The 72,089-nt window shown below is 36.6% G+C and overlaps 1 protein-coding gene across 2 annotated transcripts; it reads right to left on the bottom strand.

The window, feature by feature from the left end:
- Positions 1 to 42,679: 42,679 nt before the first annotated feature.
- LOC147634768 (triacylglycerol lipase OBL1-like) lies at positions 42,680 to 54,791 on the bottom strand. Of its 2 annotated transcripts, none has more exons than XM_086803950.1 (6): positions 54,653 to 54,791; positions 52,990 to 53,342; positions 52,618 to 52,844; positions 52,420 to 52,453; positions 50,416 to 51,146; positions 42,680 to 42,977 (listed from the first exon to the last, which is right to left on the bottom strand). In XM_086803950.1, the coding sequence occupies exons 1-6, from the start codon at positions 54,682 to 54,684 to the stop codon at positions 42,915 to 42,917; spliced, it is 1,440 nt and encodes a 479-aa protein (XP_086660076.1). In that variant the 5' UTR covers positions 54,685 to 54,791; the 3' UTR covers positions 42,680 to 42,914. The 2 variants fall into 2 exon arrangements, with proteins under 2 accessions (XP_086660076.1, XP_086660075.1); XM_086803949.1 differs by lacking the exon at positions 42,680 to 42,977 and adding an exon at positions 48,871 to 49,211.
- Positions 54,792 to 72,089: the final 17,298 nt, after the last annotated feature.

The raw sequence follows: 72,089 nt of genomic DNA, 5'->3' as shown, positions 1-72,089 counted from the left end.
TAGAGTTAATTTTTAGGATAAAATTAAGTAGGAAAAATTAAAAAATGGTCAGCCATACAAAGGAGGTTATGGCAAATTTTTTGGAAATAAGAATTATCTTTATTTATGCTAAAAGAGTAATTCTTATCAATTCTATACTCTAAAAGTGTCATTTTCATGCATAGAAGATACATATTGATTATTATTAATTTTCATGCATAAAAGAATAATCTTTTTATTATGAAAGTGTTACTTTCATCAAAATAGATTTTTTATGCATAAAGGAATTTATTATGAAAGTGTTACTTTCATCAAAATAGATTTTTTGCATAAAGGAATAATTTTCTTTTATTATGAAAGTGTTACTTTCATCAAAATGGATTTTTATGCATAAAAGATAATTTTTTTATTATAAAAGTGTTACTTTTATCATAATTTATTTTCATGCATAGAAGTATGCATAAAAGATTATTTTTTAATTATAAAAGTGTTACTTTTATCATAATTGATTTTCATGCATAGAAGTATGCATAAAAGATTATTATTTTTAATTATAAAAGTGTTACTTTTAACATAATTGATTTTCATGCATAGAAGTATGCATAAAAGATTATTATTTTTTAATTATAAAAGTGTTACTTTTATCATAATTGATTTTCATGCATAGAAGTATGCATGAAAGATTATTATTTTTATTATAAAAGTGTTACTTTTATCATAATTGATTTTCATGCTGCATAGAAATATGCATAAAAGATTATTTTTTTATTTTATGAAAGTGTTACTTTTATCATAATTGATTTTCATGCATAGAAGTATGCATAAAAGATTATTTTTTTATTATAAAAGTGTTACTTTTATCATAATTGATTTTCATGCATAGAAGTATGCATAAAAGATTATTATTTTTATTATAAAAGTGTTACTTTTATCATAATTGATTTTCATGCATAGAAGTATGCATAAAAGATTAATTTTTATTATTAAAGTGTTACTTTTATCATATTTGATTTTTATGCATAAAAGTATGCATAAAAGATTATTTTTTAATTATAAAAGTGTTACTTCTACCATATTTGATTTTCATGCATAGAAGTATGCATAAAATATCAATACCTATTTTTTGAATAAACTTGAAATCCTTCTTTTTCTCATTTCAATGAGTGCAATCCAATTATCATGGGAATTCCTCTTTTACCATAAATTAAATCTACTTAAAATTCTTCTTAAAAATATCCAATAATTCCATTAAGCTAAAAATTTCACTTTTCTCATTTAAACATTTGAATTCCAATATGGTGGGAATTCCTCTTTCATCATTTAATCTTATCTATACAAAAAGATAAATTTAACTAAATTTTCTTAAAATTTAAATAAAAATCTTCATTAATTCCTTTACACTAGGAATTACACTTTCCTCATTTAAATATTTGGATTCCAATATAGTGGGAATTCCTCTTTCATCATTTAAAATTTATCTATGCAAAAAGATAAATTAACTAAAATCCTTCTTTAATTTTTAAATAAAATATGCATTATTTTAGTATCACAATTTTTCTCTTACTTCATTGGAGTACATGGATTTCCATTGTCATGGGGATTACTCTTTTAACATAAAGATGGATTACTAGAAATTCCTCTTTTTAGTAATTAACTATTTATGCATAAACATAAAAATCAATTTTGCATGATTATAATAAGAATCATTCAATTAATCTAGGATGATTAATCCTAGAATATGGTAGGAAGTACTCTTTTCATAACATAAATGAAATTGATTTATGTGTTTATTTTATAAAAATTTTACCATGGCTCCGCTACTATTACTAGTAATTCTCAATAAATTTGAAAGAATAAAGTTTAGTATTATTCAAGTGATTGTAATAACCACTAATTGGATCATTATAGAATTATGGATTGATTCTTAATTTTACCATGAATTTGAAAGAATAAAGTTTAGTATTATTCAAGTGAGGGATCATTATACAATTATGGATTGATTCTTAATTTTACCATAAATGTAATAGCATAAAGTATTAAAAAGCCATTATTTTGACCTCCAATTAGACAAGCATAGAAATTACTTTTAGATTAGAGAAATGCTTCATGAGAAGCTTCATTTGAATTGAGAATGGGTCATAGGAATGACCATTCTTTGGGGGAGAGAGAGAAATGCTTAAAAACCATTATAAATTAAGCATAAATGAAAATTTATGTATTTCTTCATTATAATACATTAAAGAACTTCAATAGTATTCAAAAGCCATTCAAATTAATGCTTCTCAATCAAGCTTGAGAGGGGTTGAGAAGAGAAACATTTGGAGATTTAAGAAAAAGAAGACAATAATCCACACTTTACCTCCTAACTTACTTGATTCTTTGATCATCACAGTAGAGGCCCCAACCAATCAATTGGTTTGGTATGTTGTTGGAGTATCCAAGGAAGATTGAAGAGAGAGAGAAGCTCCAATCTCTTCAATTTGTAGAGGGTTTTTAGAGGATATAGAAAATAAGCTTAACTTAGAGTAATATCGGCATAGTTTAGTTCACAGATGAGAATACAAAGGAATGAGGGTCTATTTATAGGTGAGGGAGGCCACTAACTAAGTCCAACTGAGTTCTAGAATTTTCCAGTTTGGCTGAATTTGGATAAGTTTTGGACTAGTTTGGCTCCCTTTTTTATTTGGTTTGATTTAGGGGAGAGGAGAGATAAAAACATCCTATTATTTTTGAGTTTAAAACTCATCCACACATGTGAAATAGGCACCTCCTTGAAGGGGGCCCCCTTTTCCTTACCCATGTGTCAAAAATGAATGGTTACTCCAAAATATCTCAGTTTTTTATTAATACTTCATAATTTTTAACTAATAAACCTAGTACTTAGTCAACTCTTCATCTTATGTAGTCATTTACTCATTTTTGGGTATTTTCTTTTATTCTTTGGATTTATCTTGTCCCAACACTTGGATTAATCTTATTGGTCCATAGGAACCTTAATTGGACCACCATAAAATGGAAGAGCTAGGTACATACTTCTTAAGCAAACTAACATGAAATACATCATGTACCTTGATATGGGGAGGCACAACAAGTTTGTAGGCTAGATCGCCCACTTTCTTTATGACAGCATACGGCCCACAGTATCTGGGAGAGAGTTTCTTATACTTCCCTAAGGATAAGGAACTTCTTTTTTGGTCAAACTCGAATGAAAACCATATCTGATTCTTCAAACTCTCTCTCAGATTCCTTTTTATATGCATACTACTTTTGCTTGTCTTGGGTTGCCTTTATATCTTTGCGGATTGATTGCATCTGCTGGTCCATGTCGTCAAGCATTTGTCTGGACATTTCGACTCCGATCAATGGATCAGACCAAGTCAATGGTGTAAGGCAATCTTGTCCATACAAAGCTTTGAAAGGACTCATCCCAATGCTCCGATGATAAGAAGCATTGTAAGCGAATTCGACCAAATGCAGATGACCTAACCACTTCTTGGGTTCCCTTCCGCAGCATGACCGAAGGATATCTTCTATTACCTCATTCTCTCTTTCTGTCTGGCCATCAGTTTTGGGGTGATAGGCTATGCTAAGATCCAAGAAAGTTCCTCTACTGCTTCAAAGAACGCAGTCTAGAATTTCGATGTGAATTTGGGATCTCTGTCACTTATTATCCTCCTGGGTAAACCATGCAATCTGAAGATCTCCTTAAGGAAAACTCTGGCAACATCCACTGCAGAGAGTATGTTTCTTTCACTGGAATCAAATGGGCAACTTTGGTCAACCTATCAACTACCACAAAAATGGAGTTGTAACTACACTGAAGGTAATCTAGTGACAAAGTCCATACTAATGCATTCCCACTTCATCTGTGGAATGTCTAGAGGCTGCAATTTCCCTAGCATTTTGACTTTCTCTGCCTTGACTCTTTGGCACATTAAGCATTTTCGCACATGATCAAGTACATCCTTTTTGACATGGTCAAGAATAGAGAGAGGAAAGATATGGAGAGAGAGAGAGAGAGAGAGAGAGAGAGAGAGAGAGAGAGAGAGAGAGAGAGAGAGAGAGAGAGAGAGAGAGAGAGAGAGGAGATACATGGTCAAGAACAGAGAGAGGAAAGATATGGAGAGAGAGAGAGAGAGAGAGAGAGAGAGAGAGAGAGAGAGAGAGAGAGAGAGAGAGAGAGAGAGAGATACATGGTCAAGAACAGAGAGAGGAAAGATATGGAGAGAGAGAGAGAGAGAGAGAGAGAGAGAGAGAGAGAGAGAGAGAGAGAGAGAGAGAGAGATCTTGGAGGTAGATGGCAAATAGGAGAGGCAGGGATATGGGGAGAGAGAGGAGAGAGGGTGTGGAAGTAGATGGTGGACATGAGGGCAAGAACAGAGAGGTGAGAGGGTGTGGAGGTAGATGGCAAAGAGGAGAAAGATATGGGCAGAGAGAGGAGGGAGATCATGGACAGAGAGGTAGGGATGAGATATTTAGACAACAATGCATTGCACATTCTAGACAATTGAACATACTGCCACACTCCAGCCATAGGTCCTTTTCTTGTTGGGCTTGGTTTTGGGAGTTGAGTGGGAGTTGAGGAGAGTTGTTAGTTTTGAGTAGCTTTCTTTGCTAGGTGTACTTGGGCTTGGGTTTAGCTCCATAGCTTAGCCTCCACAACATTTCCTGACATCTAGCTAGAACCCTAGCAGCCCATAGTCTCCTAAGTCAAACCCTAAGTCACTACGTTCAAGATGGTGAGTATGGCAAAGTGTCCCATCAAGAAGGTTATAGTAGCCACACCACCACTAAACCCACAGCCATTAATGCCACTCTGCACACTGGTTGTGGTATTGACCACACAAGGATTTTCCCTTAAGAGCATCCAACCCAAGAATATAAGCCAAGTATAATCATTAACTTGCCAAGCATCAAGGATGGGCTATTGCAAATGGTTCTTCTCAATGTTATGACTAGAATGTAAAATAGGAAAAGAGCCACCACACATTTCCCCTTAAGAGCATCCAACCCAAGAATATAAGCCAAGTATAACGCCTCTCATCCCGGATATCCGTGGTGGGCGTGGCCTCAAGTGTGTGGACCCCACCCCACGTGGGAGGCCGACACCGCTTCCGCCCCCGTCGCCGGGTGGCAGGAGCCCCGGAGCAGGCAAGGGACCTCCAGCAGAGCAGCTGGTATCAGAGCTTTGTTGAAAGCTAATAAGGATAAACGAATTCTTATTAGAAATTGATAATAAAATCTCAGAAAAAGCATTTTTTATAATATATTTGCATTCCGTAAGTCTCATCAGTAAAGAATTTTTAATCAAAGAGATTGTTTTATAGATGGAAGTTCCGTACTTATCTCGTATTCCCGACCTCACCTAGTCACGAGACATGACTGCGTTCAGCTTTGAGCATCTCATCTCTTCCACTGCAACTCGAACAAGCCGAGTCAAGCTCGCATGCCATTTCGAGGATTTATATTTTCCTGACCCAGCGGAGAGACGACAGCATAAGTGGTTTGCAGGAGGGCAGTATGTCCACGCCTCTTATGAACAGCGTGCAATGCTGAGGCAAACCTCTCATTGGCCGCCCATGATTATGATAAAGTTGAAAGTGGTACATAGTGTCATTCTATATCATTCAACGCCTCCAAATTTAAGACTCTCATGCCAAATCTATAGACTCTTTAGTTGCTTTATTCCTAAGGAGAAGATAATAGCTCCCTTGGCAGTAAGTGAACACTTATATCAAGGCATGGCTATAGCTCCCTTGGCAGTAAGAACGTTTATATCAGGGCATGGCTATGGCCCAGTACCGCCATCTTATTTGCTCTCGAGGAGATTTCGATTTCTGGAACCGAGCTGCTCTATGTACATATTGAAACTTTTATATAAATAAAGAAATGTTTTCTAGAGAAAAATTCCCTGCTGTATAAGTGATTGTTTATGGACAAAGTGATAAAGAAAAATATGTTACCGGACATATGTCATAGATCTCCAATAAGATCATTTGTCTTGCTTAAGAAATTGTTTTCCGAACCTCTTAAGTCTTAGGATCTCGTGGACGATATCAAAAATAGAAATTTAATAATATATCATTTTTGGCAGAATCATGAGACGAGGAAACCGTGGCCGTCAGCCAAACCCTCTCTCTGAAGATGATGAGCTTGACCCTGACGTTCGCAAGGCTCTTTATAGATCTCAGCCCAGGACCCTTCAAAGGAGAAGGGGAGAACCTGGCGAGGCTATGGAGAATGGGTGGAAGCCATGGAAGAATATTTTGATGTCACCGGCTATAATGAGCGAAGCAAAATGGCTCTTGTTGCAAGGCTGAAGATAGTGGAAATAGCCAGGGTGGCATGGAGGAACCATTGTGACACCAACCGTCTGGATAGAAATACTCAGTCTTGGAATGACCTTAAAACCTATTTAAGGAAGGGATCATGTCCCCTTGGATTTTTGGAAACCAAAATGAGCGAATTCTTAGAGCTGAAGCAGGGGAGCAAAACCATCAAGGAATATCATCAGGCCTTCGCTCTTCTACTTAAATATTCACCACCTCTAGATGAAGAGCAACTTATGGCCAGATTCATTCGAGGAATGAACGAACCCTTGGACACACTGGTCAAAACCAGTGTCCATGGCTGAAGCTATCAGAATGGCGAAGGACTTTGCCAAAGCCTTCATCGTAAAAGTTCTGCCAAAGCCAGCTCCCTCATCCTTCAAGAGATTTTAGACAGTGGGAAGTTCTTCCAACTTTCCACCTCCAAAGAGACACCAAGGTCCTAACCAAAATGTGGAGACGGGAAACTTCACAAATGAAGGAAGACCTTTCCCCCAAAGTACATTCTCAGGAACTTCGGCTCTCTTCTGAATGTAAAGGGAAGCGCTTCCAAGCAAGAACAGATGCTTTGGATGTCACGGACTTGGGCACCATCTCAAGGATTGCCCATCTCCTTCAGTGGGCCAAGGAAGCCAGGGTCCTAGAGTTCAGAGACCGACTCCTTCATTTCAATCCACCAACCAAGGTCCCCCGTGCCACAATCAGAGTAACCCAAGAAGAGTGCCAGCGCTCCATGCAAAGCAGTCTCCGAACTCCCTCTCAGAATTGGAATAAAGAAAGAGAGAGAGTTCCACCTCAGACTGCACCAGGCTGAGAAAGTAGAGGAAGAGAAAGGACAGATCTATGCAGCAATAGAGCATCAGGGGAATAACCGTCAATTCTCAGTCCTCCAAACTCCAGCAGAGTACCAGGGTAAGAAATTCAAGCTTTTGATTGATTAAGGCAGTACTCATTCTTTTATTTCTCGAGGATGTCTGCGTAAATTAGTCCTAAATCAAAAATCAAGGAAACCTATGCAAGTGGAATTAGCCAGTGAGAAGATTCACTCACCTTGAGACTGACCTTATTCAATTTAGCCTAGATGGGAGTGTAATAGAGTGTCAGTTTAGAGTCCTCCCCCTAGGAATATATGATGGAATCCTTTGAATGGATTGGCTCCAAAAGAATCAGGCTGACATTCATTGTCATCACAAAGGAACCATCCCTTTCCTTGACCTTCACAGGAGTAAAGTTCAAGGAATTAGAATTTTCGGATCCCTAGTGCTACATTAGTTCAAGGAATTAGAATTTTCGGATCCCCAGTGCTACATTTAGTTAAGGCTTCCAAATTATTAAAAGGGCTCAAAAAGAGGCAAGCTGTGTATGTCGTTTTAAAATGAATCCAGTAGACATAAAATGCAAGGCTAAAGAACCAGACTGGTTAAGTGAGTATGTAGATGTGTTTCCTGAAGAGCTGACTCAGATGCCTCCATCTCGTGAAGTAGATCATGAGATCGAATTAACCCCCGGAGCTCAGACAGTAGCCCAGCGTGCATACAAAATGCCAGTCCCTGAAGCCATAGAACTTAAGGAACAATTAAGAAAACTATTAGAGCAGGGATTCATCAGATCCAGTGTCTCGCCTTGGGGTGCACCCGTTCTCTTTCAAAAGAAGAAAGATGGAACGTTAAGACTCTGTATTGACTATAGAGGATTGAATCAATTAACAATTAAGAATAAGTATTCCTAGGATTGATGAACTTCTGGATCGGTTAAGTGGGACCCAAATGTTCACAAAGATAGATCTCAAATCCGGTTACTACTACTAGATCAGAATCAAGGAGCAAGACATCCTAAAGATAGCATTCAATACTCGCTATGGGCATTACGAGTTCACAGTCATGCCATTTGGATTAACTAAGGCCCTGGCAACATTCAATCGTCTTATGTTGGATATTCTCAGTGGATGATTTTGTTCTTGTCTTCTTTGACAATATCTTAGTATACTCAAAGAATACTGCAGACCATGAAGATCATGTGCGCAAAGTTTTGGAAATCCTAAGAAAACACCAACTCTTTGCAAAGAAGAGCAAGTGTTCCTTCTCTTGTAACTGTTGAAAAATAGGTAGAGGGAGAGGGACACACACAGGAGCAAACTCTAATGTATATTGCAAACCCTAACCATAGAGGGAAGCCATCTCCCTTCTCACACAATGCATAAAGCCATCATCCATAATACACACAACACACTATTAGTTGTGTCCACACATATCTAACCCTAGCTAATGTCCACACACTATGACTAGCTGGACGCGGTCATTTATGTCTCACACATGTTCCTACCTAACATGCCAGCACATAGCATAGCTGTCACACATTGACATCGAGCTTGAATCTCAACAGCCCCTCTCAAGCTCATGATGTACTGCCATAGATAAAGATGTAGATGAGCTTGGGATATCAAGGCTCTCAACACTCCCCCTCAAGCTCATCCCACGTACTCCCAACATAGTACGGTAGTACTCAAACTTCTCCTTGCTAAGTGGCTCTGTAAAGATATCTGCCACCTGCATCAGTCTTCACATACTGTAGATCAACTGTACCATCCAGCACTTTCTCTCTGACAAAGTGATAATGGACCTCTATGTGTTTGGTCCACGCATGAAATACTGGATTCTTGGCCAACTGTATACTGCTCATATTGTCACAATGAATGACAACTTTGCCATCAATAGGCTCACCCAAATCTACCAAGAGACTTTTTAACCATATTCCTTCACAAGTAGCAATGGCTTCACCTCTGTATTCAGCCTCTGTATACTAGATAAAGCAACTATAGGTTGCTTCTTGCTACTCCAACTCACCACCATGGCACTTCCAAGTGTAAAAGCATAACCACTAGTAGACCTCCTGTCATATGAGCTACCTGCCCAATGAGCATCTGTGTAGCCATGTATATCCAAGCCTTTACCGTGCTCATAAAGAAGCCCATAATGTGTAGTGGTCTTTACATATCAAATAATGCGTCTCACTGCATCCAAATGAGGTTTTCTGGGGCTTTGCATAATACTAGCCCCATAACATAACTCAAATCCAGGCGTGTGATAGTCATGTAAATGAGACTACCAACCATCTTTCTGTACATAGATGGATCATCCAACTCCTCACCAAAATCAGCCCGCAACTTCACATTTTGCACTCCAAAGGTGTACTCATTGGCTTACACCCTGTCATGCCATATTTTGCCAACATATCCAATGCATATTGGCGTTGCACTAACCATGTACTTGCATGGTCTCTGATCACTTCAATTCCAAGAAAGTATCTCAACTCACCCAAGTCTTTCATGTCAAATTGCCCACTCAATGCTTTCTTGACATGCATCACATCTGTACCATGATCACCTGTGATAATCAAGTCATCCACATAGATGACAAGTAAAACAATTCCATGATCTATTTTCTTCACATAGAGTGAAGAATCTGCTGTAGAAACTTGAAATCCAAGACAGATAAGATATCTTCTCATCTTATCACTCCAAGCACGAGGTGCTTGCTTCAAACCATATAAAGCTTTCTTCAATCTGCATACATGAGTGGGATACTTTGGGTGTACATAACCTTCTGGCTATGCCATATACACTTCCTCTTGTAGATCACCATTTAGAAATGCATTCTTCACATCCATTTGATGCATTTCCCAACCATTAGTTGTAGCCATAGCAATGACTGCGCTCACTATTCCCATCTTTGCCACTGGACTAAATGTTTCATCATAGTCCAAGCCTTGGGTTTGTGCATAACCCTTAGCTACCAATCTTGCTTTATGTCGTTCAATGGAACCATCAGACTTGCACTTCACTTTGTAAACCCATTTACAACCAATGACATTTTTGTCCTGTGGTAATGCAACCAAATCCCATGTGTCATTATGAACCAATGCGTCCATCTCAACATCCATTACTTTCTCCCATACATGCTTTTTCCAATAGCTTCTGTATAGCATGTAGGTTCCACATGCTTCACCAAAGACGTCTATATGCATAATGCATAGCAAAATCTCGATATGTCAACCTGTCAACTGGATATCTAACCCTTTGGGATCTCTGCAATGCATGCGGATCACTTTGAACACCTGTCACTCTAGCATGTGGTGGCACATATCTATCATGCCTAGCACCAGGTGTGCGTAAAACAGGTATACCAAGTTCCTCATCCAAACTCTCTGAACTTGATGACTCATAACCTTTAATTCCAATTCTTTCAACCTTCTTCTTGCCTTTATCCACAGCACTACTCCCAGTGCTCACACTCTCATGCCTCAAATGTCCTGACCATGGACGTACAGGGCTACTCTTTAGCCTCTGCTGGCCCAGACATAGAAGTAGAAGTAGAACTTGCTTGTGGCAAGTTCACATGCACATCAGCTTCAAGTGACTCAATGACACCCTCATCCTATGCTTTGTACCAACTAGCAAGTTCATCAAACACCACATCTCGTGAGATAACCACTTGTCTAGTTTGTGGATTGTAACATTTGTATGCCTTACGATCCTGTGCATATCCAACAAACACACACTTTTCTGTGCCTTAGGATCCAACTTCCTCCTCCTCTCGTCAGACACATGTACATAAGCTATGCAACCAAATACTTTGAGGTGTCCAATGTCTGGCCGAAAACCTGTAAGCCGCATCTGTGGCGTACTTCCATGTATGGCTGCTGTAGGTGTTTTATTTAGTATATACACTGCAGTAGCACATGCTTCTGCCCAATAATAATCTAGCATGCTCTTTTCATTGAGCATTGCCCTGGCCACTTCACAAATGACTCTATTCTTTCTCTCAGCACAGCCACACCATTTTGCTGAGGTGGATACCTGTAAGTCGATTGCCTTCTTATTCCATGATTTCTCAAGAAATGCTCAAAAGCATTTGAGGTGTATTCACCACCTCCATCTATCCTCAAACACTTAATCCAAGAACCATATTGCTTTTCTGCAAAAGCTTTGAAATCCATAAACTTTTCCAACACTTCACTTTTCTCTCTGAGAAAGTATATCCATGTCATTCTACTGAAATCATCAATGAATGTCACATAATATAAATTGCCTTTAATGGATGGGTTTTGTGCAGGACCCCATACATCGCTATGTATGGGGTCCTGCACAAAACCCATCCATTAAAGTATATACTTTTCTCTCTGAGAAAGTATATCCATGTCATTATGCTGAAATCATCAATGAATGTCACATAATATAAACTGCCTTTAATGGATGGGTTTTGTGCAGGACCCCATACATCGCTATGTACTATCTCAAGTGGCCTGCTACTCATGTTGCTTTCTCTAGGAAACCACAACCTTGCTTGCTTTCCAAACTGACAGGCTTCACAAACATGCATATTCCCATCATACTTGAATCTAGGCAGTCCACTAACAATGCCTCTTGCCTGCATGTTCTTTAACCTTTGTATATTGACATGTCCAATCCTCTTATGCCACATATCAATGTCCTGTACCACATTCTAACTTTTAGAGAACATGGCTGATTTTAACTCAGGAATCCCAGCATCTAGCTTAAACAACCTGCCTTCTTTCTTGCCTTTAGCAATGACTCTACATCCATGTTTGAAGTCCTCAACGAAGCAACCATGCTCGTTGAAACGAACCTACAATCCCTGTTCCACCATTTGACCAACTGAGGCCAAGCTTTTTGTGATAGAAGGCACGTACGATACATCTGACATAGATTTTGTTTGACCATTGTGCATAACCAATGGTACACTTCCAACATGTGTAATGGCATGCTGAGTATCATCTCCTATCTCCACATAGCCTTTCACATCCATAGGCTTCATATGCTCAAACCATTCACCATGACAAGTCATATGGTTCGATGCTCCAGAGTCCATATACCAAGTGTCATCATTTTCAGCATTTGTCATCATAGATCCCACAACATGTTTCATGTAGCAAACAAGTGATTTGCGTTGCCATCATTACTGCTTGATGCATAATTTCCACCACCATGTTGTGCATAATTTCCACTATGTTGTGCTCTACCCCCTCTCAAATCATTTTGTTTGCGAAAACAATCACGTGCCATATGACCAAATTTCCCACAGTAATGGCATTCCACATCTTGCATAAATGTTTGTTGGCCTTGCCAACGTCCTCTACCACGAGGATTACCTCTGCCTCTCTGAGGTGTATATCCACGACCACCTCTAGCACCATATGAAGGCTGAAAATTCTATTGTGGTGACCTATCCTGCCATCCACGACCATTACCATGGCCACGTGATGCGAATCTCCCCCTGCCTCTAAATCCTCTTTGTGAATAGAAAGCCTGATTTCTACCATTATCATCATGGCTAGTAGATGCATCGTGAAAGGAATCACTGAGTTTGATTTCCTCAACAAGCAAGAGTGAAACCAACTCATCAAAGTCTGGTAAACCTGTACTCCGAACCGAGATAGATGTATCAAAAGATTTATACTCCTTGCCAAGACCACGCAAGCTAATGTCTACCAAATTATCATCAGGCATGGGGGCATTGATTGTTGCCAATGCATCTACAAACTTCTTTATCTCTTGTACATAATCATGGATGCTCCTTCTATTCCGCTTCACATTATGTATCTGTTGTCGCAACTGAGACTTGAGAGCACTCGTGTCTGTATCAAACAACTTCACCAATGTATCCCATGTATCCTTGGGATTCTCAGCATCATGTATGTGTATGAGCATAGCATCCGAGATACATATAGACAGATAATGCAGCACTTTGAATGCTCTTTCTGACCATTGCTTATGAGCTATAACCTGCTACTGTGTAGGTTGTCGGGGTAGTTCCATCGGCTCTGGCTCAGCACCTGTAATGAGATTCCAAAAACCTTTTCCCTTTAGAAAACTTTTGATCCTGTACTTCCATGCCTGGAAGTTCTTCCTATCCAGTTTTTCACCAACAATTTGTACTGGATTATCTGACATATTTGCTCAATGCATACACCTTCCGCACACCTCCAAATCTGTAAATGAGCCTTCCTCAGATCAACCACACTCCAATGAGTGTTCCAGATATTCCAAAGTAGTCACTTCAATTTTGATGTAGAAAATCAACCTGTATGCATCCAAAATGAACTGGCTCACGTAGTCCAAGATACCCTACTTTGATGCACTTTCCAAGGCTCCAAATTACAATGTAGTGGTTCAATAAAGTATGGATAACTTGCATGGACACCTAAACAACCTCAATGTTGAATATTAACACCATCCAATATGTGTACATATCAATTTTGTAAAACCCCCTTCTCTGTTTTGAGAAAAACCAAAAAAACCAGAAAAACCAGTAGTAATTTTGCTCTACTTTCTTCAATACTTGTCCAAATTGAGCAACCAGGCGTTCATTAGCTTAGAAATGATGTCCACTGACTCCATGTAAAAGGAATTAGACCAATTGTTTAAGACCAGTGAGTAATTGATCGATTAATCACACTCTGTTTCTCTGCTAGAGACAGCCTGTTTAATCAGCTCATTTCCAGCTCCATGATGATAATTGATCAATCCAATCATATAGCCTCATTCTCAAGTGTACTTAGCAACTAATTTCTAAGTTGATCAATTGTTTAAGACCAGTGAGTAATTGATTGATTAATCACACTCTGTTTCTCTGCTAGAGACAGCCTGTTTAATCAGCTCATTTCCAGCTCCATGATGATAATTGATCAATCCAATCATATAGCCTCATTCTCAAGTGTACTTAGCAACTAATTTCTAAGTTAATTTTGAAATATGTCAAGCACCTAAGTTGAATTGTGGCCTCCACCTGTCAAATAGTATAAAAAATACTCTGTTTCTGTTGTCCAGCCTACGCTGCCTGCTCTCCTGAGGGATTTGGGAGTGTTTATGTTGATAATTGATGATGTAATTGAGTACCCAACACACCTAGGCAAGTGTGCAATCCATCAATGCTCATATTTTTGCCAAAAACTTGCTCCAAATGCATCAAAATTTGACTTCCTTTTCTCTATTTTGTGAGAGCTCAAAAACCAGTCAATTTCACACATTCAAATGCATCAAAATTGCTCCAAAATCATTGTAGGGCTTGTACATGAGTTGCCAACACATTCTTGCTTGTCACATACATATTTCTTTGCCAGATTTGCATGTATTTCACCATACATCACCGCTTCCAAGCTTCAATGGAAAGCTTCCAAAAACCAGAAATTTCCTTTGCTTTGGGCAACCATAGTTTGCTTTGTTTTTGCCTGAATCACCTGCAATTCGCTCAAGGATGTTTAGAATACCTTACCCGGTAGGCCAAGCTCTCAGATCTGATAGAAATCGGTGTGCTCTAAGCTTCACAGCATCAGTGGCAAGCTTCACAGCTTTTCTTCACAAGCTTCTTCTAGCCAGGACTCGAAAAGGATGTACTTGATCATGTGCAAAAATGCTAAATGTGCCACAGTCAAAGTCAAGGCGGTAGAGAGAGTCAAGATGCCAGGGAAACAATAGCCTCTAGACATTCGCTAGATGAAGTGGGAATGCATCAGTATGGACTTTGTCACTGGATTACCTTCAGTGCAATCAGGTTACAACTCCATTTTTGTGGTAGTTGATAGGCTGACCAAAGTTGCCCATCTGATTCCAGTGAAAGAAACATGCTCTGCAGTGGATGTTGCCACAGAGTTTTCCTTAAGGAGATCTTCAGATTGCATGGTTTACCCAGGAGGATAGTAAGTGACAAAGATCCCAAATTCACATCGAAATTTTGGACTGCGTTCTTTGAAGCAGTAGGAACTTTCTTGGATCTCAGCACAGCCTATCACCCCAAAACTGATGGCCAGACGAAAGGGTGAATATGGTAATAGAAGATATCCTTTGGTCATGCTGTTGTTGGCAGGGAACCCAAGAAGTGGTTAAGTCATCTGCATTTGGTTGAATTCGCTTACAATGCTTACAATCATCAGAGCATTGGGATGAGTCCTTTCAAAGCCTTGTATGGACAAGATTGCCTTACACCATTGACTTAGTCTGATCCATAGATCATCAGAGTCGAAATGTCTAAACAAATGCTAGACAAATGCTTGACGATATGGACCAGCAGATGCAATCAATCTGCAAAGATATAAAGGCAGCTCAAGACAGGCAAAAGCAGGGATTTCACTGACGTAAACGAGAACATGTGAACATGTTAAAAACATATGTTAATAACACAAAAAATCTTGTGATCACATGTTATATTCACAAAGCTTTCACAAGGGCCTAAAAAAATTATCTTTGTCGGGCATAAAAAATCTTCTTAGGTGGCCACTGACCTACTATTATGTGAAGATGGTAACATGAGAACATGTGAATAGCTTATTCCCATGTGTAGCCAAGCTTTTAAGGGGTTCCCAAATGGCAAGTGACCTGTTATTTTGTGAACGGTAACATGAGAACATGTGAATAACTTGTTCACATGTGTTATTATCACAAAAAATCTTGTGATCACGTAAATATTAAATCCCTGGGCAAAAGCAGTATGCAGATAAAAAGAGATCTGACAGAGAGTTTGAAGAGTCAGATATGGTCTTCATTCGAGTACGACCAGAATAGAAGTTCCTTATCCTTAGGGAAGTAGAAGAATCTCTGTCCCAGATACTGTGGGCCGTATGCTATCATAAAGAAAGTGGGCAATCTAGCCTACAAGCTTCTTCTGCCTCCCCATATCAAGGTACATGATGTATTCCATGTTAGTTTGCTTAAGAAGTATGTACCTAGCCCGAGGCACATGTTTGATGATAAACAATTGATCTCTCTGACTCAAGGCTAGATGGTACTCCAACTTGAGGAAATCCTTGACATTCGGGAGAAGATTGTCAGGAGTCGAGTCCTCAAAGAATTCTTAGTAAAGTGGAAGTTCTTCCCTCTAGAAGACGCCACCTGGGAGAAGAAAGAAGAAGAGTTGGTGAAGGATTACCCCCACTTTGCGAGATGAGGACATCTCACATTTTTCAAGTGGGAGAGGATGTAAGATTCCTCCTCAGGCTGAATATTGATTAAGCCTCTACTTCAATCCCTTGTAATCATTCTATATTTTTGAATACAAGAAAATATTTCTAAATACAACAAAATATTCAATCCCTTGTAATCATTCTATGTTTCTGAATACAACAAAATATTATGCTTCCTTGTTTGGCCTAGTGAGATAAAAATTTCTAGAGAGTGGTAAATCAATATTGGGATATTTTTGGATAAATTAATTTTACAGATATCAAAAAAATATTTTCGTGAAACAGAAAATCAAAATAGATTTTCCAAGGTGCAATTGGAATTAATAAAAATTGATTTAGAAGACCTTAGTCTAAGGGTCAAGATTTCAAATTTTTTTTAATTATGGTCCAATTAAGGTTCCTATGGACCAATAAGATTAATCCAAGTGTTGGGACAAGATAAATCAAAAGAATAAAAGAAAATACCCAAAAATGAGTAAATGCCCACATAAGATGAAGAGTTGACTAAGTACTAGGTTTATTAGTTAAAAATTATGAAGTATTAATAAAAAAATGAGATATTTTAGAGTAATCATTCATTTTTGACACATGGGTAAGGAAAAGGGGGCCCTTCAAGGAGGCGCCTATTTCACATGTGTGGATGAGTTTTAAACTAAAAAATAATAGGATATTTTTATCTCTCCTCTCTCCCAAATAAAAGGGGGAGCCAAACTGGTCCAAAACTTGTCCAAATTCAGTCAAACTGAAGTTGAAAAATTCTAGAACTCAGTTGGACTTAGTTAGTGGCTTCCGTCGCCTATAAATAGAAGCTCATTCCTTTGTATTCTCATCTGTGAACTAAACTATGCCGGTATTACTCTAAGTTAAGCTTATTTTCTATTATCCTCTAAAAACCCTCTATAAATTGAAGCGATTGAAGCTTCTCTCTCTCTTCAATCTTCCTTGGAGACTCCAACAACATACCAAACCAATTGATTGGTCGGGGGCCTCTACTGTGATCAAAGAATCAAGTAATTTAGGAGGTAAAGTGTGGATTATTGTCTTCTTTTTCTTAAAACTCCAAATGTTTCTCTTCTCAACCCCTCTCAAGCTTGAGAAGCATTAATTTGAATGGCTTTTGAATATACTATTGAAGTTCTTTAATGTATTGATAAATTTCCATTTATGCTTAATTTATAATGGTTTTTAAGAATTTCTCTCTCCCCCAAAGAGTGGTCATTCCTATGACCTATTCTCAATTCGAATGAAGCTTCTCATGAAGCATTTCTCTAATCTAAAAGTAATTTCTTTGCTTGTGTAATTGGAGCCAAAATAATGGCTTTTTAATATTTTTATGCTATTAAATCTATGGTAAAATTAAGAATGAATCCATATTTGGATAATGATCCAATTAGTGGTTTTTCTAATCACATGAATAATACTAAACTTTATTCTTTCAAATTTATTAAGAATTACCAATAATAGCAGTGGAGCTATAGCAAAATTTTTGTAAAATAAACACATAAATCATTTTCATTTATATTATGAAAAGAGAACTTCCTACCATATTCTAGGATTAATCATCCTAGATTAATTGAATGATTCTCATTATAATCATGGAAAATTAATTTTTATGTTTATGCATAAATAGTTAATTACAAAAAAGTGAAATTTCTAGTAATCCATTTTTATGTTAAAAGAGTAATCCCCCATGACAATGGAAATTCATGTACTCCAATGAAGTAAGAGAAAAATTGTGATGCTAAAATAATGCATATTTTATTTAAAAATTAAAGAAGGATTTTAGTTAAATTTATCTTTTTGCATAGATAAATTTTAAATGTTGAAAGAGAAATTCCCACTATATTGGAATCCAAATATTTAAATGAGGAAAGTGTAATTCCTAGTGTAAACGAATTAATGAAGATTTTTATTTAAATTTTAAGAGAAAATTTAGTTAAATTTATCTTTTTGTATAGATAAGATTAAATGATGAAAGAGGAATTCCCATCATATTGGATTTCAAATGTTTAAATGAGAAAAGTGGAATTTTTAGCTTAATGGAATTATTGGATATTTTAAAAAAAAGTTTAAGTAGATTTAATTTATGGTAAAAGAGGAATTCCCATGATAATTGGATTGCACTCATTGAAACGAGAAAAAGAAGGATTTCAAGTTTATTCAAAAAAATAGGCATTGATATTTTAGTTAAAAGAAGAATTTTTATGATATTCAAGAAAAGATGGATTTGATCTGAATTTTAGTGTCAAAAATGAATTTTCAACATAATTCTACCTAATGAATTAAGGTTGAGAAATTATGTGGCATAAAGAATATATTTGGATATTTTAATTTGGTAAAATCACTAAATTGATATTTACCCAAAATCTAGATGTTTAGTTGAAGGGAATCCTTGTAGAACTAAACTGAATGAATTTAGTTAGACTACATGAGGGATGGACAATAAACCTAATTGTCCTTCTCTCGATCTCTGAATCAGACAAAAACTTCGTGACCAATAAACTGGAATTTTACTTGCATTAGAACCTCTGTTTTTTTCATTCAAAGTACTGTTTTACGCCAGAATACTCGAGGAAGCATGTGGCTTATGTTTTTCTAGGAGGAGGTATGTTAGAACAGCTGGCGGGGAGTCATCAAGGGACGTTGCTTGGCGGCAAAGCCTACTGAGTTCTTGACCAGCCTCGGTACGGTTGAAATGGTGTGCTTCCAGTACGATGGGCGAGGACCGACGAAGGGGTCCCTGAGTGAAGTGCTAGGACACCTAAGGAGGATCCTAGAGGGTTCTGACCAGCAGGCGATGAAGGGGCTCGCGGTTGCTAGGACACCCATGCGTATGTTGAGGAAGATTTTGGATGGACAAAAAGGAAAGATTTTTGAGAACCAAATTTTGATACTAGATCTCGTTGGTTGGCCAGCTGGTCTTCAATGGAGAGTTCAGAGGATACATTTTTGTAATACAATGGACTCAAAATTTTGGAAAAGGATGATTACGATTTCTATTGAAGGATTATTTTTAAAGCCAGTCGAATCTGTTATAAAAATGGCAATTTTGGAAAATGATGATTACGATTTCTATTGAAGGATTATTTTTAAAGCCAGTCGAATTTGTTATAAAAATGGCAATTTCATATTGGGTGTGTATGTGGTATGCCTACCTTGATTTTTGCATGAATCGCCGGCTAGGGGGCCTGTGAACTCTTTTCCTCGTCTCGGTACCCGAGCAAAAAATCCAACCAAATCTTTATAAAGGAATCCCACCAATTCAGTGGTCAGGTGGTTGGCTAACCCATGGGCCGCCGGATGGGGTTAGGCTAGATTGGAGGATTCCTGAGAAACAACTAGATACGATTAGTTACGTTATTTAGTTTTAAATCCTGATAAGATCTTATTCTGTGGGAGCGGATCATCGGGGCTGTGCCTTGTAAATGAGGAAAAAAGTGGTGATTACATGGACTAAGTGCAAGTCTCTTCTTGATCTGACCATGTGACTTTAGGTTTGGTCGTCAAATCAATTTATCTAGTTAAGACTTGACTCGTTAGAGTAATTTTCCCGTTAGAAGATTTTTCCCAATGGGTGGAATCGCCCGTGCCTTCGGGGCGAGGGGAGTCTTCCGGGCCTAGGGCCGCTCGGGCTAGCCTCTCATCTTGGACATCCGCGGGCGAGGCCCCGAGTGTGTGGACCCTACCCTACATGGGAGTCCGACGCTGCGTCCACCGTCGACGAGACAGGAGCCCCGGAGCAAGCGGGGGACCTCACAGATGGTATCAAAGCTTTGTTGAAAGCTAATAAGGATAAACGAATTCTTATCAGAAATTGATAACAAAAACTTAGAAAAAGCATTTTTCATAATATATTTTCATTCCGTAAGTCTCATTAGTAAAGAATTTTTAATCAAAGAAATTGTTTTTATAGATGGAAGTTTCGTACTTATCTGGTATTCCCGACATCACCCAGTCACAAGACATGACTGCGTTTGCCTTTGAGCATCTCATCTCTTCCATTGCAACAACTCGAACAAGCCAAGTCAAACTCGCATGCCATTTCGAGGATTTATATTTTCTTGACCCAGCGGAGAGAGGACAACATAAGTGGTTTACAGGGCAGTATGTCCACGCCTCTTGCAACCGACTGGCGTGCAACACTGAGGCAAAACCTCTCATTGACCGCCACCATGATTTTGATAAAGTTGAAAGTGGTACGTGGTGTCATTCTATATCATTCAACGCCTCGGAATTTCAAACTCTCATGCCAAATCTATAGACTCCTTAGTTGCTTTATTCCTAATAAGGAGAAGATAATAGCTCCCTTGGCAGTAAGTGAACGTTTATATCAGGGCATGGCTATGGCCCAGTACCGCCGTCTTATGCCTCTCCCGAGAGGAGATTTTGATTTCTGGAACCGAGCTGCTCTATGTACATATTGAAACTTTTATATAAATAAAGAAATGTTTTCTAGAGAAAAATTCCCTCTTGTATAAGTGATTTTGATAAAGAAAAATCTGTTACCGGGACATATGTCATAGATCTCCAATAAGATCATTTGTCTTGTGTAAGAAATTATTTTCTGACCCTCTCTCTAAAGATGATGAGCTTGACCATGACGTTCGCAAGGCTCTTCATAGAACTCAGCCCACGACTCTTCAAAGGAGAAGGGGAGAACCTGGGCGAGGCTGTGGAGAAATTGGTGGAAGCCATGGAAGAATATTTTGATGTCACCGGCTACAATGAGCGAAGCAAAGCAAAATGGCTCTTGCCAGGCTCAAGATAGTGGAAACAGCCAGGGTGGCATGGAGGAACCATTATGACACCAACCGTCTGGATAGAAATACTCAGCCTTGGAACGACCTTAAAACCTATTTAAGGAAGAGATTTTGTCCCCCTGGAGTTTTGGAAACCAAAATGAAAGCCATGGAAGAATATTTTGATGTCACCGGCTACAATGAGCGAAGCGAAGCAAAATGGCTCTTGCCAGGCTCAAGATAGTGGAAGCCATGGAAGAATATTTTGATGTCACTGGCTACAATGAGCGAAGCGAAGCAAAATGGCTCTTGCCAGGCTGAAGATAGTGGAAAGAGCCAGGGTGGCATGGAGGAACCATTGTGACACCAACCGTCTGGATAGAAATACTCAGTCTTGGAACGACCTTAAAAACTATTTAAGGAAGAGATTTTGTCCCCCTGGAGTTTTGGAAACCAAAATGAACGAATTCTTAGAGCTGAAGCAGGGGAGCAGAACCATCAAGGAATATCATCAGGCCTTCGCTCTTCTACTTAAATATTCACCACCTCTAGATGAAGAGCAACTCATGGCCAGATTCATTCGGGGAATGAAAAAACCCTTGGACACACTGGTCAAAAATGCCAAGCTTGTGTCCATGGCTGAAGCTGTCAGAATGGCGAAGGACTTTGCCAAAGCCTTCATCGTAAAAGTCTGGCCAAAGCCAGCTCCCTCATCCTTCAAGAGATTTCAGACACCGAGAAGTTCTTCAACTTTCCGACTCTCCAAAGAGACACCAAGGTCCTAACCAGAATGTGGAGATGGGAAACTTCACAAATGAAGGAAGACCTTTTCCTCGAAGTACATTCTCAAGAACTCTGACTCTCTTCAGAATGCAACTTTAGGGAAGAGCTTCGAAGCAAGAAGAGATGCTTCGGATGTCAGGGACTTGGGCACCAGCTCAAGGATTGTCCTTCTCCTTCGGTGGGCCAAGGAAGCCTTCTAGAGTTTAGAGACCAACTCCTTCATTTCAATCCAACCAGGGTCCCCTACGCCAGAATCAAGGTAACCCAAGAAGAGTGCCAGTGCAACCTGCAGCCTCCATGCAAAGCAGTCTCCGAACTCCCTCCTAGAATTGGAATAACCAAAGAGAGAGTTCCATGTCAGACTGCACCAGCTAGAGCACTCAACTTAGCCGAGGAAGAGAAAGAACAGATCTAGCAGTAATAGAGCATCATGGGAATAACCGTCAATTCTCAGTCCTCCAAACTCTAGCAGAGTACCAGGGTAAGAAATTCCAGCTCTTTTGATTGATTTAGGCAGTACTCATTCTTTTATTTCCCCAGGATGTCTGCGTAAATTAGAGAAACCTATGCAAGTGGAATTAGGTAGTGGGAAGATTATTTTCACTCACCTTGAGACTAACCTTATTCAGTTTAGCCTAGATGGGAACGTAGCAGAGTGCTAGTTCAGAGTCCTACCCCTGGGAATATATGATGGAATCCTTGGAATGGATTGGCTCCAAAAGAATCAGGCTGACATTCATTGTCACAAAGGAACCATCTCTTTCCTTGACCTTCACGGGAGTAAAGTTCAAGGAATTAGAATTTTCGGATCCCCAGTGCTACATTTAGTCAAGGCTTCCAAATTATTAAAAGGGCTCAGAAAGAGGCAAGCTGTGTACAATGTCGTTAAAATGAATCCAGTAGACATAAAATGCAAGGCTAAAGAACCAGAGTGGTTAAGTGAATATGTAGATGTGTTTTCCTGAAGAGCTGACTGAGATGCCTCCATCTCATGAAGTAGATCATGAGATCAAATTAACTTGTGGAGCTTAGCCAGTAGCCCAGCGTGCATACAAAATGCCAGTCCCTGAAGCCATAGAACTTAAGGAACAATTAAGACAACTATTAGAGCAGGGATTCGTCACTGCCCAGTGTCTCACCTTGGGGTGCACCCTGTTCTCTTTTAAAAGAAGAAAGATGGAATGTTAAGACTGGTGTTGACTGCAGAGGATTGAATCAATTAACAATTAAGAATAAGTATCCTATTCCTAGGATTGATGAACTTCTGGATCGGTTAAGTGGGATCCAAATGTTCACAAAGATAGATCTCAAATCCGGTTACTACCAGATCAGAATCAAGGAGCAAGACATCCCAAAGATAGCATTCAATACTCGCTATGGGCATTATGAGTTCACACTCATGCCATTTGGATTAACTAATGCCCCGGCAACATTCAATCGTGATATTCTCAGAGAATAGTTGGATGATTTTGTTCTTGTCTTCTTTGACGATATCTTAGTATACTCAAAGAATGTTGCAGACCATGAAGATCATGTGCGCAAAGTCTTGGAAATCCTAAGAAAACACCAACTCTTTACAAAGAAGAGCAAGTGTTCCTTCTCTATCGACCAGGTTGAATACTTGGGATTCATAATGTCCAAGTCAGTAAAAGAAGTCAGAGGATTCCTAGGGTGGTGAATCGGAGGGTATAGGATCTTTATACCTAGGTATGCTCAGATAGCATCCCCTTTGACTAGCCTCCTCAAGAAAAGTACACTTTTTCAGTGGACTGTAATGTGTCAGAGTGCCTTTGACAAGCAAAAGATAGCCTTAGTAACCAATCCTGTTCTTACATTGCTAGATTTTACCAAACCCTTTGAGGTAGTTACTGATGCCAGTGGATTTGCCTTAGGCGGTGCTCTAATGCACAGGAAGGTCATGCAGTGGCCTATGAATCCCGAAAACTCAGAACACATGAGAGAAATTATGCCGTCCATGACTTGGAGTTACTCTCAGTAGTGTATGCTGTAAAGTTGTGGGAACATTATCTTTTGCGAGAAAGGTTCACCTTGATGAGACAGATCATCAAAGTCTGAAGTGGATCTTCACCCAAAGGGATCTCAACATGCATCAAAGGAGATGGATGTAGACCCTGCAGGAATTTGATTTTGAGATAAAGTATCGGTTGGGGAAAGAAAATGTGGTTGCAGACGCGCTCAGCAGAAAAGCCTCCTTGCTTGCAATTACAGTGGTGTCAAATCCAATGATCAATGAAGCAAAGGAGAAAATCATGCAGGACAAATTTTTTGCCCCTATTGCTACCCTTCTGTTGCAGGAAAGCAAGACTCCTTAAGCAATGAGTCGAGTTCTTGGGTATAAATTGGATGACGGATGCATGTATTATAATAATCGGCTATGTATCCCCAATGATGTGGGAATAAAGGGAAGAATTCTGAGAGAAGCCCATGATAGCTTGATAGTTGGACATCCAAGGTTTATAAAAACCTATATGTCTGTACAGAAAAGCTTCTTCTGGCCAGGACTCAAAAAGGATGTACTTGATCATGTGCAAAAATGCTTAATGTGCCAAAGAGTCAAGGCAGAGAGAGTCAAGATGCCAGGGAAACTGCAGCCTCTAGACATTCCACAAATGAAGTGGGAATGCATCAATATGGACTTTGTCACTGGATTTCACTGGATTACCTTCAGTGAAATCAAGTTACAACATTTTTGTGGTAGTTGACAGGCTGACCAACGTTGCCCATCTGATTCCAGTAAAAGAAACATACTCTGCAGTGGATGTTGCCAGAGTTTTCCTTAAGGAGTTCTTCAGAAGCCCACACATCAGCACCTCTTCTGCATCCAACACACACAAAAACCCAAGGCTCCCTCTCTGGTCAGCATCCACGCACTGCCTGCAATCATCGCCCACACAAGACCAACTTCTCTTCTCTAGAAGGCGCCCACACCAGCTAACCTTCAACTTAGCAGCTCCCACTCTGTGTGTCGTGACCAGCAGTCTCACCAACCACCAGAGCCTTGCACAATCTCTTCAGCACCACGACTAACTGCTCACCGCAGCATCACCTTCCCTTGCTCTTGTATCTAGCCCAAGCCACATCACTTCAATTCCTGCCAACAGCCCTCTCTCTGCTGCTCAAATCACCTTTGCTCTCCTCAATCACCAATTAACAATTAAGAATAAGTATCCTATTCCTAGGATTGATGAACTTCTGGATCGGTTAAGTGGGACCCAAATGTTCACAAAGATAGATCTCTCAATTCTGGTTACTACCAGATTAGAATCAAGGAGCAAGACATCCCAAAGACAACATTCAATACTCGCTATGGGAATTATGAGTTCACAGTCTTGCCGTTTGGATTAACTAATGCCCCGGCAACATTCAATCATCTTATGCAGGATATTCTCAAAGAATACTTGGATGATTTTGTTCTTGTCTTCTTTGACGATATCTTAGTATACTCAAAGAATACTGCAGACCATGAAGATCATGTGGGCAAAGTCCTGGAAATCCTAACGAAGAAGAGCAAGTGTTCCTTCTCTATTGACCAGGTTGAATACTTGAGATTCATAGTGTCAAAGGATGGGATTTCTCTTGACCCCGCAAAGATCCAAGCAGTAGTTGAATGGCCAGAACCCAAGTCAGTAAAAGAAGTCAGAGGATTCCTAGGGTTAACCGGATGGTATAGGATCTTTATACCTAGGTATGCTCAAATAGCATCCCCTTTGACTAACCTTCTCAAGAAAAGTACACTTTTTCAGTGGACTGCAATGTGTCAGAGTGCCTTTGACAAGTGAAAGATAGCCTTAGTAACCAACTCTGTTCTTAAATTGCCACATTTTACCAAACCCTTTGAGGTAGTTTACTGATGCGAGTGGATTTGCCTTAGGCGGTGCTCTAATGCAAGAAGGTCATGCAGTGGCCTATGAATCCCAAAAACTCAGAACACATGAGAGAAATTATGCCGTCCCATGACTTGGAGCTACTCTCAGTAGTGTATGCTCTGAAGTTGTGAAAACATTATCTTTTGGGACGAAGGTTCACCTTGATGATGACAGATCATCAAAGTCCGAAGAAGTGGATCTTCACCCAAAGGGATCTCAACATCATGCGTCAAAGGAGATGGATGTAGACCTTGCAGGAATTTGATTTTGAGATAAAGTATCGCGGCCGGGGAAAGAAAATTTGCAGATGCGCTCAGCAGAAAAGCCTCCTTGCTTGCAATTACAGTGGTGTCAAATCCATTGATCAATAAAGCAAATGAGAAAATCATGCAGGACAAATTCTTTACCCCTATTGCTACCCTTCTGTTTGCAGGAAAGCAAGACTCCTTAAAGAGTTGACTAAGTACTAGGTTTATTAGTTAAAAATTATGAAGTATTAATAAAAAAATGAGATATTTTGGAGTAATCATTCATTTTTGACACATGGGTAAGGAAAAGGGGACCCTTGAAGAAGGCGCCTATTTCACACTTGTGGATGAGTTTTAAACTAAAAAATAATAAGATATTTTTATCTCTCCTCTCTCCTAAATCAAACCAAATCAAAAAGGGAGCCAAACTGGTCCAAAACTTGTCCAAATTCAGCCAAACTAAAGCTGGAAAATTCTAGAACTTAGTTGGACTCAGTTAGTGGCCTCCCTCACCTATAAATAGACCCTCATTCCTTTGTATTCTCATCTGTGAACTAAACTATGCCGGTATTACTCTAAGTTAAGCTTATTTTCTATTATCCTCTAAAAACCCTCTACAAATTGAAGAGATTGAAGCTTCTCTCTCTCTTAGATCTTCCTTGGAGACTCCAACAACATACCAAACCAATTGATTGGTTGGGGGCCTCTACTGTGATTAAAGAATCAAGTAATTTAGGAGATAAAGTGTGGATTATTGTCTTCTTTTTCTTAAATCTCCAAATGTTTCTCTTCTCAACCCCTCTCAAGCTTGAGAAGCATTAATTTGAATGGCTTTTGAATACTATTGAAGTTCTTTAACGTATTGTAATGAAGAAATACATAAATTTCCATTTATGCTTAATTTATAATGGTTTTTAAGCATTTCTCTCTCCCCCCCAAAGAATGGTCATTCCTATGACCTATTCTCAATTGGAATGAAGCTTCTCATGAAGCATTTCTCTAATCTAAAAGTAATTTCCATGCGTGTCTAATTGGAGGCCAAAATAATAGCTTTTTAATACTTTTATGCTATTAAATTTATGATAAAATTAAGAATCAATCCATAATTGGATAATGATCCAATTAGCAATTATTCTAATCACATGAATAATACTAAACTTTATTCTTTCAAATTTGTTAAGAATTACCAGTAATAGTAGCGGAGCTATGGTAAAATTTTTCTAAAATAAACACATAAATCATTTTCATTTATATTATGAAAAGAGGACTTCCTACCATATTCTAGGATTAATCATCCTAGATTGATTGAATGATTCTCATTATAATCATGAAAAATTAATTTTTATGTTTATGCATAACTAGTTAATTAATTACGAAAAAGAGAAATTTCTAGTAATCCATTTTTATGTTAAAAGAGTAATCCCCATGAAAATGGAAATCCATGTACTCCAATAAAGTAAGAGAAAAATTGTGATGCTAAAATAATGTATATTTTTTAAAATTAAAAAAGGATTTTAGTTAAATTTATCTTTTTGCATAGATAAATTTTAAATGATGAAAAAAGGAATTCCCACTATATTGGAATCCAAATATTTACATGAGGAAAGTGTCATTCCTAGTGTAAAGGAATTAATGAAGATTTTTATTTAAATTTTAAGAGAAAATTTAGTTAAATTTATCTTTTTGTATAAATAAGATTAAATGATGAAAGAGGAATTCCCACCATATTGGAATTCAAATGTTTAAATAAGAAAAGTGAAATTTTTAGCTTAATGGAATTAATGGATATTTTTAAGAAGAATTTTAAGTAGATTTATTTTATGGTAAAAGAGAAATTTCCATGATAATTGGATTGCACTCATTGAAATGAGAAAAAGAAGGATTTCAAGTTTATTCAAAAAAATAGGTATTGATATTTTAGTTAAAAGAAGAATTTTTATGATATTTAAGAAAAGATGGATTTGAATTAAATTTTAGTGTCAAAAAATGAATTTCCACCATAACTCTACCTACTAATGAATTAAGGCTGAGAAATTATGTGGCATAAAGAATATCTTTGGATATTTTAATTGGTAAAATCACTAAATTGATATTTACCCAAAATCTAGATGTTTAGTTGAAGGAAATCCTTGTATAACTAAACCGAATGAGTTTGGTTAGACTACATGAGGGACGGACAGTAAACCTAATTGTCCTTCTCTCGATCTGAATCAGACAAAAAATTACTAAATCCAAAGAATAGACTATTGAAACTAATCTAGTTTTTCCTTGACTAAACTCACCAAGAATCTAGTTGGACAAATGAACAAAATGTTGGGTAGATTACCTTCATGAGAGATCAAGGATCCTCATGAGGAAAGTGGGAATTGTGGAAAAAGGGTTGTCAGAACCGATCTTAAACTAGAATTTTACTTGCATTGATACCTTTGTTTTTTTCATTCAAAGGACTGTTTTACGCCAAAATTCTAGAGGAAACATTTGGCTTATGTTTTTCTAAGAGGAGGTTTGTTGTGAAACAGCTGGCGGGGAGTCGTCAAGGGACGTTGCTCGTGGCAAAGCCTACCGAGGTCTTGAGACCAGCCTTGGTACAGTTGAAATGGTGCGCTTCCGGTACGATGGGCTTCAATGGAGAGTTCAGAGGGTACATTTTTGTAATACAATGGACTTGGAATTTTGAAAAATGATGATCAGAAATATTATGATTTCTATTGAAGGATTATTTTTAAAGCCAGTCAAATATGTTATTGCATGTTGGGTGTGTATGTGGTATGTCTACCTTGATTTTTGCATGAATCGGCTAGGGGGCCTGGGAACTCTTTTCCTCTGTACTCGTACAAAAAACCCAACCAAATCTTTATAAAGGAATCCCACCAATTCAGTGGTCGGGTGGTTGGCTAACCCATGGGCCTGGCTAGATCGCAGGATTCCTGAGAAATAACTAGATACGATTAGTTACGTTATTTAGTTTTAAATCCAGAGAAGACCTTGTTCTATGGGAGGGGATCATCGACTGTGCCTCGTAAATGAGGTAAAAAGCGGTGATTCCATGGACCAAGTGCAAGTCTCTTGTTGATTTGACCATGTGACTTCAGGTTTGGTCAGATCAGTTTATCTAGTTAATGATAAAAAACAGGTAGAGAGAGAGGAGACACACACATAGGAGCAAACCCTAATTTATATTGCAAATCCTAACCATAGAGGGAAGCCATCTCCCTTCACACACAATGCATAAAACCATAATCCATAATACACAACTCACACTATGTGTTGTGTCCACACACAGAGCTAACCCTAGCTAGTGTCCACACACTATGACCAGTTGGACGTGGTCATTTATGTCACACATGCTGCTACCTAACATGCCAGTACATATCATAGCTGGAACATGCTGACATCGAGCTTGAATCTCAACAGCCCCTCTCAAGCTCATGATGTACTGCCATAGAAGAAGATGTAGATGAGCTTGGGCTATCAAAGCTCTCAACACTCCCCCTCAAGCTCATCCCACGTACTCCCAACATTGTACGGAAGTACTCAAACTTCTCCCTGCTAAGTGGCTTTGTAAGGATGTCAGCCACCTGCTCTTCAGTCTTTACATACTGTAAATCCGCTGTACCATCCAGCATTTTCTCTCTGAAAAAGTGATAGTGGACCTCTATGTGTTTGGTCCATGCATGAAAAACTGGATTCTTGGCCAACTGTATGCTGCTCATATTGTCACAATGAATGACAACCTTGCCATCAATAGGCTCACCCAAATCAGCCAAGAGATTCTTTAACCATACTCCTTCACATGTAGCAATGGCTGCACCCCTGTATTCAGCCTCTGTACTGGATAAAGCAACAGTAGGTTGCTTCTTGCTACTCCAACTCACCACGGGGTGGTTGCAAGATCAGGGTGCCCAGTTTTGTCCACTCAGGCACTTTAAGGGCAAGCATATTTTTTATTATTTGCTTGATCTCATTTTAAGTACCTTGCCCCCCAAAATTTGCTCTCCAAGCATTGTCCCAGTCCAGCAGAAACTGGATAAAACTGGATACCCTGATCTTGCAACAACCCCACGGCACTTCCAAGTGTAAAGGCATAACCACTAGTAGATCTCCTGTCATACGAGCTACCTGCTCAATTTGCATCTGTGTAGCCATGTATATCCAAGCCTTTACCATGCTCATAAAGAAGACCATAATGTGCAGTGGTCTTTACATATCGCATAATGCGTCTCACTGCATCCAAATGAGGTTTTCTAGGGCTCTGCATAAATTGGCTTACTAGCCCCACAGCATAACTGAGATCCGGGTGTGTCATCGTCATGTAAATGAGACTTCCAACCATCTTTCTATACAGAGATGGATCATCCAAAATCAGCCCGCAACTTCACATTCTGCTCCAAAGGTGTACTCATTGGCTTCAACCCTGTCATGCCATATTTTGCCAACATATCCAATGCATATTGGCATTGCACTAACCATGTACCTGCATGGTCTTTGATCACTTCAATTCCAAGAAAGTATCTCAATTCACCCAAGTCCTTCATGTCGAACTGCCCACTCAATTCCTTCTTGACATACATAACATCTATAGCATGATCTCCTGTGACAATCAAGTCATCCACATAGATGACTAGTAAGACAATCCCATGATCTGTTTTCTTCACATAGATTGAAGAATCTATTGTAGAAACCTGAAATCCAAGGGAGATAAGATATCTGCTGCTCTTATCACTCCAAGCACGAGGTGCTTGCTTCAAACCATACAATGCTTTCTTTAATCTGCATATATGAGTGGGATATCTTGGGTGTACATATCCTTCTGGTTGTGCCATATAAACTTCTTCTTGAAGATCACTTCTATGCATGAAATTCAATTGTGATAAACGTAACACTTTTATAATAAAATAATCATCTCTTATGCATACATCTATGCATGAAATTCAATTATGCTAAAAGTAACTCTTATATAATAAAATATTCATCTCTTATGCATACCTCTATGCATGAAATTCAATTATGCTAAAAGTAACTCTTTTATAATAAAATATTCATCTCTTATGCATACCTCTATGCATGAATTTCAATTATGCTAAAAGTAACTCTTTTATAATAAAATATTCATCTCTTATGCATACCTCTATGCATGAAATTCAATTATCTTATGCATACCTCTATGCATGAAATTCAATTATGATAAAAGTCACACTTTTATAATAAAATAATCATCTTTTATGCATACCTCTATGCATGAAATTCAAATATGATAAAAGTAACACTTTTACATTAAAATAATAATCTTTTATGCATACCTCTATGCATGAAATCTAATTATGATAAAAGTAACACTTTTATGTTAAAATAATAATCTTTTATGCATACCTCTATGCATGAAATTTAATTATGATAAATGTAACACTTTTATGTTAAAATAATAATCTTTTATGCATACCTCTATGCATGAAAATTAATTATGCATAATATAAAAATCAATTTCTCTAGGCTTACAATGAATATCTTTCAATTAATCTAGGATGATAATTCCTAGAATATGTAGGAAGTCCTCTTTTCATGCTTTGAATGAAATTATTTTATGCGTAATTTTTATAAAAAATTTACCATAGCTTTGCTGCTATGATTGATAAATCTCAATTTTTCTAAGGGATAAAGCTTATCATTAAGGAAATATTTAGAATGATCCCTAATTGGATCATTAATCCATAATGGATTGATTCATCAATATTCATGAAATACATAAACTAAAAGCATAGAAAAAAGTCATTAATTTGACCTCAAGTATAGATTCCTTAATCTTGGATTAAGGAAAAACTTTATGAAAAGCTTCATTTGGATTGAGAATGGGTCATGAGTATGACCGTTTCTTGAGTGAGAGAGAGAAATTACATAAAAACCATTTGAATTAAATATAAATGAAAATTTATGTAACTCTTAACTATCATTAATCAATTAACTTCAATAGCATTCATCAAATTATGTAACTCTTCACTACCATTCATCAATTAACTTCAATAGCATTCAAAAACCATTCCATTTAAGCTTCTCAAGCTTGAGAGGGGTTGAGAAGAGAGAAACCTTGAGAAATTATAGAAAAGATCAAAATTCACCATTTATCTTACAAATTGCTTGATTCTTTGTTCACGGTAGAGGCCCCCAACCAATCAGTTGGTTAAGTATGTTGATGGAGCCACCAATGGGGATTGAAGAAAGAGGGAAGCTCCAATTTGTTCAATTTGGAGAGAATTTTAGAGAATAGTAGAAACTAGCATTATTTCAGCATAACTCTAGTATAGTAAAATTCTTCCTCCTTTTTTCAAAGGACTCATGTTCTATTTATAGGAGAGGGAAGCTCTAACCAAAGCTAACTAAATTCTAGAATTTTCCAGATTCAGTTTGGTTGAATTTGGACTAGATTTGGATCTAGTTTGGTTACTTTTTGATTCGATTTGGTTCCATTTTGATTTGGTTTGGTTCAAGAGAGAGGAGAGATAAAAATATCACATTATTTTTTAGTGTAAAACTCATTCAAGCATGTGAAATATGCACCTCCTTTAAAGAACTCCCCTTCCTTACATATGTGTCAAAATGGAATCATTATACCCAAAATATCTCATATTTTTAATATTGCTCATAGTTTTTTACTAATAAACCTTGTACATTTTCAACTCTTCATCTTGTGTGAGCATTTACTCATTTTTGTATACCCAAAATATCTCATACTTTTAATATTTCTCATAGTTTTTTACTAATAAACCTTGTACATTTTCAACTCTTCATCTTATGTGAGCATTTACTCATTTTTGGATACCCAAAATATCTCATATTTTTGATATTACTCATAGTTTCTTACTAATAAACCTTGTACATAGTCAACTCTTCATCTTATGTGAGCATTTACTCATTTTTGGGTATCTTCTTTTACAAAATTGGATTTATCTCCTCCCTACACATGGATTGATGCTATAGGCCCATAGTAACCTTAATTGGGCCATAATCCAAAAATTTCTGAAAATCTAGACCCTTAGGCTAAGGTCCTTCATACTCATTTTCAATTAATTCCAATTGCACATTGGAAAGTTCTTTTTGAATTTCTGTTTCAGGGAAACTTATTTTAATAAGATGAGAAATTTTTCTATCTACAAATATTCAAAATCTGAATATTCTCTCTCTAGAATATTCTCTCTCTCTAAGTCAAAACAGTTAGAAACAAGGTCTTTTATATTTCTGAAGAGGGGATTGATTACAGGGGAAGATGCTGGACATTTTGAGAGGCTAGGGAGGAATCTTACATGTAGAAACAATCACGTGCCATATGACCAAATTTCCCACAGTAATGGCATTCCACATTTTGCATAGATGTTTGTTGGCCTTGCCAACGTCCTCTACCACGAGGATTACCTCTGCCTCTCTGAGGTGTATATCCACGACCACCTCTAGCACCATATGTAGGCTGAAAATTCTGTTGTGGTGACCTGTCCTGCCATCCACGACCATTACCATAGCCACGTGATGCAAATCTCCCCCTGCCTCTAAATCCTCTTTGTGACTAGAAAGCCTGATTTCTGCCATTATCATCATGGCTAGTAGATGCATCATGAAAAGTGTCACTGAGTTTGATTTCCTCAAAACAAGCAAGAGTGAAACCAACTCATCAAAATCTGGTAAACCTGTACTCCGAACCAAGTTGGATGTATCAAAAGAATTATACTCCTTTCCAAGACTACGCAAGGTAATGTCTACCAAATCATCATCAGGCATGGGGGCATTGATTGTTGCCAATGCATCTACATACTTCTTTATCTCTTGTACATAATCATGGATGCTCCTTTTATTCCGTTTCACATTATGAATCTGTTGTCGCCAACTGAGACTTGTGAGCACTAGTGTCTGTATCAAACAGCTTTACTAATGTATCCCATGCATCCTTGGGATTCTCAGCATCATGTATATGTATGAGTATAGCATCCGAAATACATATAGACAGATAATGCAACACTTTGTATGCTCTTTCTGACCATTGGTTATGAGCTACAACCTGTGTTGTTGTGTAGGTTGTCAGGGTAGTTCCGGCTCTGGCTCCGCACACCTGTAATAAGATTCCAAAAACCTTTTCCCTTCAGAAAACTTTTGATCCTGTACTTCCATGCTTGGAAGTTCTTCGACCTATCCAATTTTTCACCCAGAATTTGTACCTGGATTATCTGACATATTTGCTCAATGCAAATGTACCTTCCGCACACGTCCAAATCTATAAACGAGCCTTCCTCAACTTAACCACACTCTAATGAGTGTTCCAGATACTTCAAAGTAGTCAACAAACTTCAATTTTGATGTAGAAAATCAAACTGTATACATCCAAAATGAACTGGTATACACAGTCCAAGAAGGTACCTATTTTGGCGTGCTTTCCAAGGCTCCAAATTGCAATATAGTGGTTTAATCAAGTGTGGATAACTTGCGTTGACACCTAAACAAGCTCAATGTTGCATATCAACACCAACCAAGGTGCGTACATACCAATTTTGTCAAACCCCCTTCTCTGTTTTGAGAAAAACCAGAAAACCCAGTAGTAAAATGGCTCTAGTTTCTTCAATGCTTGTCCAAATTGAGAGTCCAGGCATTCATTAGCTTAGCAATGATGTACACTAATTCCATGTAAAAGGAATTAGACCAATTGTTTAAGATGAGAGAGTAATTAATTAATTAATCACACTCTGTTTCACTAATGACAGTAGACAGCCTGTTTAATCAGCTCATTTCCAGCTCCATAGATCATAATTGCTCCAACCAATCATGTAGCAACCTCCTCACTAGTGTGAATCACAAATTTGCTAAGCCAATTTTGGAAGTTATCAATCACACAAGTAGTATTTGGCCTCCTCGCATCAAAATTATGAGAGCTTCAAAAATAGTAATTTTCAATCACTCAAATGCATCATATTTGCTCCAAATTCAATGTAGGGCTTGCACATGAGTTTCCAATACATTCATCCTTGTCACATACATGTTTCTTTGCCAGATTTGCATCTATTTTCACCATACATCACCGCTTCCAAGCTCCAATGGAAAGCTTGCAAAAAACCAGAATTTTCTTTTGCTTTGGACAATCCTAATTTGCCTTGTTTGTGCTTGAATCACCTGCAATCCGCTCAAGGGTGTTTAGTAGATCTTACCCGATAGGCCAAGCTCTTAGATTTGATAGAAATCTGTGTGCTCCAAGCTTCACAGCATCAATGGTAAGCTTCACAGCTTCTTCTCCCTCTTCTCTCATGCACTAATAAACCCTAATAGAGAGCACCAGGCTCTGATACCATGATGAAAAACAGGTAGAGGGAGAGGAGACACACACACAGGAGCAAACCCTAACCATAGAGGGAAGCCATCTCCCTTCACACACAATGCATAAAGCCATAATCCATAATACATAACTCACATGTGTCCACACACAGCTAACCCTAGCTAGTGTCCACACATTATGACCAACTGGACGCGGTCATTTATGTCTCACACATGCTGCTACCTAACATGCCAGTACATAGCATAGCTGGCACACGCTGACATTGAGCTTGAATCTCAACAGTTAAGACTTGACTCGTTAGAGTAATTTCCCCGTTAAGAAGACTTTTCCCAATTTGCGGAATCGCCCGTGCCTTCCGGGCGAGGGGAGTCTTCCGGGCCCCCAGTCTCGGGAGGGGCCACCTGGGCTAGCCTCTTGTCCTAGACATCTGTGGGCGAGGCCCCGAGTGTGTGGACCCCGCCCCGCGTGGGAGGCTGACGCCTCTTCCGCCGGCGGCGACGGCGGGCAGGAGCCCCGGAGTAGGCGGGGGACCTCACAAAGACTACAATGAACCAGCATACGAGGGCCGTCTGAGATTCTTAGTGATGCACTAAGTGTTGGGGACAACTTTTCTGTGAATTCCAAAGAGGAAAATGATGAAGGTGTGGACTTATATGTTTTGAATTGCATCTCAGACAAAAAGTGATGAAGGTGTGGACTTATATGTTTTGAATTGCATCTCAGATAATGAACATGTAGCAAAGGCAAAAAAGGACAAGTGGGCACTTATGTTGTGAGAAAGGCCATTGGCACAAACAAATTGAAAGCCTATCCTATCATATGCTTGACAATCAGCCAGAGGCTATCATATACTCACATTTAGTGCATGCTATCAAGTTTCCACTACAACCTGTTGATGCTACCAAGAAGCCTTGCTTAGAAACTCTTTATTATTATCTCTTCTTTTTTATCGAGTGATTCTGGGCTGGACACTTGATAGGGTGGAACTTTGGTGAGGAGTTACATGTCATGATTTCGTACTCCTTAGCGCTCTACCATTGTTGAAAGAGGCTAAAAACTAGTCAATTACTAATAACTAGTTAGTAGCTAGCTAGTAACTAGCTAGCTCTACCAGCAGCTAGTGACTAGCTACTATAGTATCAAATTGGGACACGCAAATTAGCCATATTCATATAGCCTACAAACTAGCTATGCAACCAAATCAGTTATGCACTGGTTATATAGTACATTCAAATTGCAACTTGCAAAGAGCTGCTCTGGAAATGAGCTAGCTACCAAATACATGTAGATGGGATCTACAAAACAAGTATATCTAAGCTGAAACCAGTACATAGGGGATAGGTAACAAGGCTATAAACCAAAAAAACTGTAAACAATAGGGGCCTATAACTGTTGTATTCACTTTAGGACCATCTATTTACAACACTTTGAGAAGTACTCCATGGTTGGCTCAGAGATATGTCCTTTGGATTACGTAACATGTTTCTTTGAAAAAACATGTTTGGGTCAAGTGTTGCACTCCATTGTCACAACCAAGGGAACAAAGTGTAGGTAAGAAAACGGAGATCTACTGGATAATTGCAACAATCTGGATCATTGTCCATTGATTTATAACACATATCATCAATCAGCAGTGTGTTACTTTTATTGAAATGATAGAGCCTCCACAAGTCTCTCAACCTCTTCATGATATTGGCTTGTTCCAATACTCTCTTGGCACACCAGGCACATCTTTAAACTAAAAAGGTCCCTCTATATATTTATCTTGACAAAGCTCAGCCAACCAAAACTTGCAACCATTATAAAGATTGGGAAATGTTGTCCTTATTGTTTCAAGCATGTTACAATGATTGCAGTTAGTCCATAGAACAAGGTGGAATTTTTATCCATATCCAAAAAGGAAAATCTCTGCATCCTTCCTAACTACAATGAACTTGTGCTTTGTGTCACAGATGATTTTTAAACACTCTGGACATGCAAGCCTAAGGTCACCCTTGTTTGTGGGATCAGTGCTACTTAAGGATCACACCATTCATGTCAAGAACAAGCACCTTATCTTTTCTCTCTGATGCTAGGACAACTACCTACAAGAGATCAACTTTAAGTGCTTTAGATGAACTTGGCTCTTCACCAACCTGTGGATGATAAATTTCCATCCCTGCATCTTCTACACATCCATGTGTACCAGCATGCAAGTTATTACCACTATAATCTTGTGGTGGTGGATGAAATTACATCCCTTCATCTTCTGCACTTCCATGTGTATTAGCATCTAAATTATCACCATTGGCATCTCAATGTGGTGGATGATATTCCATCCTTGCATCTTCTTTGCATCCATGTGTATCCACATGCAATTTATCACCACTGTCATCCTATGGCTCCATCTCTCCACTATCGGAATGTTGCATTCTTGTATCCTGCGCATCAACCTTATGCACATTTGTAAAATAGGTGCTGATTCATTTTCTTGAGGCCCCAACCCCCCACTAACCGAATATGATGCCGACGATGGAAGCTCTGCATAAGCCTCATCTACCACCTCCCTACATTTTTGTATTGGCATTGTAAGATCCCTGTTCCCACCGCGCAACGGATTCGGGGTGCTAGCAGCAGAAGTAACACATCTTGCGCGGGTCAAGGTCTCACACTCGGGGCCTCGCCCACGGATATCCGGACAAGAGACTAATCCGTCGGTTTTTCCAAAACCAAACCCGAAAAAACTTCCCTTATCCGGAAAGCACGGGCGATTCCACCAGGATAACTCTTTACTCTAACATAGTCAAGATCATTACTGATCAAACTGATCCGACTATACCTCTAACGGTACTTGGTCAGATCAAGGAAGAAACTTGCACTTGCATCATTGGGATCAATGCTTTTTTCTCCATCAAGAGGCACAACCGTTGATTCCTATCCATAGAACAATTACTATCCGGGATTTACTTTATCTATCGTAGTAATAGAAATTAAATCTTGATTTACGGATCCATCAGTCCACCATCCAGTCCCATGGGTTAGCCAACCTCCCAACCACTGTAGTGATGGGATCCAATTAGGAATTTGATTAGGTTTTGTCCCGGGTACCAGGGAAAAGAGTTCCTAGGTCCCCTAGCTGGAAGTTCATGCAAACATAAAACTAGTCACACCACTTACACACCCAATATGAAATTGCCTTTTTCTCAGCATCAACTATCTTTCAAACAATCCTTTAATGAAACCATTATGTCGCTCTGATGACAATCCTCAAAGTCTCTGGTTGAATCCTTATTTCCCGTCATTCATTCATCGGTGTACTTATGGCATCATTGGCAACCAAAACGCTCACCACACCTGTTCACTCAAGGGCCTTTTCCATAGTTCCTAGCTCATAGTAACCGGCAATATATTCATATAACAGAATGGAATCTCCGTGGAGGATCAGCAAGATCAACCCATAGATCCATATAAAAGAGCCATGGACTCATCCGTTGAGGACCAGCAAGGTCAATCAACCAGATCCATGCCCGGTTTCAGAAAACAACTCTTACTCCTTGTTCCAATATCTTCCACGACGCACGTGTGGGTATCTTCGGCGACCCAGAGCCCGAGCACCGTATGGTCAGCACCCTCTAGGATCCTTCGCAGGTAACCTAGCGCTTCACTCATAGGCCGCTTCCTTGGTCCCTCATCCACCGTACACCGAAAGCTCACCATTTAGATCGAACCAAGGCTGGTCAAGACCTCGATCGACCTTGCTACTCTAGACGTCCTCCATTGACTCTCCGTCAGCAGTTGCAACTTTATCAGTTCGATCTTCATGACCTTAATCCTCAAGACGGTCAAAATGCTTCCCTAGCATTCTTGACATAAAACAGTCATTTACAAATAAATTCAATTTAGATGAGAATGACACTTTGAATTTAAAATTCAATCTTTTATGCATAAATTCAATTTGGTAGGAATTACACTTTTAGAATAAAAGAATTTCTATTATGCATCTAAGTTATGCATAAAATCCATTTATGAGGATGAAAATCACACTTTTAGTATAAAAAGAATATCTTTTATGCATACCTCTATACATGAAATCCAATATGATAAAAGTAACACTTTTACAATAAAATAATCAACTTTTATGCATACCTCTATGCATGAAATCCAAATATGATAAAAGTCACACTTTTATAATAAAATAATCAACTTTTATGCATACCTCTATGCATGAAATCCAAATATGATAAAAGTCACACTTTTATAATAAAATAATCCACTTTTATGCATACCTCTATGCATGAAATCCAAATATGATAAAAGTCACACTTTTATAATAAAATAATCAACTTTTATGCATACCTCTATGCATGAAATCTAAATATGATAAAAGTCACACTTTTATAATAAAATAATCAACTTTTATGCATACCTCTATGCATGAAATCCAATTATGATAAAAGAAACACTTTTATATTAAAATAATCAACTTTTATGCATACCTCTATGCATGAAATCCAATTATGATAAAAGAAACACTTTTATATTAAAATAATCAACTTTTATGCATACCTCTATGCATGAAATCCAAATATGATAAAAGAAACACTTTTATATTAAAATAATCAACTTTTATGCATACCTCTATGCATGAAATCCAAATATGATAAAAGAAACACTTTTATAATAAAATAATCAACTTTTATGCATACCTCTATGCATGAAATCTAAATATGATAAAAGTCACACTTTTATAATAAAATAATCAACTTTTATGCATACCTCTATGCATGAAATCTAAATATGATAAAAGTCACACTTTTATAATAAAATAATCAACTTTTATGCATACCTCTATGCATGAAATCCAATTATGATAAAAGAAACACTTTTATAATAAAATAATCAACTTTTATGCATACCTCTATGCATGAAATCTAAATATGATAAAAGTCACACTTTTATAATAAAATAATCAACTTTTATGCATACCTCTATGCATGAAATCTAAATATGATAAAAGTCACACTTTTATAATAAAATAATCAACTTTTATGCATACCTCTATGCATGAAATCTAAATATGATAAAAGTCACACTTTTATAATAAAATAATCAACTTTTATGCATACCTCTATGCATGAAATCTAAATATGATAAAAGTCACACTTTTATAATAAAATAATCAACTTTTATGCATACCTCTATGCATGAAATCCAATTATGATAAAAGAAACACTTTTATATTAAAATAATCAACTTTTATGCATACCTCTATGCATGAAATCCAATTATGATAAAAGAAACACTTTTATATTAAAATAATCAACTTTTATGCATACCTCTATGCATGAAATCCAAATATGATAAAAGAAACACTTTTATAATAAAATAATCAACTTTTATGCATACCTCTATGCATGAAATCTAAATATGATAAAAGTCACACTTTTATAATAAAATAATCAACTTTTATGCATACCTCTATGCATGAAATCCAATTATGATAAAAGAAACACTTTTATATTAAAATAATCAACTTTTATGCATACCTCTATGCATGAAATCCAATTATGATAAAAGAAACACTTTTATATTAAAATAATCAACTTTTATGCATACCTCTATGCATGAAATCCAAATATGATAAAAGAAACACTTTTATATTAAAATAATCAACTTTTATGCATACCTCTATGCATGAAATCCAAATATGATAAAAGAAACACTTTTATATTAAAATAATAATTATTTTATGCATACCTCTATGCATGAAATCCAAATATGATAAAAGTATCACTTTTAGAATAAAATAATCATCAATTATGCATAACATAAAAATCAATTTCTCTATGATTACAATAAAATTCTTTCAATTAATCTAGGATGAGAATTCCTAGAATATGGTACGAAGTTCTCTTTTCATGCTTTGAATGAAATTATTTTATGTGTAATTTTTATAAAAATTTTGCCATAGCTCCACTACTATGACTGATAAATCTCAATTTATTTTGAAGGATAAAGCTTATCATTAAGAAAATGATTAGAATGATCCCTAATTGGATCATTAATCCAATAATGGCTTGAATCATCAATATTCATGAAATACATAAACTAAAAGCATAGAAAAAAGCCATTAATTTGACCTCAAGCATAGATTAATCTTGGATTAAGAAAAAGCTTTATGAAAAGCTTCATTTGGATTGAGAATGGGTCATGAGTATGACCATTTCTTGAGTGAGAGAGAGAAATTACATAAAAACCATTACAATTAAGCATAAATGAAAATTTATGTAATTCTTTACTATCATTAATCAATTAACTTCAATAGCATTCATCAAATTATGTAATTCTTCACTACCATTCATCAATTAACTTCAATAGCATTCAAAAACCATTCCAATTAAGCTTCTCAAGCTTGAGAGGGGTTGAGAAGAGAGAAACCTTGAGAAATTATAGAAAAGATCAAAATTCACCATTTATCTTACAAATTGCTTGATTCTTTGTTCACGGTAGAGGCCCCCAACCAATCAATTGGTTAAGTATGTTGATGGAGCCACCAATGGGGATTGAAGAAAGAGGGAAGCTCCAATTTGTTCAATTTGGAGAGAATTTTAGAGAATAGTAGAAACTAGCATTATTTCAGCATAACTCTAGTATAGTAAAATTCTTCCTCCTTTTTTCAAAGGACTCATGTTCTATTTATAGGAGAGGGAAGCTCTAACCAAAGCTAACTAAATTCTAGAATTTTCCAGATTCAGTTTGGTTGAATTTGGACTAGATTTGGATCTAGTTTGGTTCCTTTTTGATTCGGTTTGGTTCCATTTTGATTTGGTTTGATTCAAGAGAGAGGAGAGATAAAAATATCACATTATTTTTAAGTTTAAAACTCATTCAAGCATGTGAAATATGCACCTCCTTTAATGGACTCCCCTTCCTTACATATGTGTCAAAATGGAATTATTATACCCAAAATATCTCATACTTTTAATATTTCTCATAGTTTTTTACTAATAAACCTTGTACATTTTCAACTCTTCATCTTATGTGAGCATTTACTCATTTTTGGATACCCAAAATATCTCATATTTTTTATATTACTCATAGTTTCTTACTAATAAACCTTGTACATAGTCAACTCTTCATCTTATGTGAGCATTTACTCATTTTTGGGTATCTTCTTTTACAAAATTGGATTTATCTCCTCCCTACACATGGATTGATGCTATTGGCCCATAGGAACCTTAATTGGACCATAATCCAAAAATTTCTAAAAATCTAGACCCTTAGGCTAAGGTCCTTTATACCCATTTCCAATAAATTTCAATTGCACATTGAAAAGTTCTTTTTGAATTTCTGTTTCAGGGGAATTAATTTTAATAATATGAAAAATTTTCTATCTAAAAATATTCAAAATCTGAATATTCTCTCTCTATGTCAAAATAGGCAAAGACTAGATCTTTTATATTTCTGAAGAGGGGATTGATTACAGGGGAAGAGGCTGGACATCTTGAGAGGCTGGGGAGGAATCTTACAGGCATGGACCTATGCATGTAGAGATATTGCAAATGGAAAATAAAACCACAATGGCTCAAAGCCATGAACTATGGGGAAATAAGAACAAGACTACAATTTCTTGCAGGCTTTAGGCTTGGGGCCACAACCAAATGAATCGTTGGATTGTGATGATGCACTTGCTATTTTTCACAAAATTGTTTGTGTTTTCTTTGAGGTTTTTCCTGTTTTATCTTGTTGTACCCCTGCAAACAAAGAATTGCACATAAGAAACAAGCTCAACTTGATACATAGCCTACACTAAGAAGAAAATCACAAATTACCTTCACTTAGGGCTGATTATTATTCTTGCGTTTTAATTATTTTTTGTTCCAAACATGTCTTGCAGTGTGGGTTCCTCCTCATCGCTATATTTTTTTCCTTTTGGAGAATCTGTATAGTTCAACATGCACTAGGAACAGGCTTAATACCATCTTACTACTTATAGGTGAAATATATATGCAAGCAACACTGTAGCTAAAAGTGCAAGGGGTACTGAAATTCCTCTGAGGAGTAGGTTCCTTCTTTGCACTATGTGACTTAATAGAAATAGCTGCAATTTTTTGCACATTAACTATCTTAGGTACCTCTATATAATCAGTGTGTAGTGAAGAGTCATAACCATGCGGGAGTGATGAACCACATTAAGAAGATTGGTTCTCTGTAAGCACAATATTTAGTTGTGTATGTAATCAAGAATTTCCAAAATATCTACACTCACGAGTTTACCTCTAATAATAGGATCAACTCATGGCATATCAATTTGGTTGTTTTCTCAGCTCACTAGTAGACTCTACATAGACATGCACATTCATAACCTCCCTTGGAACAAGCAAAATAAAAATAAAACTTTTCACATAATTTTAAAGAAAAAAAGTTTTACCTTAAAACAAAACAAAGCCCAAGTAGAAGTGAACCTAGTCAGGTAGTTAGGCTAGTTACATGACAAATATGTGCTAGCTAGCTTCCTCCTAGTTATATGTACCTAGTTACATGACAAATATCAAATATGTTACAAGTAGTTAGGCTAGTTATAGCACAAATATGTGCTAGCTAGCTTCCTCCTAGCTATATGTACCTAGCCAGTACTTGTTGTACCTAGCTAACTTCAAACTAGCTAGTGCTTGTTTAGCTAGGGACTTTAAATGATAGGTTAAGCTAGCTAGGTACTTGATGTGACTATCTACAAGTAGCTTTTACCTAGCTACTACCTATCTACAACTAGCTGCTAGCTAGCTAGGTGCTTGATGTGACTTTTACCTAGTTACTTAGATAAGAAATGGACCTATTTGCTACATTACAACAAGTTGCTAGCTTGGTGCGAAAGAGTCTTACTAGTAAGAAGCTACCTACAACTAGCTACCTTTCTAATAGCTAGTTACGAGCTAGATAGCTTTCAATTAGCTAGTTGATGGCCAGCTATGTGCTAACTACCTAGCCATATACCTAGTTAAGAGATAAGTAGATGGCTAGCCAAGTGATAGCTAGCTTCCAACTAGCTCGTTAGAAGCTACCGGTAGCTAGCTTCTGGTAGCTAGTATCTAGATGGTAGCAAACAGCTAGCCAGTAGCTAATAGTGGCTAGGTAGTAGCTAGATGGTATAATAGTTATTAGGTAGAAGCTAGATGGTATAGTAACCAAGTAATAGGTACCAACCAAAGGTTAGCTAGTAGCTAGCTATTCACTCATTAACTAGGTGGCAGGTATAAGATAGATCGGTCTACCTAGGTGACGTGTCCTTACTATAATGCAATTATTAGGCTTATGGGCTAAATCTGAGGATACATTCTACCTACCTATTTCTTTATGCACACATGATCTAACAGAGCATGTACACAAACTAAGAAAATAGAAGCAAGAGCAACTTAGTCTTTGGTATTTTTAACCCACAAGATGGCAACAAAATCATGGTGAAGTATGCCTTCACCTCATCCCAAATTGTTTGCAGCTCGCATGATGGCTGCATATAAGTGCTCCCCATTCAACACAACAATCCAAGACAAAATATATGGTACGAATGCTTACAGGATAGCATGAAAACTCCTATTATGCTCCAATCATGAAAGCCCATGCCACAACCACTACATTATTTTGCTACAAAAGAAAATGTTGATGGTTTGGTTTGATTGCCCTTAGATAATTGTCATTGCTATACAAATTGCATTTGGCTGCATCGTATGAATCTTTGGTTGAATCACACTCCAAGTGCACCCTCTTCAAGTGTTTTGACCTATCCTTCAACATAGAATTGATATTGTTAATGATAGAGGGGATGCCATCACTATTAGCAAGGATTTGCTAAGCATTGAAAGCAGCAAAGGTATTGCTACGACCTGCATGAAAGGATACCCCTGCCATACTATTATCAGTGGATCTTAATGGCTTCTTGATGGTAAAATTAACTATTGGTCCAAGGCGTGACATCGGGTTCTATAGAAATATTCAATGCAAGCCAACACCTCTTCTTATTTTCCAAAGTTCCCATCTTACAAGATTTTTCCATGGCCTCTTTAGCAAACACTACCCATGCTACTGGTACCTTGGCGATCTACACAAGACCATACCGAGTACCAAAATGGTGCATGCGGCCCATTGCAAAGGCAATGCTCAGCTTTGCATTTCTCACCTTGTCCTCTTGATAAACTTTTTGATATAGTGCCCTAAAATATTCCTTCACCTCCTCATGAATTAGTCATGCCTTGAATGGTCATGCATTTGTCTTGTTTTCCTTTTAAAAATAGTAAGCCACAACTCATCCATCACATCAATATGAAGAGGGTTTACACCATCTATGTTGAGCTCGTACATAACATGGAACTTCTCCTTAGTGTAGCAAAAGACATGGCTTTGTTGGCTCGGGGTTGAGTTGCTCTTCACCATTTTTGTAATGCACGCATGTGAGATGAGAGACAAATTCAAAAAATGATGGAGATAGCATTCTGTAGAACAAGAGAGAATAAATAGCTTGTAGCATAGCTAACCCACCTGTAGTCTTCTTCCTTGGCTATGTCTACAAAGGGGTTGTATTCTTCAAGAGCACAAGAATGAAAGAGGATGCACAAGCATGTGCAAAACTGAGATGGTTGAAACCTTTTTCCTATATGAAGTTTAAGGTTCAGTGACATCACTTAATGGGGGTATAAACAAATGTTTTTTCATTTTCCTAGCTATAATTTCTTTTCTATATTTGTAGCTATGGAACAAAATATAAACTCACTAGCCCAAAGGTCACTAGTTAGCTGGTGTAAGTGGTCCACCTTAACATTGCCCATATGCAAAATGGACGCATATATGATGGCTCAACCAATAAATGGGCATGATCATAAGCATGGATATGTGATCATAGGGTGGTTGGACATATGCAAAATATCTTGAAAGGAACATGCATAATGGGATAATGAGAATGCTGCTTCGACATCATGGGGAGGGATATTTCCATGAACAAAGTTATAATAGTGCATAACCTTCTTGAAGGGTTCACAATAGATTCTAAATAGTCACATGGGTCTAGGTTCACTCCAACCAATGATTGAGTGAATGGATCAAGGTAAAAGGCCAAAATTAAAATCCCATTGAAGTAACACTTCAGCTAATTATATGAGGTAAACTCTAGGGAGGATCAACAAGATGTAAATTAGCATGCTCATTCATTGTAAAATGATGTCCTTTAATTTAACTTTTTGCATTCATATTTTTCTAGTTTAAAAATATTAATATATTACATATGATACATTTTTAAATCTTATGTATTAAAGCTATAATGTGTATAGATTATGTCATCATATTTTTATAATTATAACCATATATAAAATACAAGGTTGGTGGTATTTTTTAATGCAAATTGTTTTCTTCAATTTGGTTTCTATATGTCAATTCTTTTGTCTTCTTCCTTTTTATGTATTCTTCTTTCTTTTATCCTTAACTCTAACTTTCTCTCCTCTCCTCTTTTTTCTCCATTATCTTCCTCTTAATCTTGATGCATCTACCATCATATTACTCTAGATCAATTTACCAAAGTAAGGAAATTATTGAAGCATCAAAAACTCCATAAAATCAATACTGTTAATTTGATCAAACTATGTGCATTGTCAAGTTATAGTTTGTTTACATTTTCCCTTTTTTAAAACTTATAGATCTAATTCCCTACCTATGAAAAAATGAAAGGGTTATGGGATGACAACAATATTCACTTTCGGCCTGAAAGTCATAAAGTGCTAGCATAGTTATATGCCATAATTATGATAAAAAATGTCATAGTTGCACTATTGTCACAGTAGAGTTGGCAAAAGCATGTTGGGTGGTAATTTAATGATTGTAAGGCATGTGCTTATTTATATTATGGGCATAAGCACAATTATGTGCACTATGGACTTTATCACATTGTGTAGTGATTGCAACCAACAATGGACATACTTGTGTGATTCACATAATAATGGGCATGGGCATGAACATGTAGATCAAACAGATTCCTTTATACGATGAGTTCAGTTTTTTGTTGTAAACACCTTTCATCATGATAAGATTATCAATAAAAAATATTTATTTTAAAATAATAGTTTATCAAGAGGAGAAATTTCAAAAAAAAGTATGGAGCATTCAAATGCCTAAATTTTTTCCTATTAATCAATATGCTACTTATTATCTCAAACTAGTTTATTGAAACTAAACATATGTGAAATAATTACTCTTATTGTGTTATACACTACTATTACATTCATTTTACAAGGTTTCTTGTTGTAAACCAACATGCTTGTAGATTTATAACTCAACCACTAACAAGTTAACAACTAACATTCTAGTTGCTAGGTTATATAGATATTTTGAAAAACCAAAACACTAGCATCTTTAAAATTTTACATAATGTGGGTGACTTTTTTGTGAGAATTTATTAGTTTGTCTTAAGAGTCTTCATTCATATTTTATTTTCATTAGGTAGAAATATTCATTATAAACTCTCTATAAGAGGACTAATAGATTATTAAATTTGACTAGCAAAAACATGCCACAAGCATGCCTTTATGAAGTACATTAAGTTCTTAAGGCCTTGGTGTCACTAAGAAATATGCAAAATATAAGCATGTGAGTTTAAAAGGAAAAATTATTACTTTTAAAAACTTATAGAAAGAAAAACAATTTATATACATGAATGCACCTATAACTAGAAAGTAATAAAATTTTATATGTTTTCTTTAAAATGGATAAATTTTATAAGAAAATGCATCTTGCTTGGTCATAGAAACAACAAGATATTCCACAAGATTTAAAAAAATCAAGAGAGATGGAGAACAATATTAAATTACTATGATCTACCCACCTGTGCACTCCAGCCAACAAGGAGCTTTAATGATGATCTAGGTAGACTATGAGATAGAGGATGCCATGAACTTGAAAGGTGCACAATGTAATGAAGATAGATTTCAACTAATGATCTCAATATACAAAGGAGGCTACCAAACCTCTTTATATATAACACCTCTAAGGGTTGGCATGTCCTAGGTCAACCAAGATTGGCCACCCTACGGCTCGTCCAAATGGACAAAATTAACCATGTCCCTTGTTGACTAGGATAATATTGAACTAAACATATGATCGTAGCTCATTGTAGCTCTTGATATAGCTTCTAAGCCCATATAGGGTCATCCTCTAAGGGCCCGTTTAGGCTACACAACCCAAGGACTAGGTGTCCTCAATAAGATCTCCTTCCACCCTTGTGTACAATCTATTAGCTCACTCTCATGCATCCTACTTGGAGTGGTGCCAAGTTTGAATATGCGGTCTCCTAACCATCTAGCCATCACTTATGGCAAACCCCAATGTCTAAACTAGGCATCATCACGTCTTAACATGCTTAACACAAAGTGGTTTCATATATGAGGCCTTACAAAAATACAAAAAAGTGATGAGGGTGGAGCATTGATTTCCAATAGTTTTATTGCCTCATAATTTACAAGAGGCTTGGGTGTATTTAGAATGTTAAATTTTCATGTTAATATTAATCAATGTTATAGTTATCGTCTTCTTACATCAATTTAAACATATTTCACTTTTTGAAAAACTTAAGTATTTATCTATCCTACTACCATAGATTAATAACACTTATTACCAAGAAGGGAATTCTTTGATATTTGAACTCATCATATGTCACATAGAACTAAAGATTGAAAAATAATTGATCATATTCTACCAAGTTAAACCCATTTTGAGGGTTTGCTCCTTATTGCATCTATATAGTATGTAGGGAAGTGTGTGAAAACTCCTGGAAATACTACTGCACAAAATCGCATCAATAAGTATAGGAATGTTTGCACAGATTCTTGGTTTCTTGCATGCCTTCCAAATATCTGGTGAAGGCTTGCACATAGCTCTTTTAGAGCACATATATGCGGCCCTAGTAGGAAGAGAAATGACAAAATGTTTTTGTAGGGTTCTTCTAGTAGAATCTGCAAAAATGGTGATAAATTGTATGAGACACTAAAGAGAAATTTATTAACAATTAACTTATTTAAAAATATAGAAAACACCAAATACACTTAAGGATAAGGATACTTATAATAGTGTAGGTATTCTTTTCAAACTTACAAAGATAATGAGAAAGGTATTGATACATTGAAGAGTCATCACCAAGATCACAAACTTATCTCCTACTTTGGATTAGGAAAAATCACATGGTTACTTGAGAATAGTTAATGGAAAATGCACGGATTATTCATAAATATGTATGTGAAATAAGGGCATGCTTCTTGGTTTTGATTACCTTAGAGTTGTAACCTTTATATATTTTTCTACCATGGTATGAGTTTGTTTGATTTTTTATGTCAAGAATGGATTGACCAATAATTTTAGTTTTAGAAACAATTTAATGTTCTTATGCAAAACTTTTAGGATCTAGGCTTAAGTGTTTAACATAAATCTAACCCTAACATAAACAAGTTTAACACAAGTCATTCCCTAGTAAATTCGTTACTTTTTTTCTTTATTCCTATGTCATTTATAAACATAAATCTAGTCCTAACATATAGAGGTTGCATAAAAGGAAGATCGTGTGTAGATTTGTCACGTGTTTCCTTTATTCCTATGTGTGGATGTGTCACGTGTTTCCTTTATTCCTATGTCATTTATTTGTTAGTGTAATGTGTGTGCACATATGTTAAGGTTCCCACGGTATATTCATGAGTGATGACTAACAATTACTAGCTTCAAGAAAATTACTATGAAGCCATCAATTAAACAATTAGATGCCTTTACCTTGTCTAAAAACAATTTTTATATTCTTAACTTGATGATAATTTTCAGCAATGTTGGCCATGTCCTTCTTGACCATGTTAGTGTGTAATTGGTTTAATAATCATATAATATACTAATTCCTATCATATCTTGCATGTGTATGATGATAGGCATTGGATTTGGATGATACTCATCTTGAAGAGACATGTGAAGAGTTGACATTCTAAAGCACAAATGAACATAATGGTATTGGCTAATTATGTGGATGTAAAAGTGCCCTTTCTAGGTTTTTATGTTTTAATGCTTTGAACATATTAAGGTATTGAGAAAAACAACCCACATATTAAGGTAATTAGATCTTTATGATATAATCTTAGCAATATATCATGATGTGTAGCAAACAACATACTTATTACTCACCTTTAATCCAGACAAGTTGTTGTCATAGTAATGACAGGGTGAGATGTGCTTGAATTGGAGAAGCTGATCGTCAAAGGGAACACGGGGGACCACGTCGGTTCGAAAAACCACTCGAAAGTACTTTTTTGTGCAAGTGCACAAATGCTTTTCCATGAATCTTGCAAATTGGGCATCTCCCACTCTTGGCTGCCCAAATGTGAAAACACCACCAAGTTTGGGTTTGATATCTTCCTCACATTCAAATAGCATTAATCCGGTTAGGAGGGTAGCCAAAGCCGCCCCTAAGCTATGCCCTGTGATGTAAACCTTTGCGCTAGGATGATCTCTTATCAAAGCTATGAGCTTAGCATGAATTTCATAATAAGCAAGGGGGTTGGGACTATGCTTAGTGCTATCATTAGCAACAACAACTTCTTGAGGCAAGGCGTAGTGATTGGATATGGATAAGTGATAGTCATGGTTATTACTCTTTTTGTTTTTCATGTTTTGCTTCATCTTGTGCATGAATGTACTGTGGATGGTAAAGCGACTGCCAAGTCCAAGGGCCTCAAGAAATCCCACATGCACTTTCCCCACCTTTTCACTAACCTTGTAGTAGGAGAAATCAAAATCTGTGCACCAGTCCAACACATCAAAAATTTGTGTCCCTCTAAAAGCCACCACAATCACATTAGCATCCCTCTCCTTGTCTGTAAATATGAAGGCCTGTGTCGTGTAAGCCTGCAAATATTCTATCATAATTCATGGTCATATAGTTAATAAACTTTAAATAACTCACCAATGACTAATTATCATAACTTTATTTAATTATATTCTATTAGAGCCTACTTGTAAATATTAAGATAAAATTATATCACAACTTTATTTAATTATATTCTATTAGGTCTGATTGTAAATATTAAGATAAATTTTGGATTTAGTTATTATGATTGAGATAGGTCTTGTTGTGGAAAGATTTATTTTATAGAAAATATTATTGTTATATTAATCTTTAGTTATATGCCTCTCTTTCCCAATATAAAAAACTCACTAGTCTAGTTTTGTTGTGGTGAGCTTTATTAGGCTATAATCATAAGATTCTATATATATTAGTCTTGGATTGTGATAACTAGATAGCTTAATTACTATCTTAGGTTATATATATACTAGTCTTGGTTGTTAAGATAGCTTTATTAGGTTATATATATAAGATTTTATATATACTAGTCTTGGGTTGTGATAAGATAGCTTAATTACTATTTGAATCATAGCTTGCATCAACAATGTTGTAACCTTTTCTTGCCAAATATCTCCACATACATATTCTTACTTAAACATTTGATTCAAATCAAAATACAAAATATATGTACATACATATTCTTACTTAAATATTTAATATTCAAATCAAAATATAAAATTTAGTCAAGTATTTGAGGTTACTATATCAAGATAATAATAGTTGTCATAATCATTAAGCTTTAGATAAGTTATGAGATTCAAACCCAATCTATGGCAAAACTCATGGATAGGGTATTCATTGAATTAATTCCAAGGGAAAGAGGAGAGTAAGGATATTACATGCATCTCAAGAGTAGGGTTAAGTTCTAAGATTATTATATACATCTCAAGGGTGGGGTAACGGGTTTCAAATCCCAATTTTGATAAGCTGCTTTTAAAAGTTACTCTAACTTATAAGGTTAGTAGGGGTCTTAGAGCTTCATCCTAGTATCTAGACCTTAGATTAACTAAGAGGGATTGCTAAGCTCAAATAATTTACCAACTAGTTTAGTTCTAGCTAGAGCCATTAGAGAGAATATGGATATAAAGGTTGCTTTTGTGAGATAAAAAAAATTGATTGAAAAGAAGTAACATTAACATCACATCAAGCACTAATGTGCCAGTATATGGACTTAAAGAGCTCAAGTCAAAAAACTAGCATTAAGCACTAACATAATATAAAGGATTTTTACTACATGAGACTAAAATGCTTCGACACAAGATAGATGTCGAAGGTTGATAACTGACCGTTCCAACAGTTTAAGTACTCAACAAAGTTCATCTGCAAGAACACAATGTGGTGATTTTATTTAGTTACATTTAAGTATTTAACAAGGTCCACATGCATGAAAGAGTATAAAGTGGCCATTTTATTAAAAAATAAACCATTACTCAAATCATAAGGACATCAATAAGGAAAAATGAATCTATTCAAGTAAATTTTACCTTCCAATTGTGCTTCACTACTCTTTTGATGACTTTAGCATTCTCATAAGCGAGTTTGGAAGCCATGATGCAAAGATCTGCCATTACTTGAGCTTCAATATCATTGGAATGACTAAATGGCTCATAATTATGATTTTTTTGAAGGAGGAGATCTTGACGTGGATCAGTTAATCCAAGCAAGCTATAGTAATCCTCATCTTCAACCTTAGGCATTCTTAGATCGGGACCTGGTTAAATATTAGCCAAGAAAACATGAGATAAATTGCTCAATAAAGTAATCAAAGATGAGATAAATTGCTCAATAAAGTAATCAAATACTCTTGACTTTTTGAAAATAATCACATATATATATTCTTGGAAGGGTGGCAATACCTTGACCAAAGAAACACCTAGTAAAGGTTTGGCATAGTCCTCCATTAATGGAGATGATATTGAGGAGGCGTTCTAATGGGTAAAATATGTAGGTTTCTAAGGGTTTAGCAAGGAGGAGGAGTTTCATTAGCAAGATGGATAGAAGCACCGTCCAGTTTGAAGTTACTAAGGTGGGGTTTGTGGATGTAAATGAGTTATAATGAGGGCTTATTCTATTTGGGTTAAGTGATGGTGGGCGCTTTGTGAAGAGGGAGATGATGTGAGATGCAAGGAATTTTAGGGGATTAATCTCTGTGATTAGCGCGCATACGTACTCCTGCACCTCCTCCGTCTCTTCATCCAAAGTGCTCCAGCTGAATCATTAAAGCAGTGCTTACAATCAATAATCGATCATTAGCAGCTATGCGTATTCGTATTAGTAAAAATTAAATCAAATCAAACGTTGCTTGGATAGATATATCAAGATACTGTCAAGCAATAATCATCTTCATTCACAGTTGCAATAAAAAAACGTCAGTATGGCAGCTTCGATCTAGCTCGGACTTGATATATATATCCATATCAGTCTCCATGGCGATTGCGCCGCACCCGCCGATAATTAGGGTTCCCGTGGAAGCTAACATGCTGATAATTACGGTTACTGGGAATGGATCATGACCATGGCGTGCCACGGTTTACAGGACGATAATTAGGGTTTCTGAGGCCAGTATTCAGGGTTTCTCGCTATGGAAGCTCAAGGTGCAGAGGCCATCATGGTGGGGGAGAAATCGAAGGTAAAGACGGTCGACTATGGACTGTCTCAGAGATCTATTTAAGCGGCTTATAATGAAATCAATAATTAATGCAGCTTCGATCGAGGTCGCATTGCAGGCCGGATTTGATATATATATATCCGTATCAGTCTCCATGGCAACTGCGCCGCACCGTGCCGAAAATTAGGGTTTCCGTGGAAGCTAACATACTGATAATTACGATAACTGGGAATGGATCATGATCATGGCGTGCCACAGTTTATAGGACGATAATTAGGGTTTCAATGGAAGTCAGGGTTTCTCGCTATGCAAGCTGCAGAGACCATCATGGCGGTGGAGAAATCGAAGGTGAAGACGACTGCCTTGGAGATCAACAATAATTAAATTACATCATACGATAATCAAATTATGATTTGGTGTACAATAATTCCAAGTAGAAATAACTGTATTTGTAATCCTTTCTATCAACGCAAATCTCTTCTTCTGTTCTCTTCTGAATCACTGCAATCACTATTTTAAATTATCCGCGATTAATTTTACCAATACTTTACGAAAAACATTATCAAGAAATGGATCATTGCCGAGATCAAACTAATTTAATCGACATTTGTAAATTACCAGTGAAATCAAATGAATTCTACCAAGTTAATATTATCAATGAATTATTGTCATTACTACCCATAAATGAATTATTGAGGCTAAATTCGCCGATCAAATATCGTATTCGATTCAATCGGAGCAAAATCTTCTTTTCTTGAAAACAAATCAAATATTGATTACTATTTGATTGTGGGTGATATGCAAATATAATGATGGTATGGATAAAATGGAGTATTGTCAATTAATTAACCTCTTTAAGCTCTCTAGATTCAGAAGATTAATTCAAGCAATGTAAGTTAAAACTAACTTGCCTCCTCTCAAATATGGCTTGTTGCTCCTCCATCTCTGTATTGATGCAGCTTGAGCCTTATTTCTATTTGTTCTACCTATCTTGTAATAAAGTGTGAAGTGCATCCCCTTTACATATGACACAAGAGCACTTTATTCTACCTATATTATTGTTTATATGAAAGTGAAGTTTTAGGCTAGCCTTGCTTAGAATATTGTAGATAGTGGGGGGACTTGGACACTAGAGGTTGACACTTTAGCTTCATTTGCCCACAAAGATTCCAAGATCTACCTTGTTAATCCATGAAAAAAAGGCTGTGCAGATTTCCATCACATCATTGTTAACTTTTGCACATGAAAATGAGTACCATTGGTCTTGGTCTTTCGTGCACTCTTCTTCTTGCATGCAGAAATAAAAATCTACATAAGATATGAACATATAATCACATCATTGTTAACTTTTGCACATGAAAATGAGTACCATTGGTCTTGGTCTTTCGTGCACTCTTCTTCTTGCATGGAGAAATAAAAATCTACATAAGATATGATATATAATCACATGTATTTAATAGAGGAAGAATGTCAAAAGCTTATATACGTTCAACTTCCCCCTTAAAGTAAAGCTCGAAATTGGGTTGCTGCTTGTGGATGGATATCCACAAGTTCAACTTCATTTCACTTAGATGAATGGGAATTAAGTTTTAGGTAGGTGTATGATGAGCTTCCTTAACTTCATTGTGTGAGGAGGAGTTCAAGTAGGTACCATCAAAGGTTCATATAGGTATGATAACCTAAAAAAGATGAGAATTGTTAAGATTAGTGGGTGGTGCAGAAGAGAAGGGTATTTAAGCTTACAACTTCTTGTGTAAAATAAGCATGCCAATCATCTTCATGGTATTAAAAACTCTTAATTTTTCCAAGGGATTAATGTATTCACTCTTTCTATACGCCTTAAAACTCTTTTATTCTTCAAAGACAAGTGGTTTGGCTTATTATCTGGACTTCCTCCTTTTTCATGAAAAGAGGTCTTGATAATTATCACATGTTGCTATTTTGTGTAAGATTTCATCTTACATGGAAAGAAGATTACATGAAACAAGTCTTGGTAATTATCACATGTTCCTATTTTGTGTAATCTTCTAACATGAAAAGTAGTAAGTTGAATGTGAAAATAACATAAAATCGATCTTCAATTTCTAATCTTTGATGAATCTATAGTAGCTAAATGTTTAATTGTCTCAACACGAAAATTCTTAAATGAACAAAAATGAAGCTTTACATGGGTATAATGAGCTTCTTTAGCTGGAAAAGGTAAGAAGATTTAGGACTTATGCATGAACCTAGTTTACCACTCATCATGTGAATCAACATCATGACTCATCTTTACTTTGTTCAAAGTATATATTTAACTACTAGTTTTGAATGAACCTAAGGACACATAAGCATTTGTAGTGTGATTTAGTAATTATTCCATGGTCCATTTTAAGGACTATGGACAATTGCGAAAAGAATAAAGGGAGACAATAGTTTGCATCAGAGTCTAATAATAACTCATCAACATGGAATAATCCCAATCATCAACATCCCTAAGACTTTGAGATAATACCATGGAGATTCAAAATCAGAGTAAATTTCTTGGAATCATTTGTAATGGAATGGGTAAAGAGTGGAAAAGATGTAGATTTTATTAGTTGATTATAGCAATCCTATTGGGACAAAAATTTTGATACTAACCTTATGTACTCTTGAATGTTTTTGGATTTATAGATAAGATAGTATTTTTGTAATCAAAGTAGAGTCTACTTTTAATTACTACTCTAACGTCTACACTAGGAAAAATAATTCTCCCCCATTTGAAGAGTTTAAGTCATAATCCACATCTTGCTTTGATAAAAATCATTATCTATAAACATCAAGGATTATAAATTACAAATTTTTTTTTGGAGAAGAGACAATGAAGAGATGAAGCCTTTGATGAAGTGAATTCTAGCATCAACCAAAAGAAGAATCAAAATAAGGCCAACGAGTACAAGTATATATAATATATTTAAAGAGAATATACAAGTTCACAAAGAAGAGTAGACAACCATAGTAAATGCATACAACTATATGCGGTGGTTGAGCATATGAAGTCCTACAAGGGGAAATAGAGGAAAGAAAAAGGAAGTTAGAATATGATGTAAGGGAGGTTGAGCATATGAAGTCTCCAACTATATGCAAAGGTTAAGCATATGAAGTCCTACAACCACATGTGGGTGATTGAGCATATAAAGTCCTACAAGGGCCAATAGAGAAGAAAGAAAAAGAAAGTAAGAATATTATGTATGCGTCGAGTTCAAGAATATTATGTAAGGGTCGAGGTCGATACTTAGAGACATATCAATATGGTTGTTTTTCTCAGCTCACTAGTAGACTCTACAGAGACATGCACATTCATCACCTCCCTTGGAACAAGCAAAATAAAAATAAAACTTTTCACATAATTTTAAAGAAAAAAAGTTTTACCTTAAAACAAAACAAAGCCCAAGTAGAAGTGAACCTAGTCAGGTAGTTAGGCTAGTTACATGACAAATATGTGCTAGCTAGCTTCCTCCTAGTTATATGTACCTAGTTACATGACAAATATCAAATATGTTACAAGTAGTTAGGCTAGTTATAGCACAAATATGTGCTAGCTAGCTTCCTCCTAGCTATATGTACCTAGCCAGTACTTGCTGTACCTAGCTAACTTCAAACTAGCTAGTGCTTGTTTAGCTAGGGACTTTAAATGATAGGTTAAGCTAGCTAGGTACTTGATGTGACTATCTACAAGTAGCTTTTAGCTAGCTACTACCTATCTACAAGTAGCTTTTAGCTAGCTACTACCTATCTACAACTAGCTGCTAGCTAGCTAGGTACTTGATGTGACTTTTACCTAGTTATTTAGACAAGAAATTCCACTTTGCTACATTACAACAAGTTGCTAGCTTCCAACTAGCTCGTTAGAAGCTACCGGTAGCTAGCTTCTGGTAGCTAGTATCTAGATGGTAGCAAACAGCTAGCCAGTAGCTAATAGTGGCTAGGTAGTAGCTAGATGGTATAATAGTTATTAGGTAGAAGCTAGATGGTATAGTAACCAAGTAATAGGTACCAACCAAAGGTTAGCTAGTAGCTAGCTGCTAGTAGCTAGCTATTCACTCATTAACGAGGTGGCAGGTATAAGATAGATCGGTCTACCTAGGTGACGTGTCCTTACTATAATGCAATTATTAAGCTTATGGGCTAAATCTGAGGATACATTCTACCTACCTATTTCTTTATGCACACATGATCTAACAGAGCATGTACACGAGATGTACACAAACTAAGAAAATAGAAGCAAGAGCAACTTAGGGCCTGGTCGCATTATGGATTTCATCCAGCGATCTAGCTCAAACAACTGGTGCCCCTTCCGGTAATGATGTGATTTGGGTGCAGTAGAAAGGTGAAATGATTGCACGTGAAAAGACAGCTTTAGAGCAGCCGCCCAGCCATTTGAGTTGCTCCAAATTCCTACCCTCTACTTAAGCAGTTCATTCAGCTATTTAACTGTTAAATCCAGCTTTTCAACGTCAAATCAATGCATTAAGTGCACCAGTACTGTTGAGGGATAACCGGAAGGGGCACCGATTGTTTGAGGTAGATAGCTGGATGAAATCCATAATGCGACCAGGCCCTTAGTCTTTGGTATTTTTAACCCATAAGATGGCAACAAAATCATGGTGAAGTATGCCTTCACCTCATCCCAAATTGTTTGCAGCTCTCGCATATGGCTGCATATAAGTGCTCCCCATTCAACACAACAATCCAAGACAAAATATATGGTACGAATGCTTGCAGGATAGCATGAAAACTCCTATTATGCTCCAATCATGAAAGCCCATGCCACAACCACTACATTATTTTGCTACAAAAGAAAATGTTGATGGTTTGGTTTGATTGCCCTTAGATAACTGTCATTGCTATACAAATTGCATTTGGCTGCATCGTATGAATCTTTGGTTGAATCACACTCCAAGTGCACCCTCTTCAAGTGTTTTGACCTATCCTTCAACATAGAATTGATATTGTTAATGATAGAGGGGATTTGCTAAGCATTGAAAGCAGCAAAGGTATTGCTACGACCTGCATGAAAGGATACCCCTGCCATACTATTATCAGTGGATCTTAATGGCTTCTTGATGGTAAGATTAACTATTGGTCCAAGGCGTGACATCGGGTTCTATAGAAATATTCAATGCAAGCCAACACCTCTTCTTATTTTCCAAAGTTCCCATCTTACAAGATTTTTCCATGGCCTCTTTAGCAAACACTACCCATGCTACTGGTACCTTGGGGATCTACACAAGACCATACCGAGGACCAAAATGGTGCATGAGGCCCATTGCAAAGGCAATGCTCAGCTTTGCATTTCTCACCTTGTCCTCTTGATAAACTTTTTGATATAGTGCCCTAAAATATTCCTTCACCTCCTCATGAATTAGTCATGCCTTGAATGGTCATGCATTTGTCTTGTGTTCCTTTTAAAAATAGTAAGCCACAACTCATCCATCACATCAATATGACGAGGGTTTACACCATCTATGTTGAGCTCGTACGTAACATGGAACTTCTCCTTAGTGTAGCAAAAGACACGGCTTTGTTGGCTCGGGGTTGAGTTGCTCTTCACCATTTTTGTAATGCACGCATGTGAGATGAGAGACAAATTCAAGAAATTGTAATGCATGCATGTGAGATGAGAGACAAACTCAAGAAGTTGTACACACATATAGAGAGAAAGAATGCCACCAATGATGATGGAGGTAGCAAATCTTGAGATACCAAATCTTCCAATTGGGCATTGCGCTCCTTTAGTTGTTTAGCTTCATTTTTAAACTGTTCTGCATTATGATGGAAAGCTCTTGCTTTCTCTTGAATCAAAACATATTGCAAGAAAGTATTGCAAGAAAGTTGTGATAGCGCTAGATCCTCCAAAGTGTTGGCAGAAAGCCAACATATACAATTAGTCATGTTAAAACACAACAAATGTAGAACATTAAAAGATAAAAGTACAAACAAGTAAAGAAAGAACAATAATTTGCAGACCATCAATGACTGTGTATATAACTGGTGCTCTAAAAATGAATGAATGATTGAATACATAAGCAATGTGCTTTGTGAATTAAGAAGCTAATAGGTGTGGTACAAAGCGTCACATACATTTAATATGTTGGTTAGGTTGTCATAGCTATTATGACGAATAAGTATTAAATGACTAAGGATAAAACTATAAGTTAATAGAAAGACCAGGGACCTTTGATACGAACCATATCTAGACTAATTGTTGAAAATGACCTTAGATTTCATTTCTCTAATCTAAGGATCAGCTTAAAAATTGTGATTAGGAGTGGAGTTCACTATGAAAACATGAGCATTGAGCTCCATTAGGTTGGATTAGTGTGGGCTATCAATTTTGTACATGCATTTCATATTTTTTCATGCATTATTGAATTGGTAGCTTAGAAGCATGTAAATATATTAAAAAACAATAAATAAACATTTAATTACTTGAATAACAATCATTCATTACGATTAGGATCATTACTAAGAGCTAGGTAAAATATGGACTCTCATTTTTGCCCCTTAAGGATTTCCACACCTCCTCTCTCTAGAAAAATGGGCTCATGGTGATTTTTTTGCAAATCAAATCAAAAGTTGTCAGAGTTTAGACATTTGGAATCTACCCTTCGAGACCTTTCGAAAGATTATATAGCATGATGGGTAATTTTGCATATTTAAGAAGTCCCCAAATTGGTGATGATGTGACATGCCACATCATCACCAATTTGGGGACTTCTTAAATATGCAAAATTACCCATCTTGCTATATATCATTGGAAGGGTCTCAAAGAAATTATAGATTCCAAATGTCCAAAATTTTCTCACTTTTGAGTTGATTTGCAAAAATTTCACCATGAGCCCATTTTTCTAGAGAGCATCAATCCATATTACTTAACCCAAATCCAAATCATATGCGTATCCATTCTTAACCAAATACATCATTTTCCATCCCGTCACATCAGATTCATTCACTTCACTTAACATCCATTCCTATCTTTCTTAAATTACATTACGTCTCATCACATCCATTTCTCATTACATCTCATTCATTCACATCTTATATCATTCATTCACATTCTGATTCACATGACATCTCATCTCATCCATTCGCTCATATCGACATCATATCCATTCACATACATATTTTGATTCACATGACATCTCATCTCATCCATTCGCCATATCGATATCATATCCATTCACATACATATTTGCATTCATTATTCCACATACACATCCACATTCGTACATCCACATCTACATCTACATCCATACATCCATTTTCACATCTACATTCATACATCCACATCCACATCCACATCCACATCTACATCCATACATCCATTCATACATCCACATCCACATCCATACATCCACATCCACATCCACATCCACATTCACATCTACATCCATACATCCATTTCCACATCCACATCCATACATCCACATCCACATCCACATCCACATTCATACATCCACATCCACATCCACATCCACATCCATACATCCACATCCACATTCATACATCTACATCCATACATCCACATCCACATTCACATTCATACATCCACATCCATACATCCACATCCACATTCATACATCCACATCCACATTCATACATCTACATCCATACATCCATTTTCACATCCACATCCACATTCACATCTACATCCATACATCCATTTTCACATCCGCATTCATACATCCACATCCACATCCACATCCACATCCACATCTACATCTACATCCATACATCCATTTTCACATCCACATTCATACATCCACATCCACATCCATACATCCACATCCACATCCATACATCCATTTTCACATCCACATTCATACATCCACATCCACATCCATTTCCACATCCACATTCATACATCCACATCCGCATCCATACATCCACATCCACATCTACATCCATACATCCATTTTCACATCCACATTCATACATCCACATCCACATCCATACATCCATTTCCACATCCACATCCACATCCACATCCACATCCATACATCCATATCCACATCCACATTAACATTAACATTCGTATTCTTATTCACATTCACATTCACACATCCATTCTCATCCTATCACAGCCCATACACATCTTATCACATCCTTTTACATCTCATACTCATCTTATCACATCTTATCACATCCTTTTACATCTCATACTCATCTTATCACATCCTATCACATCACATACTCATCTTATCACATCTTATCACATCCTTTTACATCTCATACTCATCTTATCACATCCTATCACATCACATACTCATTTTATCACATCCCATTTTCATGCTATTACCATTTAATAGCGTTTTCCAGATTGATATCAATAATAGGATTTTTTTCTAAATTCCTGGCCTAAATTAAAGATTCTTTTCTGAGGACTATTTCTATATTGCTTCTTAATTCCTCAATTTAATTATATTCAATATTCTTCTTTTGAGTAAAAGAATTCATGGGATTTATAGAAATCAATTCTACCCATATTTCCTCTTATGGTAAAATAATCATAAATCGAATTTATACTAAAAATTCCTCTTCTTCCCATTTAATTTCTAGGATCCCAATTACCATGGGAATCCTATTTTTCATCAAATATTTCTTATAAAATAAATTCATTTAAAATATCCATTATTTCAATATGCTAGAATTTCTCTTTGTCCATCTAAATGATGGAATTCCAAATGTCGTAAGGATTCCTCTTTTGACATTTAAATGTTTCTCATAGATAAATAAATTTATCTAAAAATTCATCTTTAAAATTAAATGAATTATCCCATAATTCCAATATGATAGGAAATTCTCTTTTTTCCATCCAATGATGGAATTCCAAATGTAATGGAAATTCCTCTTTTTAACATTTAATTACTTCTCATAGATAAGTAAATTTATCTAAAAATTCATTTTTAAAATTAAATGAATTATCCCATAATTCCAATATGATAGGAAATTCTCTTTTCCCATCCAATGATGGAATTCCAAATGTAATGGGAATTCCTCTTTTAACATTTAATTACTTCTCATAGATAAATAAATTTATCTAAAATTTTATTTTTGAAATTAAATGAATTATCCCATAATTCCAATATGATAGGAAATTCTCTTTTCCCATCCAATGATGGAATTCCAAATGTAATGGGAATTCTTCTTTTAACATTTAATTACTTCTCATAGATAAATAAATTTATCAAAAAATTCATCTTTGAAAATTAAATGAATTATCCCATAATTCCAATATGATAAGAAATTCTCTTTTCCCATCCAATGATGGAATTCCAAATGTAATGGGAATTCCTCTTTTAACATTTAATTATTTCTCATAGATAAATAAATTTATCTAAAAATTCATCTTTGAAAATTAAATGAATTATCCCATAATTCCAATATGATAAGAAATTCTCTTTTCCCATCCAATGATGGAATTCCAAATGTAATGGGAATTCCTCTTTTAACATTTAATTACTTCTCATAGATAAATAAATTTATCTAAAAATTCATCTTTGAAAATTAAATGAATTATCCCATAATTCCAATATGATAGGAAATTCTCTTTTCCCATCCAATCATGGAATTCCAATGTAATGGGAATTCCTCTTTTAACATTTAAATATTTCTCATAGATAAATAAATTTATCTAAAAATTTATTAATTATGCATAAACCTAAAAGCCAATATTTCTATGATTACAATGAGAATCAATCAGTTTATCTAGGATGATAATTCCTAGGATATGGTAGGAAGTCCTCTTTTCATACTTTGAATGAAAATGTTTTATGTGTAATTTTTACAGAAATTTCGCCATAGCTCCGTTGCTATTATTGATAAATCTCAATTTATTCTAAATGAAAGAACTTTAACAATGGATATGATTAGAATGATCCCTAATTGGATCATTAACCCATTATGGATTGAATCATTAAATTTTTATGAAATAACTAACTTAAAAGCATTAAAAAGCCATTAATTTGGCCTTCAATCAAACAAGAATAGAATTTATTCTTGGATTTGGGAAAAGCTTCATGAGAAGCTTCATTTGGATTGAGAATAGGTCATGGGAATGACCATTCTTTGAGTGAGAGAGAGAAATTACATAAAAACTATTAAAATTAAGCATAAATGAAAATTTATGTATTTCCTTACTACCATTCATTAATTAACTTCAATAGCATTAAAAAGCCATTCCAATTAGGCTTCTCAAGCTTGAGGGGGTTGAGAAGAGAGAAACATTGAGAAATTATAGAAAAAGATCAAAATTCACCCTCTACCTTACAAATTGCTTGATTCTTTGATCACAGTAGAGGCCCCCAACCAATCAATTGGTTTGGTATGTTGATGGAGCCACCAATCGAGATTGAAGAAGGAGGGAAGCTCTAATTTCTTCAATTTGGAGAGAATTTTAGAGAATAGTAAAAATTATCATTATTTCAGCATAATTCTGGCATAGTATAATTCTCCTTTTTTTTACAAAGGGCTCAGGTTCTATTTATAGGAGAGGGAGGCTCTAACCAAGACCAACTGATTTCTAGAATTTTCCAGATTCAGTTTGGTTGAATTTGGAGCAGATTTGGACCTAGTTTGGTTCCTTTTTTATTCGGTTTGATCCAAGAGGGAGGAGAGATAAAAATATCACATTATTTTTTAGTTTAAAACTCATTCAAGCATGTGAAGTAGGCGCCTCCTTGAAGGGACTCCCCTTCCTTACACATGTGTCAAAATAGAATCATTATATCCAAAATATCTCATTTTTTTAGTAATACTCATAGTTTTTTACTAATAACCCTTGTACATGGTCAACTCTTCATCTTATGTGAGCATTTACTCATTTTTGGGTATTTTTCTTTTACAAATTGGATTTATCTCCTCCCCACACATGGATTGATCTTATTGGCCCATAGGAACCTTAATTGGACCATAATCCAAAAATTTCTGAAAATCTAGACCCTTAGGCTAAGGTCCTTTATACCCATTTCCAATTAATTCCAATTGCACATTGGAAAGTTCTTTTTGAATTTCTATTTCAGGGGAATTCATTTTAGACACTAGGAGGATTTTTATATCCAAAAATATCTCAATTTTGGATCTCTCTCTAAGTCAAAACAGGGTAAAACAGAATCTTTCTTTTATTTCAGAGAGGGGAATAATTATAAGTCAGAAGAGAAGATTCCTACACCTGCACACCTCAAAAAGTTGGAGGGAGGAATCTTACATCCTACCCCACTTAAAAAAACACGAGATGTTCTCATCTCGCAAACTAGAGGACAACTCTTTCCCTTAAGATCCAATTGATTCTAGGGTTCCTTATATTCTGGTCAACCCAACAGGATCTTGGGATAAAGATCCCTTATATAGAACTCATCATCGGATAACAATTCATTCAGATCATAACATTCTTATTTTTAACAAAATAATGGTCCATTAGACTAAAAAAAGATTTCCTTTTGTCCATTCCTCCATGGGAATTTTAGTCAAACGAGTCCTTAATTTGTCATCCAATTATCTTGATCCACCGGGTCAATTGTTAACAGTAGCAATCTAACAGCACAATCCACTAATCTCATAGTGATTTGCTGAAGTCACTATCATCATTCTAGTTACGAACACCAACACAAGGACATCCTATTCATCCTCATTGAGGTTTTTGTTCAGCATAACACTTCTTAACCAAAATTTAGGAGTTATCTTATTCCAATCAGAATCCAATTCAACTCATCAATTCTCAACCAAAATTTTAAAATCATATCAACCACATTCGAATTCATCATCTGGATAGCATTTTTGCTTATAATTTCAAGTCTTAGATTTACTCGTATATACTGCCAGCAAAGAGTTGCAGTTATGCCCTCGGCATATACGGGTAGACACGGTCCTTGGAATTATAAGGTAAATACCATCATGCCTAGGCCTCAAGCAAGTCAAGGATTCCATACAATTGCGGTACTTCCATCTGAAGACCCAATTACCAATTTACAAATTTCAGTCGGAATATCAATTTGTATGAATTTTCATCACGCAATTCCAATCTTTTTTCTGTTATTTCATAAATTTTTGACATTTTTGGCTTCTCAGTTGATCCATTTTAGCCAATTCGCTCTGATACCAGCTGTAAGATCCCCGTCTCCACCGTGCAACGGATTCGTGGTGCTAGCAGAGCGGAAGTAGCACATCTTGCACGGGGGAGGGTCCCACACTCGGGGCCTCGCCCACGGATATCCGGATAGGTGACTAATTCCTCGGTTCTTCCAAAACTTGGAAAAACTTCCCTTGCCCGGAAAGCACAAGCGATTCCTCCAAGGCGATTCCTCCAGGATAAATTTTACTCTAACGTAGTCAAGGTCATAACTAACCAAACTGATCCGACCGAACCCAAAGTCACTTGGTCAGATCAAGGAAGAAACTTGCACTTGGATCATAGAGATCAATGCCTTTTTTCCCATCGAGAGGCACAGCCATTGATTCCTTTTTCCATAGAACAATTACTATCCGGGATTTACTTCATCTAGCGTACTACAATAAAAATTGAGTCTCATTTTACGGATCCATCAGTCCAGCCTATAATCCCATCCAGTCCCATGGGTTAGCCAACCGCCCAACCACTGTAGTGATGGGATCCAATTTAGAATTTGGTTAGATTTTGTCCCGGGTACTAGGGAAAAGAGTTCCTAGGCCCCCTAGCCAGATTTTCAAGCAGATTTAACTCCAGTCACACCACTTACACACCCAATATGAAATTGTCTTTTTTCCCAGATTCAACTATATTTAAATCAATCATTTAATGAAATCATAATGTTACAGATCATAAACTTCCAAGTATCCGGTTGAATCTTAATTTACAATCATTCTTTTATCGGAGTATCTATGGCATCATTGGCAACAAGAACGCTCACCACCTGTTCACTCAAGGGCCTTTTCGATAGTTCCTAGCTCATAGTACCCGGTAATTATTCACTTATAAAAATCAAGATGGAATCCTCGTTGAAGATCAGCAAGATCAACCAACAGATCCATATAAGAGAGCTATGGACTCATCAGTTGAGGACCAGCAAGGTCAATCAACCATATCCATACTCGGTTTCAGAAAACAACTCTTACTCCTTGTTCCAATATCTTCCACGATACACGTGTGGGTATCTTCGATGACCCAGAGCCCGAGCACAGTATGGTCAGCACCCTCTAGGATCCTTTGCAGGTCACCTAGCGCTTCTCATAGGCCGCTTTCTTGGTCCCTCATCCACTGTACCGAAAGCTCACCATTTAAATCGAATCGAGGCTGGTCAAGACCTCGGCCGACCTTGCTACGCGAGACATCCTCCGTTGACTCTCCGTCCGTCAGCTGTTGCAACTTTATCAGGTAGGTCTCCAACCACGACCACATTCTCAAGACAGTCAAAATGTATCCCCAGCATTCTTGACATAAAACAGTCCTTTACAAACAGTTCACAAATACAGTTTCTATAATGAACTCTCGTCTTTCCAGATTGTTCCACATCAATCCATATTACTTAACCCAAATCCAAATCATATGCGTATCCATTCTTAACCAGATACATCATTTTCCATCCCGTCACATCAGATTCATTCACTTCACATAACATCCTTTCCTATCTTTATTAAATTACATTACGTGTCATCACATCCATTTCTCATTCATTCACATCTTATATCATTCATTCACATCTTATATCATTCATTCACATTCTGATTCACATGACATCTCATCTCATCCATTCGCTCATATCGACGTCATATCCATTCACATACATATTCGCATTCATTATTCCACATACACATCCACATCCACATCTACATCCATACATCCATTTTCACATCTACATTCATACATCCACATCCACACATCCACATCCACATCTACATCCATACATCCATTCATACATCTACATCCACATCCATACATCCATACATCCACATCCATACATCCACATCCACATCCACATTCATACATTCACATTCACATCCACATCCACATCCATACATCCTCATTTGGATTGAGAATAGGTCATGGGAATGACCATTCTTTGAGTGAGAGAGAAATTACATAAAAACCATTAAAATTAAGCATAAATAGAAATTTATGTATTTCCTTACTACCATTCATCAATTAACTTCAATAGTATTAAAAAGCCATTCCAATTAGGCTTCTCAAGCTTGAGAGGGGTTGAGAAGAGAGAAACATTGAGAAATTATAGAAAAAGATCAAAATTCACCCTTTACCTTACAAATTGCTTGATTCTTTGATCACAGTAGAGGCCCCCAACCAATCAATTGGTTGGTATGTTGATGGAGCCACCAATGGAGATTAAAGAAGGAGGGAAGCTCCAATTTCTTCAATTTGTAGAGAATTTTAGAGAATAGTAAAAATTATCATTATTTTAGCATAATTATGGCATAGTATAATTGTCCTATTTTTTTACAAAGGGCTCAGGTTCTATTTATAGGAGAGGGAGGCTCTAACCAAGACCAACTAATTTCTAGAATTTTCCAAATTTAGTTTGGTTGAATTTGGACCAGATTTGGACCTAGTTTGGTTCCTTTTTCGTTCGGTTTGATCCAAGAGAGAGGAGAGATAAAAATATCACATTATTTTTTAGTTTAAAACTCATTCAAGCATGTGAAGTAGGTGCCTCCTTGAAGGGACTCCCCTTCCTTACACATGTGTCAAAATAGAATCATTATACCCAAAATATCTCATTTTTTTAGTAATACTCATAGTTTTTTACTAATAACCCTTGTACATAGTCAACTCTTCATCTTATGTGAGCATTTACTCATTTTTTGGTTTTTTTTTTTCAAATTGGATTTATCTCCTCCCCACATGGATTGATCTTATTGGCCCATAGGAACCTTAATTGGACCATAATCCAAATTTTTTTGAAAATCTAGACCCTTAGGCTAAGGTCCTTTATACCCATTTCCAATTAATTCCAATTGCACATTGGAAAGTTCTTTTTGAATTTCTGTTTCAGGGGAATTCATTTTAGACACTAGGAGGATTTTTATATCCAAAAATATCTTAATTTTGGACTACCTCTCTCTAGACATTTTCTCTCTCTAGGTCAAAACAAGGTAAACATAATCTTTCTTTTATTTTAGAGAGGGGAATAATTAGAAGTCAGAAGGGAAGATTCCTACACCTGCACACCTCAAAAATTTGGAGGGAGGAATCTTACATCCACCATAGCTCTCTCCTCATAAAATTTCATCTCATTTGCACAAAACCTTAGTGAGTTATGCCCGTTTTCTCATATGAACTTTCTCTTCTTTGCACCACAAATAGCTATCTTGATTTGAAGTGGCATCAAATTCGTGTAAGTAATGATCATAGGTTTAAGGTTTTTTTATGTTTTGTCTTGATGTGAGTAATGATCATAGATTTAGGGTTTGTTTATGTTTTGTCTTAATGTATTGTTGTTTTAATCTTTATTTGTTGCTTACAATCTTCTTTGCAGCGCACAGATAGCTATCTTGATCTGAAAAGACATCAAATTTCTATGAGTAATGATCATAGGTTTAGGGTTTGTCTATGTTTTGTCTTTATGTGAGGAATGATCATAGGTTTAGGGTCTGTTTATGTTTTGTCTTGATGTGTTGATGTTTATTTTCATAGGAGCAAAGTTGTGAGCAACAAGGTTATGTAAATCAAAGTAGTAGGTTGCTGTTTATTTCTTGTTGTTTAGTATCTTTATTTGTTGTTTACAATCTTAACACAGATAGTTATTAATCATGTAGTCTATCTTTGTTAATTTGGTGCTTTGTTTTTTTATTTTAGATGTCTTCAAGGAGGAGGAGGAATATCAGTACTATTCACATAGTGGAGGTGTTTAATAGGAGAGATGATGAAGGTAACTGGATCCTTGATAAGTACAATAAATTAGATTGGATTTTAATGCGACTAAGTACTCGTGGGACAAACAAGGTCAAGCTCAAAGATGTAACAGACCCCAACAAACAATTGAGAATAATAGAGTTTAGGAGACGCACCAATGATATGAGTACAATAACAGAGGCTTTCATTCAGCATGTTTATATGCACAAGAGATTTGAGTGCATCATGACAACTTCAATGCAAGACATAAGCCTAATAGTAAGTTTATATCTCTGTGCTTTGTATTCTTATTCTTTGAGTCCATGGTTATTAGATAGAGTTTTAATACAAGCATGTTTGTTGCTTGCAGCTTTATATCCATCTACTCTGCATGAATGGTAGAATATAGAGTGTTTAAGCAGAAAGCTAAATGTTTTACATGTAGAGTTAGGTACCTTGATCTATGACAATAAGAGTGCAAGTGAATTGGTATCTCAGAATGTTTACTTTTATGATTCATTATTGTATGCTCACCTTGGGGACCAAATCTACCCCAGGTTTTGCAAGAGTTTAGACCTTGAGGCTGCCATTACTACCTTGGACCCAAACTCCATCTTGTTAGCTGCATTTTGCGATACAATCACAATGACTTTCTCTACTCTATCCTAAAATCCACCTTGAGTTGGATTTCTTTAGAGTTCCTCTTCGGCACGAAGAGTGGATCCAACCACAAGAAGGCGGTGAACAGCTCATTTCGGACAACATCTCCACACTATCATTGTACCTCCTATGAAGAGCACATCCCACTCAATCTCATTGAGTGGGATATTGCTGTTTGCTATTTACATCTTGAACTCTGATGTTGAAGAGCCTGAGGATGATGACATCCATGTTCTCCCAATGGTGGAATACATAGACGAAGAGCTAGAGGAGGAGACTGCTCTAGACCTTGTCATGTTGAGGCTGGAAAGAGCTCTCGCGTGGCACTTGCATCCATCCAGCCTCACGAAACCCAAAGTCACAACTCACAACCACATGAATACTAAGACGGTCACTTCTTCTACGAGTAAAATTTTGAAATTTGTAGTTGTTGCAGCTTTTTGAACTTTGAAGGTGAAGATGAAATCTTAAATTTGAATGTGAGGTGGCTCAAAAAAAACATATTTTTTAACCAATCAAAATAAGCGCAACTCTTAAATCTATTTGGTTTTGTTTCCAAAATCTCTACTATCAGTTTTATAACTAAAATATACGAAAAATCATTCCTTAAAATAAGGGCTACTTAAAATCTCACTGAGTTTTTCTTAATTTTGACTAGTAAAAATACACTAGAATGCTGTTTTTTTTTCGAGCAATGGTGGGAAGCTAGGCTTACAATGGTTGAGCCCAATACTCATTTAATGTGACTTGTAAACTCGCATACAATAAAATAAGTTTGGATTCTACTCAAAAAGAGTCCTGATGTATATGAATACTCACCTAGCTTATCACCTTTTCCTTGGGTGATCTGATGTATTTTTTGGCTTTCTAATTAATTCACTGCGTATTTGGTTTTTTAAAAAAAAGTTTGGATTCTACTCAAAAACCAATGCGACGGTGTGATAGATTTTCATAACCAATTTTGAGATTTTGGATGTGTGGAAAAATAGGCCCGTAGTAGAGAGCACTGGCAACGATTTTTTAAGGAGAGAATTGTTGTTGGGGGGCATTTTTCACAAGAAGCAGGTTTCAAAATTTGAGATCCTAGTTGGCATGGCCATTTTTAGAGCGTGGAAATTGGCCCTTAGAGAGGGGAGATATGTTGTTGGGTTGGTATTTTTTCATGAGCAAAATTTGAAATCCTGGGTAGATAGGCAGCTAAATGGTCATTTTCACAGCGTGGAAATCAGCCCTTAGAAAAGGGTGGAGCTGGCATAGGAAATGGGTCATGACTCGTGGGTCGCACGTGTCCAGAGTTCACTTTGCCACGTGGCCCAGGAACGACTGGCAAAAACAGTTGTTCCGGGTGGGGCCCCAAAGTGAAGAAATTTATTACACGGATCCGACTACGACCTTTTGCAGAGAGTCCGGACGAACGAACGGTTCAAAGTTCAAACAGAGTTCGGACACCTAACTCTCGTGAGACTCCACACTCTCCACAGGGCCCGCCGCCCAGGCCACTTTAGAAGGACAACAGACTCGGACAGAGCTCAGAGGGTTCAGACTCTAGTGGCCTGGCAGATAAAGGTCGGTCGGCCTTGATGATAGCGGCCCTTGGGCCCCTCACCCTCCAGACTCCAGAGAGACGTGTGCATTGTGCAGTGGTAGAAAACGTGCGTCACGGTGCACCTGATGATGGTTTTTCTTAAAACTCCTCCAAATTTAAGACATTCTTATTATGTCTTTTTAAAATCCTACCAAATTTAAGGTATTTTTAGTTCTTTTTTTTTAAATAAACCGGAGAATCGAAGATATTGGTCATCTGTTCAGAAATTGCCAGAGATCTGTAGCTATCCTGTCACCGG

This window comes from Cibotium barometz, chromosome 10 (genome assembly GCF_041138505.1).
Source record: "Cibotium barometz isolate CiBa-2024 chromosome 10, ASM4113850v1, whole genome shotgun sequence".
NCBI lineage: Eukaryota > Viridiplantae > Streptophyta > Polypodiopsida > Cyatheales > Cibotiaceae > Cibotium > Cibotium barometz.
This window is presented reverse-complemented; position numbering and strand designations above follow the sequence as displayed.

Coding starts and splice junctions, on each gene's coding strand:
- LOC147634768 (XM_086803949.1), bottom strand. CDS start 54,684: ATGGAGGAGCAACAAGCCATATTTGAGAGGAG. Junction 52,845..52,989: donor TAGGTGTTTCTTTGGTCAAG/GTATTGCCACCC, acceptor ATATTTAACCAG/GTCCCGATCTAAGAATGCCT. Junction 49,212..50,415: donor ACAACTTGTCTGGATTAAAG/GTGAGTAATAAG, acceptor CCATTTTTGCAG/ATTCTACTAGAAGAACCCTA.